Source organism: Anomaloglossus baeobatrachus, chromosome 9 (genome assembly GCF_048569485.1).
Source record: "Anomaloglossus baeobatrachus isolate aAnoBae1 chromosome 9, aAnoBae1.hap1, whole genome shotgun sequence".
Taxonomy (NCBI): Eukaryota; Metazoa; Chordata; class Amphibia; order Anura; family Aromobatidae; genus Anomaloglossus; species Anomaloglossus baeobatrachus.
In genome coordinates, this window is record NC_134361.1 from 51,429,580 (window position 1) to 51,501,668 (window position 72,089).

The following is a 72,089-nucleotide window of genomic DNA, read 5'->3' on the forward strand; positions in this document are numbered from 1 at the left end:
TAAGAGTATTCCAGGAGTGATAGCATTTTTCTGGTTCTCTAATAAAGTTATGTGCAAGCTGTCAGATGACAGAAGCTTCAGGCAGGTCTACAAATATATCCCTGAGACAAGAGCACAGCATATAAGACGGGGCGTGGCCTAGGCTGAGGAGATGGCTGCAGCAGGTTTGCTAGGCTCCTGCTTTCCACCTCAGAGAGAACGGAGATTTGCACTCTACTGACCCCCAAATCTCCACAAAAGCACTAGGTCTACCCTACAACACAGAGAGAAATTGTAGAAATCGGGTTTCTGACAGCCGCGCCAATGATCACAACCAGGACATCAGATTATGTGACTTTATTGCAGCATCGGTCTACGCGTTTCATGAGCTCTGCTCACTTCCTCAGGACCATATAAAAGACACCATCAAATCTACCATGTAAGATACAAGTGTACATTAAATAGACATAGTGACATCATAGTACCGCCCCATATAGAAAAAATGAGCGGGAAAAAAAGCCTTGTGTTGAAAACATGACGCAATACAAGAGAAACATGGTGAAGACACAAAACATGATATCCGTATGAAAAACAAGTGAACCATATGTATCTTACATGGTAGATTTGATGGTGTCTTTTATATGGTCCTGAGGAAGTGAGCAGAGCTCATGAAACGCGTTATCAGCCGCTTGGGTTGCCGCGGCCGGGATCCACTGTTACATGCGAATATAGTAGTTGTGACTGTCACAACTACATTTGGTGAGTAATATTGCTCCCCCTACCCGTGCCCTGTACCTTTAAGGGTAAGACCCTATTGCGCTTAATTTCCACAGCTCCTGTTTGTACCCTACAACACACAGAGACCCCTTTGGACCCACTTCCATCGAGTTTCACTTCTCAAATCTTCAGAGGAGATTCCAGTATGGCTGCGGGCTTTTCCTGCCTTACAGGCCTCAGCATCGATCTGACTTGTCTCCTCAGAGAAAAGAGACATCTATATCCCTCCACTGCATCTCTCCATCTCCAAACCTGGAGCTTTAGATCCCTACTGAACCCTGACTAAACAATCCACTGCAGACAGACATAAGTTGTCAGCTAAAGGTAGCAGAGCTTGTGGTCATCTGTGCTATTCCCTGCCAGCAAGCAGCTCCCTCCCAGACAATTCAGAGATCATTACTGCCTAGCTCCGGTGTGTGGTCTACATCCAGAATCTTATACACTTGTCAATGACCAGAGCCCTTATAGTATACAGTAAGCAGCTTTATTCCTGACAGCAAGCAGCCTTGTTTAAATACTTCTATCATACAAGTGACTGCCACTGCTTGCTCCTGACGTATGGTCACAGAGGGAGGTTAGCAATTAGGACCTTAAGCAAGCATTGTTGACCTTAGGGAGATCAACATATCCACTGCGGAGACACCATCACGTGTTTCTCAACGCAGTGATTCTAGAGCATTGCCCCCTGGGAAGTATGCAAATAAGAAAGCCGCAGAGACACCATCACGTGTTTCTCAACGCTGGCAGGAAACTAGCCAGGTCTTTCACCGGGAAGGAACAACCACGGGAAGGGCAGTCTCCAGTCAAGGAGACCACCTATACCAAACATGGTATCCATCCACAGACAGCCGTTTCGGGGTATTTGCCCCTCATCAGTGTGGAGTAGGAATCTGGCTAGTGGGGGCAATGCCTAGTAAAGACTACTTAAGCAAGCATTGTTGACCTTAGGGAGATCAACATATGGATACCATGTTTGGTATAGGTGGTCTCCTTGACTGGAGACTGCCCTTCCCGTGGTTGTTCCTTCCCGGTGAAAGACCTGGCTAGTTTCCTGCCAGCGTTGAGAAACACGTGATGGTGTCTCCGCGGCTTTCTTATTTGCATACTTCCCAGGGGGCAATGCTCTAGAATCACTGCGTTGAGAAACACGTGATGGTGTCTCCGCAGTGGATATGTTGATCTCCCTAAGGTCAACAATGCTTGCTTAAGTAGTCTTTTACTAGGCATTGCCCCCACTAGCCAGATTCCTACTCCACACTGATGAGGGGCAAATACCCCGAAACGGCTGTCTGTGGATGGATACCATGTTTGGTATAGGTGGTCTCCTTGACTGGAGACTGCCCTTCCCGTGGTTGTTCCTTCCCGGTGAAAGACCTGGCTAGTTTCCTGCCAGCGTTGAGAAACACGTGATGGTGTCTCCGCGGCTTTCTTATTTGCATACTTCCCAGGGGGCAATGCTCTAGAATCACTGCGTTGAGAAACACGTGATGGTGTCTCCGCAGTGGATATGTTGATCTCCCTAAGGTCAACAATGCTTGCTTAAGTAGTCTTTTACTAGGCATTGCCCCCACTAGCCAGATTCCTACTCCACACTGATGAGGGGCAAATACCCCGAAACGGCTGTCTGTGGATGGATACCATGTTTGGTATAGGTGGTCTCCTTGACTGGAGACTGCCCTTCCCGTGGTTGTTCCTTCCCGGTGAAAGACCTGGCTAGTTTCCTGCCAGCGTTGAGAAACACGTGATGGTGTCTCCGCGGCTTTCTTATTTGCATACTTCCCAGGGGGCAATGCTCTAGAATCACTGCGTTGAGAAACACGTGATGGTGTCTCCGCAGTGGATATGTTGATCTCCCTAAGGTCAACAATGCTTGCTTAAGTAGTCTTTTACTAGGCATTGCCCCCACTAGCCAGATTCCTACTCCACACTGATGAGGGGCAAATACCCCGAAACGGCTGTCTGTGGATGGATACCATGTTTGGTATAGGTGGTCTCCTTGACTGGAGACTGCCCTTCCCGTGGTTGTTCCTTCCCGGTGAAAGACCTGGCTAGTTTCCTGCCAGCGTTGAGAAACACGTGATGGTGTCTCCGCGGCTTTCTTATTTGCATACTTCCCAGGGGGCAATGCTCTAGAATCACTGCGTTGAGAAACACGTGATGGTGTCTCCGCAGTGGATATGTTGATCTCCCTAAGGTCAACAATGCTTGCTTAAGTAGTCTTTTACTAGGCATTGCCCCCACTAGCCAGATTCCTACTCCACACTGATGAGGGGCAAATACCCCGAAACGGCTGTCTGTGGATGGATACCATGTTTGGTATAGGTGGTCTCCTTGACTGGAGACTGCCCTTCCCGTGGTTGTTCCTTCCCGGTGAAAGACCTGGCTAGTTTCCTGCCAGCGTTGAGAAACACGTGATGGTGTCTCCGCGGCTTTCTTATTAGCAATTAGGACCTTGGCTGGAGTTCCTCAACTTATGAGCAAACATTCATTCACTGACAACAAGCATACCAGCTCATAGCCTCATGCAGAAGAACTACGCTGCCAACTACAAAATACAGCTGCAGAGTGACCGACAAATAAGACATTATCTGGAACTTTGGAGTCATATAGCATATCATTGGGCTATAGGAGTATAAATTCTCCATTAATTCCTTCCCCCTCACTTTAGTAATAGTATCAATCCCTATATATTTAAAGGGAACCTGTCAGGTGCAATATGCACCCAGGACCATGAGCAGTTCTTGCAAATCCCTGCCTAACCGTCCCTGTATACACTAGCATAGATAAAGGGATCTTTAGAAAAAGTATTTCTAAAGATTTTACTGTATGCTAATGAGCACAGGGACTAGTCCCCTGGGCATTAGTTCCCCGACCAGTCGCCCACATTAGCATGTTAGTTTGCCCCTGTGGGTGTGCTATCATGCTAATGAATGTGCAGCGTCAGAGGATAATCTCACTCACCTCTCCGCTGCCATCGCGTCCAACGCTGGATTTCGGCTCAGAGCGCATGACCCCGGAGGTTCGGTCATGCGCACTACTTCAGTTTGAAGCTAGGACGCGTACACCCGGCTTCATAGTGCACATGACCGAATTTCCTGGGTCATGCGCACTGAGCTGAAATCCAAAAATCGGATGCAATGGAGTGGGAGTGGTGAGTGAATGAGTGAAATTATCCTGTGACGCTGCGCATTCATTAGCATGTTAACACAGGGACGTACTAACATGCTAATGGAGGCGACTAGCCAGGGAAGCAACGCCCAGGGGACTAGTCCCCTCTCTCCGCATACGGTAAAAGATCTTTAGAAACACTTTTTCTAAAGATCCCTTTATCTATGCTAGTGTATACAGGGACGGTTAGGCAGGGATTAGCAATATGCACCCAGAACTGCTCGTGGTTCTGGCTGCATATTGCACCTGACAGGTTCCCTTTAACTCCTCAAATGTCAAAAAGACAGCTAGAGTGTTAATTCTGATTAAAAACACAATATCGTTTGAATGTCTGAGACGGAGATAAGCGATGACAAGGAGAGATACATTATTGTAGTCTGCAAATTAAATGGGAATATTTTTACCCTAGTAAACTTACATGCCCCAAACAGAGGTCAGATCACCGTTCTAAATAAATTATTAAAGTTGGTACGAAAATATCAGAGGGGTGAATTGGTACTGTTCGGAGACTTCAGCATGGTGCCCAATGGTATTATGTACTCAACCCTACATTCAAGGCAATCTGGCCACAATTTAGACCCATGATTATCAAAATAAGGGCTATATGATGTGCTCAGATGCCTAAACTCCTCGTCAATTGAGTTTTCACACTTTTCAGGCAGACATAAATCTTTTGCACACATATATTTGGTTGTAACAGATATATTTTTGCTTGAAACATTTTTAAATCTATCACAATTGAAAAAAGAACATAGTCAGACCATTCTGCCATAGTATTCACAATAGAAGGAGGTCCATCCCCACGCCTGTTAGACCCTGGAGATGTAACTCCTACATTCTCCACCATCCCAAGTATAAAAGGCTATAGAAGACGCTCTCCACAACTATTTTAAGGAAGATGATACGAAAGAAATATCCATACATACCCTCTAGTCAGCCTACAAAGCTGTTGTACGGGGTCTCCTCATCCAACTACACCGCAGGCAGAAAAAAATCAATAGGGAAAAGACAGACCTAATTTTTTTTTTTATATAAATTCTTTATTTAAATTTTATAAGTCATAACAAGGTATAGGACAAAAAAAAGGGGGGAATGGCATCTTAACAAATCTTTTTCAGGACATGACATAATATACATACACAGAGTGTAATACACATTGCGACATATATGATCCTATATCAACAGAGTACAAAAGAGAGAAGCTTTGATGCCTGAGAAGATATGGGAGTAAGAAGAAGAGAAGGAGGGAGGAGGAGTATTAAGTTTAGGATAAGGCAGAATGCGGGGAGAAGATGGATTAATTATTAACAAAATCCGAGAACTAGAATCCTCCCTACAAAAAAACATTCACTCAACTTACATTCAGAGATTGTAGAATCTAGAATAGAACTCAAAACCCTGTTGTCGGAAGAGTACGACAAAATTACACATGCAGCCAAAGTAAATTTTTACCACTCATATAACAAAGCATCAACAATTTTCACAAACAGAATAAAACAAAAACTTAATACCAGAATCCTACAACTCAAAAATATCAAGAACCAAGTGTGTAAACACCCTAAGGACATATCCGAAGCTTTTGACACTTATTGGACTTTACAATTAGGAAAGGAACCCAAATACTCCCAACTCTCCACCAAAACAATGAATAAATTCCTTAGTTCTATCCACCTCCCCCGCCTAGACCCAATGAGTCAGCTAAATTAAATACTCCCTACACGGACACAAAAATAGCATCAATTATACGATCCCTAAAAACTGGTAAAAAAAACCCTAGTAAATCTCCTGAACCCGGTGGCTTTCAAAATGATTATTATTAATCATATGCACAAATCCTTATCCCACACCTGACAAAACTAGCCAATCAAGTGGCATCAAAGGACTTTATCTCAAAGGATATGTTAGAGGCTCTTGTTATAGTATTGCCAAAGGGGAAAGGGGATCCTCCAAACATTTCCAATTACAGGCCTATTTCATTGCTAAATTTGGACACAAAAATTGTAGCTATGAGACTTTAAACATGCCTAATTAACAAAGACCAGGTGGGGTTTATAGCAGGTAGACATACAGTCAATGCAACTCGGAAAGCCCTAAATCTTTTACCATGCATAGAAAAAAACAGTACACCATCAATCCTACTAGCGCTGGATGACGAGAAGACCTTTGATAGGATACATTAGGGGATCCTTTTTTCCACCCTAAAAAAAAAATCAGAATTCAGCGCCCAATTTTATCTCTATTAGAGCTCTATACTCATTCACATCGGCAAATATTTATGTAAACAAGCTCACCTCTAAAAGATTCACCTTGTCCAATGGAATATTGTCCAGTAAAGTAAATTGAGCTGCCGTCTTGTCTTTCCAGCCTTGAGTTGTTCTTGATGATATGGAAAAGAAAATTCAGCTCACTGATCCTGCTGTTCACCGTTCTCTGTTTGGACCCAGCGCATGGAAGGCTTGGCTGCCAATATTCAGAAATTAAGAAAGAAGAACGTCCAGCGCAGTCCTCAAAATCCAAGGTTTATTATAGTAATTCCATAAAAATTAAATAGCGGTCAGCAGATTAGATGGGTATATTTTAGGACCCATTTAATCCTAGTTACATAGTTACTTAAGTTGAAAAAAGACCTAGGTCCATCTAGTTCAACCTTCCTCCACCAGTTCTACATAGGGTCACTAAGTCATTTATAACCAACAATGTTGTGTGTACTGAGGAAATCATCCAGCCCTTTTTTTAAAAGCTGTTCTAGTATCTGCCATTACTACCTCTTGTGGTCGGCATTCCACAGTCTGACTGCTCTAACTGTAAAGAACCCTTTCCTATTTTGCTGTCGAAATCGCTTTTCTTCCACTCGCAGTGAGTGCCCCCTGGTCCTCAGTATTGTCTTTAGAAGAAATAAGTCATGTGCCAGCCCTTTATATTGACCACACATGTATTTATACATATAAATGAGATCTCCTCTGAGACGTCTTTTTTCTAAGCTAAACATATCTAACTTTCTCAACCTGTCATCATATGGGAGGCCTCCATTCCTTGTAATAGTCTAGTTGCCCGCCTTTGAACTGACTCTAACTTCTGAATGTCCTTTTTAAAATGTGGAGCCCAAAACTGGATCCCATATTCCAGATGTGGCCTTACAAGTGATTTATAGAGGGGTAACAATACGTTGGGATCACGGGATCTAATCTCTTTTTTTATACACCCTAAAATCTTGTTTGCTTTAGCAGCTGCTGCTTGACATTGAGTGCTGCTGCTCAGCTTATTTGTAATGAGAATACCCAAGTCCTTCTCCTGTTCTGTAGTCCCGAGTTTACTTCCATTTAATGTTTACGCAGTTATAGGATTACTCCATCCTAGGTGCATTACTTTACATTTATCAACATTAAACCTCATTTGCCAAGTATCTGCCCATTCTTACATCTTATCCAGATCTCTTTGTAATATTGTACTATCAAGGTCAGTTTTTAATATCCTACATAGTTTGGTGTCATCAGCAAAGATTGACACTTTACAATCAATCCCATCCACAAGGTCATTAATAAAGAGATTAAAAAGAATCGGTCCTAGCACAGATCCCTGCAGCACTTCACTGCTGACTATAGCCCATTTAGAGAATGTACCATTTATGACTACTCTTTGTTTCTTATCTTTTAGCCAATTCCTTACCCAGTTGCATATAGTTTCCCCTAGTCCTTGCTTCTGGAGCTTTAGTATAAGGCTATTATGTGGTACAGTATCAAATGCCTTTGCAAAGTCCAAATAAATCACATCAGCTGCATTACCAATATCCAGGTTTGCACTTACCCCCTCATAGAACCCCAACAGGTTGGTTAGACACGACTTACCTTTCATGAATCCATGCTGTTTTTCAGTTATTATATTATTTTCTGCAATATATTTTTGCATGTCATCCCTTAAAATGCCCTCAAAAATTTTGCATACTACTGATGTCAGGCTTACTGGACGGTAGTTGTCTGGATATACCCTCTTACCTTTCTTAAATATCGGTACCACATAAGCAATCCTCCAATCCTGAGGCACCAACCCTGTTACAAGCGAGTCTAAAAAGATGAGATACAGCGGTCTGTCGATTACAGAGCTCAATTCTCTCAATATTCGTGGATGAATGCCATCTGGCCCTGGGGATTTGTCAATGTTTAATTTACTCAGACGCATGCGTACTTCTTGTTTTAAATTAATTATATCGGGTGGTGAACTTTGATTTTTCATTTGTTGAATGATCCCTGGTACAGTCAGTTCCTTGGTGAACACAGATGAGAAATGCCTATTTAATATCTCAGTCTTTTGTTTGTCCTCCATAACTAACATGTTATTATATTTTAAGAGGCCGATACTATCCTTTGTTTTCCTTTTGGCATTAATGTATTTATAAAAGATTTTGGGATTTATATTAATGTCATTGTCGATTTTTGTTTCAGTAACTAATTTTGCTTGCTTGATTTCTTTTTTTACATTTCCTATTGATATCTTTATACTTCTGAAATGCTATTTCTGTATTCTCAGCCTTTAAGATTTTAAACGCCCTTTGTTTTTGTTTCATTATACTTTGTACAGTCTTATTTATCTATAGTGGTTTCTTTTTATTCCTGGACATTTTATTATCAGAGGGTATACATTTTTTACAGGACTCTAGCAGTATATCCTTAAAATTACCCCATTTATGTTCGGTATCCCCAGTTACCATGACTTTGTCCCAATCTACACATTTAAGCTCTTCCCTTAATTTGTTGAAAACAGAAGCTGTGGAAGATAAGCGCAATAGGGTCTTACCCTTATAGGTACAGGGCAAGGGGAGGGGGAGCAATAATACTCACCAACTGTAGTTGTGAAAGTCACAACTACTATAATCGCATGTAGAAACGGACCACGGCAGCGGCAACCCAAATTGGCTAGAGAAGTGTAGAAATAGGGTTTCTATGTTTTGATGTTGATGATTTGATGTTGTCTTTTCTATGGTCCTGAGGAAGGGGGCAGAGCTCCTGAAACGCGTAGACCTATGCTGCAATAAAGTCACATTAATCTGATCTCCAGACTTGTGATCATTGGTGCGGCTCATAGAAACCCTATTTCTACACTTCTCTCTCTTAATTTGTTGAAATCAGCTTTCCAAAAATTCCAGGTTTTAGCATTTCCCCTTTGAAATGTTCTATTGAATATTCTTTGAAGCTTACCATATTATGATCCTAAATGTAGTATAACACTGTATGTTTGTCACCCAGTCATGGCTTTCATCCAGCCAGGTTTCAGTAATGCTCACCACATCATAATCCATGGTTGACATAAGAGTCTCCAATTCATTCATTTTGTTTCCAAGACTTCTTGCATTTGCCAGTAGACATTTAATACTATTAACACCTATATTACTCCTAGCCTCCGTACGTTCCTTGCATGTCCCATCCCCCCCTAATCCTTCATTGACCCCTACCGTCTCACTATCTCTATCTGCTCTATCCCCTTATTTGCTCCACTACCCTCCCTCCCCCCAGATCCTAGTTTAAAAGCTCCTCCATCCGTCTGACCATTTTCTCCCCCAGCACAGCTGCACTCTTCCCCATTGAGGTGCAGCCCATCCCTACTGTAAAGCCTGTAGCCGACTGAGAAGTCGGCCCAGTTCTCCATGAACCCGAACCCTTCCTTCCTGCACCAATTTCTAAGCCACATATTTATCTCCCTAAGCTCCCGCTGTCTTTCTATTAACGCTCGTGGCACCGGTAGTATTTCTGAAAACACCACCTTGGAGGTCCTGGACTTCAGCTTCTCTCTTAGTTCCCTGTAATCATTTCTAAGAACCTTCCACCTGACTTTAACTTTGTCATTAGTATCAATGTGCACCATGACCGCTGGGTTTTCCCCAGCCCCACCCAGCAATCTGTCTATCCGATCCGCAATATGCAGAACCTGAGCAACCAGCAGACAATACACTGTTCGGCATTCACGGTCTCGGCGACAGATGACCCTGTCTGTCCGCCTAATTATAGAGTCCATAACCACCAACATCTGTCTGGGCTTTGCTGCACTCCTATTTCCCTCCTTCCTACAGCAGTTGTTTTCCTGGTTGCTAGGAGCAACATCCTGCTGTAGTGTCCCTAGTCCTGGCCCTTCATTCCTAATATCAGCCAAACAGGCATATTTACTAGGTTGTGCCAGGTCAGGACTAGGCTCCCTGACATTTTCCCCCCTACCTCTTCTTCTAACTGTTACCCAGCTACCTACCTCTGGGACCTGATCTTCCCCACATCCACCCTCCTCCATATCACTGGCCCCAGCCACAGAAAGCTCAGTGAGCTCTAAACTCCTCTCCAGGTTTGCAATGTCCCAGTGTGTTGCAAGCTGCTTATTTAGATCAGTTACCTTGGCTTCCAAATACGCAACATGCTTGCATCGAGTGCAGACATATTCATCCTTGACCGGCTGCTCAAGGCATGCATACATCTGACAAGATACACACCTGGTAGCATTGTCCATGGAGCACCTATTAAATGGGGATAAACAGTAAAGTAGAAAAACAAAGAAAAAAAACAAACAGTGGGAAACGTATGAGGATACATTCAAACTATGTTCTTGTGTCAAACTATGAGATTGTGTTTAAACTATGCCACACTTATCTGCAATCCCCGCACTTTGCTGCAGAAATTCGCTGAATCTGCTGACCGCTATTTATCTTTTATGGAATTACTATAATAAACCTTGGATTTCAAGCTACAATTTGAGGATTGCGCTGGACGTTTTTCTTGATGATATAACCTCTTTAGCTGGTGGACAATTGATGTAATCGGCCTCCAAGGAGGTGGCAATGAGAGTTATCCTCCGTTATGTTTCTAAATTGTCCAAATATACAAAGATGGAAGAAATATTGGTTACCAGACTGAAATAAATGTTGGTTAATACAATGGATTGTATGGAAAAAAAAAATGGTAGGTAACCAATATATTAAGTATTGGCTCCAGCACAGAAAATATAATGTGTAGCATCCTTAACCCTACAGCCTCCAAACGTCAGTCTGCTCTGATGGTGGTAAAGTATAAAAGCATTATACTAACAGGACCGCGCTGACGTCTCTCCATAGGGATTGTTCCATGAGGCGTTAGCTCATAAAATCTACGTGTGATCATACAGGGAGGATTGGTAGTTGTACTTATAGTTGATGGTATAAGTGTGACACTTTTTCATTTCTGGTAGCTCAGGATGGATATCATTCATTCATTCTTATTATATAATCCTGCCATATCGGGCCATGGTTTTCATTCCCTTCACTATTGATTATCCAATAGGCAGCATGGCACATCTCGTCAGTAACTGTGGATCATAGTCGCTTCAAAGTAAAAGAAACGTTTAGGCTATGTGCCCACGCTGCGGAAAATGCGGATTTTGCCGCGGATTTCTCGCGGAAAAGCCGCAGATTTTCCAGAAATCTGCAGCACAGCTACTCCCCAGCCATTTCTATGGCATTTGGGAAATGCTGTGCCCACGCAGCGGAAATCATGCGGATTTTCGTGCGGAAAAATCTGCAGCATGTCAATTATTGTTGCGGATTTTCGTGCGGATTTTGCCTATTCAATTGAATTAAAAAAAAATCGCAAAATCCGCAACAAATTCCGCGTCAAATTCGCATCAAATCCGCGACAAATCCGCACAAAATCCGCACCTATGAAAAGGTGTGGATTCCGGGGGAAAGCTGCGGATTTTGATGCAGAAAAATCCGCAGATACAGAGTCCCGTGGGCACATAGCCTATACAGGTTGTCTTATAGACCTGCTGGATGGAAGAAATGTGAAACCTTCCTGCAGAATCCAAGATTTTATCGGAAAGCTCAATAACTGGAACACGGTGGTTATTTCTCTCCATGTTACGGTATTGACCAGATGTTGTTTTCAATCTTTTATTTCACACAATATACATTTTCTCTGGGAGCTAAAATAGAGGGAAAAAATTCTAATAAGTCTGGAAACTGTTTGATGCCAATCTTCAAAGTATCCAACTCTCATGTATGATTTACAACATTGGTCTCATTATATGTGGAGTAGGGTCTTCTCAGGTGTTCATGAAGTGAGAAGAAAAAGAAAAATAAACTTATTCTAAAATGTCCAGATATCAACTAAATGCTTTTTATATGTAATTGTAGTAATTCGGTGAACTTCAAACCAAAAATTGCTAATCTCTGTCTGCGCATGGTGGATCGTGTATGGTCTCCTCCCATTCCACAGATAAGAAGAAGGTGATAGCATTTACAAAACTGAGTGAGTTTTCCCTGAGATATTCAATAACTAAATATCTGAATAATGGCAAGGGGTTAGGGTGCCCTCCAGAAAGCTAAATTTGCTTTTCTTTCTAATAATTGTGGGAAGGGGAGAGATGATACCTTAATTTCGAAGACTGTCCTGTTGTATAGATGGTACAGTTGATCCACCAGGTTCTCCATTTGTGTCCTGGAATTGGTAACATAGATGGAAGAAGGACAAATAATGTATTTCAGGAAACAGCCGGGAATGTTACATTGAGGTGTTCTAGTAAAGATAAGGAATCTTCTACAAATCCACAGGAAACCTTTCTTACTGAGTTCATGGTTTTATATAGAGATAGATGCATCCAGCATAAAGCTGGTGTCACACATAACGACGACGACAACGACGTCGCTGCTACGTCACCATTTTCTGTGACGTTGCAGCGACGTCCCGTCGCTGTCGCTGTGTGTGACATCCAGCAACGACCTGGCCCCTGCTGTGAGGTCGCCGGTCGTTGCTGAATGTCCAGCTTCATTTTTTGGTCGTCACTCTCCCGCTGTGACACACACATCGCTGTGTGTGACAGCGAGAGAGCGACGAAATGAAGCGATCAGGAGCCGGCACTGGCAGCTGCGGTAAGCTGTAACCAGCGTAAACATCGGGTAACCAAGGGAAGACCTTTCCCTGGTTACCCGATGTTTACGCTGGTTACCAGCCTCCGCTCTTGCTGCCAGTGCCGGCTCCTGCACTGTGACATGTGGCTGCAGTACGCATCGGGTAATTAACCCGATGCATACTGTAGCAAGGAGAGCAAGGAGCCAGCGCTAAGCAGTGCGCGCGGCTCCCTGCTCTCTGAACTGTGACATGTAGCTGCAGCACACATCGGGTTAATTAACCCGATGTGTGCTGCAGGAGAGCAAGGAGCCAGCGCTAAGCGCGGCTCCCTGCTCTCTGAACATGTAGCACAGCGACCTTATGATCGCTGCTTCTGCTGTGTTTGACAGCTAAGCAGCGATCATAACAGCGACTTACAAGGTCGCTGTTACGTCACCGAAAATGGTGACGTAACAGCGACGTCGTTGTCGCTGTCGTTTAGTGTGACACCAGCTTAACTCACCTCTCCTCTGTAGCGGAGCTCTCCTCACTACCACATGGTAAATTATCTGTACGGAAATAAGAAAGAGTGAAACATTTTTTAAGGCTCAAATCTGAATATGCTTAAGGCCCGCCTGTTGCTGAGTTATACAATACTTATTGATTTATGTGTTCTCTAAACTCAGTACAAGATCAAAAGTGAATATGTCCTAAGTAGCCGGAAGGTGCATCCTCAAAAATCTTACCCATACTGATAATGACTGTCAGGAAATTTTTGAAAAATGAGATTATAGGATTTCCTACTAGATATGAATAGGTAAGTCCCTTATTATATTCCTCACCTGTAATGCAGGCAATACTTTCATATTAATTATTTTTGGCAGATCCACAGTAAAGATAGGGGTCCGTCCTCTGGGGCCTTCATCTAGTACAAAAATAGAGGTCCAGTGACCCTGTTTGAAATGTGAGATTAATTGTGTAGGTCTTTTTCCATTGATGGCTATGGGAGTTATAGAAATAGACATTGAAATGTATTGTAGCTCTGTAATGAATCCTATAGAGACAACTGCGGCAATAATTCAACATGGTGGTCATTTATTCTCCCAAGAAGGAAGTGTACCACACCAGTAAATCTTATCTAAAATAAGATTTCTCCGTTAATGTATCTTTAATGTAAGAGCACAGATCCATCAATAAATTGTCTTTAATCTTTAGATTTAGAAACTGAAGCGTATCTGTACAGAAAACTCATTGTTCTTTCTACAATAACATGACCCTGGATTGTATCTAGAAATGATAACTTACTATTATACTTGGAAGTTCCTCCAATATTGGAATCATCATCGTCAGTAATAATATTGACGGCATTGGAGCTGTAAAATAAATGTAACAGAACAGGAGCTGATAATTAGTGATTAATCCTCATCAGGGTATAGTAATGGTGGTGCTGAGGCTCTTACCAGGTGTTATTGTCCAGATCATCTAAAGGTGGTGAAAACAGATCTGTGGGAAAACACAACATAAATCTCTTATTAAAAAATTGTAATAGCAATGACTGAGGCTCAACATCAAAGAAATAAATCCTAATAATGTGCTCAGTGCGCCACGATATGTATATAGGGGAAAGATCACATTCAGCTACAGAAACTGCCCTGTGCACGGCCGACGAGGAGAAATACCAAATACCATTTCTGCCTGAATTTAGAACGATTGTATGAATAGTCCTGGTATGAGTTGTGGATGGGTCACCTATCCTAAAGTCTTGCTTTTGAGGAAGGATAAATTGAGGGATGATCCACCTCATTTAGACATTGTTCTGGGAGGCACTTGTAATCGAGAGTGCAACTCTACTGATACCATTAGACCATAGGATTGATTGAAGTTGTGAGCAGCTGAATGAATGTCACCAATGATGGAGCAGCTCGAGTAGAGGGGATACCTTAGTTGATTTTGGAGGTGTAGAAGAGATTGTTTACTAGAGATTTTGCTTGTCGGTGAAGAGCTCCGGCAGGTTGCATTAATGGGTCTAAGAGCCAAGCCATGACTTCCATCATTTTTTGGTTTTGCTTTGGTGCCTCAGAGTCATATGAAGTTGGGTGAGAAAGTGATGAATCAGGTCATTTAGCTCTTTATTTAGTGCTGAAATGAAACCAGCCATGTTGTTTATATTGCAAAAAGGTAATCAATAGCTTGTTCATTCATATCCAGTAAAGTGAAGAGAGCTGCCATCTTGTCTTTTCTGCCCTGGGTTGTTCTTGATGATACAACCAATTTGGCTGGTGGACAATTGATGTAATCGGCCTCCACAGCGACAGTAATAAGATTTATCCTCAGTTATGTTTCTAAATTGCCCAAATCTACAATGATGGAAGAAATAGTGGTTAACAGGCTGGAATAAAGGTTGGGTAATACTATGGATTGTATGCAAAAGAAAAATGGCAACCAATATATTAAAAATTAGCTCCGGCACAGAAAATATGATGTGTAGTATCCTTAACCCTACAGCCCCCAGACGTCAGTCTGCTCTGATGGTGGTAAAGTATAAAAGCATTATACTAACAGGACCGCACTGACGTCTCTCCATAGTAATTGTTCCATGAGGTGTTAAATCATAAAATCTACTTAATTGTTATCATACGGAGATCATTGGTAGTTGTACTTATGGTTGATGGTATATATGTGTATACTTTCTCTTCTGGCAGCTCAGGATGGCTATCATTCATCCTTTTATATAAGCCTGCCATATCGGGGCATGGTTGTCATTCTCTTCATTATTGATTATCAAGCTGGCAGCATGGCACATCTCGTGCGCAAGTGTGGATCGTAGTCACTCCAAAATAAAAGAGAAGAGTTTATAAACCATTATCCTGTTACATGAACCAGCTTCGGCCAAGCTTTAATGTTCAGGATAAGGGCTTCATGTCTGACTCTAGATTAAATTGGCTTATAGAGGAGTTAGTTCATGGTTGACTCAATGAATACAAGTTGCCCAAGTCCTCTGATTCCAAAAGTAAGCCTTACAGATGAACAATTAATTAAGACCTTATTGTATGAGCATTTCTGCTACATGTCCTATTAAAGCAGCAAGGGAGTACTTAATTTTTTCACACACTGCTTTTGCATTCTGGCCTTGTTTTTGCTAAAATTAATAATGATGCAGTAGTTTTTTTTTTCATGTTCTCACTTTCTGAGAGTGCATTTCCCTAATTTTAAGACCTTCTAAGAACCTGTCCTTATATGTTAAGCCTCAGAAGTCTAAGAGGGTGTACTTAATTTTTCTAATGACTGTATGTTGAATGAGTATACAGATGTATTACATCCCAAGTAGCAGGTTTTTTACCCCTTATATAGGTTGTCTTATAGACCTGCTGGATGAAAGTGATATGAAACCTTCCTGCAGAATCCAAGATTTTATCGGAAAGCTCAATAACTGGAAAACGGTGGTTATTTCTCTCCATGTTACGGTATTGACCAGATGTTGTTTTCAGTCTTTTATTCCACACTATCTATTTTCTCGGGGAGCTAAAATAGAGGAAAAAAATTCCAATGAGTCTGGAAACTGTTTGATGCCACTCTTCAAAGTATCCAACTCTCATGTGATTTACAGCATTGGTCTCATTATATGGGGAGTGGGGTCTTCTCAGGCGTCCAAGAAGTGAGAAGAAAAATAGAAATAAACTTATTCTAAAATGTCCAGATATCAACTAAATGCTTTTTGTATGTAATCGTAGTAATTCGGTGAACTTCAAACCAAAATTTGCTCATCTCTATGTTTGTGCATGGTGGATCATGTAAGGTCTCCTCTCATTCCACGGATAAGAAGAGGGTGATAGCAATTACCAAACTAGGTGAGTTTTCCCTGAGATATTCAATAACTAAATTTCTGAATAATGATAAAAGGGTTAGGGTGCCCTCCAGAAAGCTAAATTTGCTTTTCTTGTAATAATTGTGGGGAAAGGGAAAGATAATGTATGTGATGGATAACACAGATACAGATCATTGTGATACTTTATTTTCGAAAACTGTCCTGTTGTATAGATGGTACAGTCGCTCCACCAGGTCCTCCATTTGTGTCCTGGAAGTTGGTAACATAGATGGAAGAAGGAGAAATAATGTCTTCCAGGAAACAGCCGGGGATGTTGCATTGAGGTGTTCTGATAAAGATAAGGAATCTTCTATAAATCCACAGAAAAAAAATCTTACCAAGGTCATGGTTTCATATAGAGATAGATTAGTCCAACATAACTCACCTCTCCCCTGTAGTGGAGATCTCCTCACTACCACATGGTAAATTATCTGTACACAAATATGGAAGAGTGAATATGTTTAAGGCAAGCCCTTTTGCAGGTCCATACCCCACCTGTGGCTAAGTTAAACAATACAGTGGAACCCTGGTTAACAAGCATAATTGGTTCCGGGACTGTGCTCTTAAACCATGTTACTCTTATATCAAAGTGAATTTTTCCATAGGAAATAATTGAAACGCAGACAATTGGTTCCATAACCCAAAAATATTTACTGTATTTTACAAACATATTACAGTAATACAATATAATGTACTGTATTCATATAAAATCATTGCAGTACACAAATTCAAAACACTGTACAGTGCAGTAAAAACATATAAAACAAATTAAACAGAATTGTTGGTGTGCATGAGACAAGAGATGGCATCAGAAGAGCTACTGTGTAGCATCACTTTCACTAAGTAAATCACTGCTATCTGTTGGCTCACCATATGATTTTTCTCGTCGTGGAACTTTAACAAGAAACTTGTCCAATGACTGTTGCTTTTGCCTCTTTTTGAGGATTCTAAGGAAATGTGACATTGCATCGTCATTGCTCGCACTGCTGCATCCTTATTCGGTTGGTGTTGTTCTAAAAAATTTTGCACTGTTTCCCACATTTTGAACATCTCCTGTATCTTAGTTGAAAAGAGAGATTCCTCTGACTTTTCCGCCTCATTTTCCCCAGATGAGATCACCTCCATAACCTACTTCTGTTGCTCACTTAGCAGATCCATCAGTTCAGTGGTGGTTAGCTCCTGACCATGTTCTTCCACCACCTCCTCAACGTCATCTTCATTTACCTCCAGCCCCATGGTGATCCCCAAGGACACAATGTCCTCAACAATTGTCTCAATTTCAGCACACGTTTCCACATCGTGTCGAAGGACAGTCAGACCACAGTTTACCCCAAGCAGAAGTAAGGTTTTTCTTGGTAACCCCATTCTATGCTTTATCGATGATCTTGAGACAGTTCACAATGTTAAAATGATTTTTCCAAAACTCTTGCAGTGTAAGGTTTGTTGCTTCTGTCACTTAGAAGCATCGCTGAAACAATGCTTTGGTGTAAAGCTTCTTACAGTTAGAAGTTACCTGCTGACCCATAGGCTGCAGTAGTGGAGTGGTGTTGGGAGAAAGGAACTTGACCCTAATGAACTTGAATTCCTCCAGTAAGTCGTCCTCAAGGCCTGGAGGATGGGCAGGAGCATTGTCCATAACCAGCAAAACTTTGAGTGGTAGTTTCCTTTTTAAAATGAATTTCTTCACTTCAGGACCAAAAACCGCATTCATCCACTCAACAAATAAAATGCGAGTGACCCAAGGCCTTAGTGTTGGACCTCCACATAATGTTTAACTGGCTCTTCTGCACTTTACATTTCTTGAAGGCTCGTGGATTCTCAGAGTGGTAGTTGTTTTACTTTTAAATCTCCACTTGCATTAACACACAACAAGAGTGTGAGACGGTTCTTCATGGGCTTGTGACCAGGAATTCCATTCTCTTCTTCTGTAATGTAGGTTCTTCTCGGCATCTTTTTCCAACAAAGTCCTGTTTCATCGCAGTTAAGCACTTGTTCCGGCAGGTAACACTATGAATGAATTCTATTTTTAGTATAAAAATAGAGGTTCCAGAACCCTACTTGAAATGTGAGATTGCTTGCGCAGAGCTTTCTCCATTGATTGCTATGGGAGTTATAGAATGTGACATTCAAATATATTGCAGCTATGTAAGATATTCTATAGCGACAAAAGCAGCAATAATTCAACATGGTGGTTTTTTGTTCTCCCAAGAAGGAAGGGTCCCACATCAGTTAATCATATCGAAAATAGGATTTCCTTTATTATATCTTTAATTTAAGAGGACAGATCCATCAATAAATTGTTTTTAATGTTTAGATTTGGAATCTGAACCGTGTCTGTACAGAAATCTCATTGTTCTTTCTACAATAACATAATCCTGGATTGTATCTAGAGATGATAACTTACTATTATATGTGGAAGTTCCTCCAATATTATAATCCTCATCGTCAGTAATAATAATGACGATACAGGAGCTGGAAAATAAATGTAACAGAACAGGAGCCGATAATTAGTGATTAATCCTAATCAGGGTCTAGTAATGGAGGAGATGAGGGTCTTACCAGGTGCTACTGTCTGGATCATCTGAAGGTGGTGAAATCAGATCTGTGGGAAAAACACAACATAAATCTCTTATTAGAATATTGTCATAGCAATGACCGAGGCTCAACATCAAAGAAGTAAATCCTAATAATGTGCTCAGTGCTCCCCGATATGTAAATGGGGGGAAAGATTACATTCAGCTACAGAAACTACTCTGTGCACGGCCGACAAGGAGAAATATCTTTAGAACAATTGTATGAATATTCCTGACCAAATGCAGAAAAGAAATGTGGCATGTGAACTCATTACCATAGACGTACAATAGAGATAAATCCAAGTCCTGACCACAATGTGCTCATGATCTGCACCCAATGACTATAATGACCCATCAATATATCGAAGTTTTTACTGGGTCAGAGCTCAGTACCTGGTATACTCAGAGCCGGGCCTGAATTGAAGCCACTGGTGTCACCTGGTCTGCAGACCTTGGGATTGGCCTCTTTCATGGATGTGACTGAAAAAATGGCAAACATGTCAGATCAAATCTATAAACATGAAGATCCCTAATATATAATCTTAGTCCATATTTCACTGACTTATATTAAAACACCTATATGAATGTGATTACCATTGTCCTGTGCTTATTACATGTACAGAGTATGATGGGGGTACGGGAAACGTGTGGTTAGGATGAGGATAGGGGCGGTGGTGACATTTACTTGTCTTCATACAATTTTATTATGTATCCTGTACATGGAGATATTGTCACAAATACACAACTGAGGACAGTCTTTACTCTGAAAACATGATACAACCTTCCTCCCACTTTCCCTATGTCCAGAGCTAAAGTTTTGGTCCCACCATCTTTTTTGGGGAATTTTATCCAAACTATATTTCAATTATTTAAAAATATAAAGTGACGCTCAGCTGATGGAAATCGTCATCATCACAGCTGTCGTCGCTGTTATAGAGAACAACAATACACTTACAGCATCTTTTTTTTTTTATCATATTTGCAAAAATTGCAAACAACACTCCTCTCTCTCCAAACACCTACAACACCATCGACGGAACTTTGTATGTCGGGGTTCTCTATATCATCCAGTCATTTGTGGCTTCATTGGAATCCTATTTTTTTTTGTTTTACAACTTTATTTAGCTATATAAAACATACTGTACAAATTAAAGAAAGAAAATCAGACAAAAACAACAATCACTCTATTTCCCCTGTTCCTGCCAATTTACAATTCGGAAAAAAAATAATAAAGCAATAAACAACATTACAAATCAACATAAACCATTGTTGGATTAGCTGTGGTTTATCGTTCTTTCACAAATTTTAATTTTCTCCACTACATTTTTTCCGAATTTTTAAAATTTTCAAAGAAACAAAACCACATCCTCTCGCATTTTATAACGGCCTTACATAAATTCTTCAATTCATTTTTATTTGATTGCTTTCCTTATCTTTTTCTAACTAAATACAGTGTTGCCATATAAAGCAGCTAAGTTCAAAGCTCTGCTCCTTCCTACAGTATAATCTCTTCCGCTACAGAGAGGAGTTTAAAATTGATGTCAGTCCACTCTGATAGCGGTAAAGTATAAAACCATTATACCAACAGGACCGCGCTGACGTCTCTCCATAGTGATTTTTTTCATGAGGGGTTATAAAAATAGCAACAAAAAAAGGAATAAATATCCTCCAAAAATTAAGTATTACTTAGAGCAAAGATGGGCTGCAGTTGTACGTCGCCCAGGGCAAAAACTAGTATTCTATCAGGATACAGCTAAACCTCCACTAAGTAGAGGCATCACAGATGCAGGAGGAGCAAATCACACACACACTTCCAAAAAATGGAGGGGGCGATTGCTGGATGATAAAACTGCCGACTGATGGCTTGCATAGAGCGCTGTTCACACATGCAGATACACGGTCACCGGTCACAAACCCACAGCCTATTAGGTGATGCCCATACTATTAGATCAGGTGGGCTGCCAAGCCGTACTCCATCTGTGCACCATACAGGGACAGGAACTCTAATATGCAAGGCCTAACAGAAAGGGGGCTGGCTATATCCTGTACAAAAAAATATGAGGTTTTAGTTGCTATTATGGCCATAAAACAAAAGCCTACAACCCTCGTCACAGGAACCTCATGCTTGCAGGTCCCTACACTAAATATAAAAATAGCAACAAAAAGAGGAATAAATATCCTCCAAAAATTAAGTATTTATGAGGTGTTGAATCATAAAATTGAATTAGTTATTATTTTACAGGGAGCACTGGTAGTTGTACTTATGGTTGATGGTATAAGTGTGTATACTTTCTCTTCTGGCAGCGCAGGATGGATATCATTCATCCTTCTTTTATAAGCCTGCCATATCGGGGCATGGTTGTCATTCTCTTCACTATTGATTATCAAACTGGCAGCATGGCACATCTCGTGCGTAAGTGTGGATCGTAGTCACTCCAAAATAAAGAAAAGAGTTTATAAACCATTATCCTGTTGCATGAACCAGTTTTGGTTAAGGTTTAATGTTGAGGATAAGGGCTTCAAGTCTGACTCTAGACTAAATTTGCTTATAGAGGAGTTAGTTCATGGTTGAGTCAATGAATACAAGTTACCCAAGTCCTCTGATTGCAAAACTAAACCTTGTAGATAAACAATTAATTAAGACCTTATTGTAGGAGCATTACTGCTACATATCCTATTAAAGCAGCAAGGGTGTACTTAATTTTTTCACACACTGATTTTGCATTCTGGCCTTGTGTTTGCTAAGTTAATACTGACGCAGTATTTTTTTTTTTCATGTTGCTTTCCTAGAGTACATTTCCCTAATTTTAAGACCTTCTAAGAACCTGTCCTGATATGTAAAACCTTACAAGTCTAAGACGGTGTACTTAATTTTTCTAATGACTGTATCTAGAATGAGTATACAGATGTATTACACCCCAAGTAGCAGGATTTTTACCCCTTATATAGGTTGTCTTATAGACCTGCTGGATGAAAGTGATATGAAACCTTCCTGCAGAATCCAAGATTTTATCTAAAAGCTCAATAACTGGAAAACTGTAGTCATTTCTCTCCATGTTATGGCATTGACGAGATGTCATTTTCAGTGTGTTTTATTCCACACAATATCCATTTTCTCGGGGAGCTAAAATAGAGGAAAAAATTCAAATAAGTCTGGAAACTCCTTGATACCAAGCTAAAAAAGCACCCAACTCTCATGTGTGATTTACAGCATTAGGGGTGCTTCACACACAGCGAGATCGCTGCTGAGTCACGCTTTTTGTGACGCAGCAGTGACCTCATTAGCGATCTCGCTGTGTGTGACACTGAGCAGCGATCTGGCCCCTGCTGCGAGATCGCTGCTCATTACACACAGCCCTGGTTCGTTTTCTTCAAAGGCGCTCTCCCACTGTGACACACAGATCGCTGTGTGTGACAGCGAGAGAGCGACAAATGAAGCGAGCAGGGAGCAGGAGCCGGCGTCTGGCAGCTGCGGTAAGCTGTAACCAAGATAAACATCGGGTAACCAAGTTGGTTACCCGATATTTACCTTAGTTACCAACCTCCGCCGCTCTCACGCTGCCTGTGCTGCCGGCTCCGGCTCTCTGCACATGTAGCTGCTGTACACATCAGGTTAATTAACCCAATGTGTACTGTAGCTAGGAGAGCAAGGAGCCAGTGCTCAGTGTGCGCGGCTCCCTGCTCTCTGCACATGTAGCTGCATTACACATCGGGTTAATTAACCCGATGTGTACTGTAGCTAGGAGAGCAAGGAGCCAGCGCTAAGCAGTGTGCGCGGGTCCCTGCTCCCTGCACACACAGCTAAGCGATGTGCGCTGGTAACTAATGTAAACATCGGGTAACCATACCCGATGTTTACCTTAGTTACCAGTGTCCGCAGCTTCCAGACGCCGGCTCCGTGCAAGCGCAGTGTCGCTTGCACGTCGCTGCTGGCTGGGGGCTGGTCACTGGTCGCTGGTGAGATCTGCCTGTTTGACAGCTCACCAGCGACCATGTAGCGATGCAGCAGCGATCCTGACCAGGTCAGATCGCTGGTCGGATCGCTGCTGCATCGCTAAAGTGTGAAGGTACTCTTAGTCTCATTATATGTAGAGTGGGGTCTTCTTAGGAGTCCAAGATGTGAGAATAAAAGTAGAAATAAACTTATTCTAAAATGTCCAGATATCAACTAAATGTAGTGTTTACATGAAATTGTAGGAATTCGGTGAACTTCATACCAAAATTTGCTAATCTCTCTGTCTGTGTATGATGGATCATATACGTTCTCCTCTCATTCCATGGATAAGAAGAGGGTGATAGCATTTACCAAACTAAGTGAGTTGTGCCTGAGATATTCGATAACTTAATTTCTTAGGGAGCCGTCCAGAAATCTAATTTAGTTTTCTTGTAATAATTGTGGAAGGGGAGAGATAATGTATTTGATGTATAACACATATACTGATCATAGTGATAACTTATTTTCGGAGACTGTCCTGTTGTATAGATGGTACAGTCGCTCCACCAGGTCCTCCATTTGTGTCCTGGAAGTTGGTAACGTAGATGGAAGAAGGAGAAATAATGTCTTCCAGGAAACAGCCGGGGATGTTACATTGAGGTGTTCTGGTAAAGATAAGGAATCTTCTATAAATCCATAGGAAACATTTCTTACCAAGGTCATGGTTTTATATAGAAATAGATGCTTCCAGCATAACTCACCTCTCCTCTGTAGCGGAGCTCTCCTCACTAACACATGGTAAATTATCTGTACAGAAATATTGAAGAGTGAAACATTTTTTAAGTCTCAAACCTGAATATGTTTAAGGCAAGTCCTCTCTTAAGTCCTTTTGCAGGTCCATACCCCACCTGTTTCTGAGTTAAACAATACTTATTAATTTATATGTTTTCTAAACTCAATACAAGATCAAAAGTGAACATGTCCTAAGTAGCCGGAAGGTGGATCCTCAACAATCTTACCCATACTGATAATGATTGTCAGGAAATTTTTGAAAACTGAGATTATAGGATTTCCTACTAGATATGAATAGGTAAGTCCCTATTATGTTCCTCACCTGTAATACAGGTAATACTGTCATATTATTTTTTTTGGCAGATCCACAGTAAAGACAGGGGTCTGTCCTCTGGGGCCTTCATCTAGTACAAAAATAAAGGTCCAATGACCCTGTTTGAAATGTGAGATTGATTGTGCAGGGCTTTTTCCATTGATGGCTATGGGAGATATAGAAATAGACATTCAAATGTATTGCAGCTCCGTAATGAATTCTATAGAGATAATGGCGGCAATAATTCAACATGGTGGTCATTTATTCTCCCAAGAAGGAAGTGTCCCACACCAGTAAATCTTATCTATAAAATGATCTCCTTTAATGTATATTTAATTTAAGAGCACAGATCCATCAATAAATTGTCTTTAATCTTTAGATTTGGAAACTGAACCGTGTCTGTACAGAAAACTCATTGTTCTTTCTACAATAACATGATCCTGGATTGTATCTAGAGATGATAACTTACTATTATATGTGGAAGTTCATCCAGTATTAGAATCATCATCATCAGTAATAATAATGACTGCATCGGAGCTGTGAAATAAATGTTACAGTAGGAGCCGAGCATCAGTGATTAATTCACATCAGGATCTAGTAATGGAGGAGACGAGGGTCCTACCAGGTGCTACTGCTGTATCATCTGAAGGTGGTGAAATCAGATCTGTGGGAGAAACACAACATAAATCTCTTATTAGAATATTGTAATAGCAATAACCGAGGCTCAACATCAAAGAAGTAAATCCTAATAAAGTGCTCTGTGCTCCCCGATATGTACATGGGGGGGAAAGATCACATTCAGCTACAGAAACTGCACTGTGCACGGACGACGAGGAGAAATCAACAAATTCTACTTCTGCCTGAATTTAGAATGATAGTATGAATATTCCTGGTATGAGTTGTGGCTGGGTCACCTATCCTTAAAGTCTTCCGTTTGAGGAAGGATAAATAGAAGAACGATCCACCTCTTTTAGACATTGTTCTGGGAGGCACTTGTAATCGAGAGTGCAACTCTACTGATGCCATTAGACCATAGGATTGAAGATGTGAGCAGCTGAATGAATGTCACCAATGATGGAGCAGCTCGAGTAGAGATACCTCAGATGATTTTGGAGGTGTACAAGAGATTGTTTACGGCAGATTTTGTTTGTTGGGGAAGAGTGCAGGCAGGTTGTGTTAATGGGTCTAAGAGCCAAGCCATGACCTGCATAATTTTTTTAGTTTTGCTTTGGTGCCTCAGAGTCATATGAAGTTGGGTGAGAAAGTGATGAATCAGGTCATTTAGCTCTTTATTATTTAGTGCTGAAATTAAACCAGACATGTTGTTTATATTACAAAAATGTAATAAATAGCTTGTTCATTCATATCCAGTAAAGTGAAGAGAGCTGCCATCTTGTCTTTTTCTGCCCTGAGTTGTTCTTGATGATACAACCAATTTGGCTGGTGGACAATAGATGTAATCGGCCCCCACAGTGACGGTAATAAGATATATCCTCAGTTATGTTTCTAAATTGCCCAAATCTACAATGATGGAAGAAATAGTGGTTAAAAGACTGGAATAAATGTTGGGTAATACTATGGATTGTATGCAAAAGAAAAATGGCAAGCAATATATTAAAAATTAGCTCTGGCACAGAAAATATGATGTGTAGTATCCTTAACCCTACAGCCCCCAGATGTCATTCTGCTCTGATGGGGGTAAAGTATAAAAGCATTATAGCAAAAGGACCGCACTGACGTCTCTCCATAGTGATTGTTTCATGAGGTGTTGAATCATAAAATCTACTTAATTGTTATCATACAGGGAGCATTGGTAGTTGAACTTATGGTTGATGGTATTTATGTGTATACTTTCTCTTCTGGCAGCGCAGGATGGATATCATTCATCCTTCTTGTATAAGCCTGCCATATCGGGGCATGGTTGTCATTCTCTTCACTATTGATTATCAAACTGGCAGCATGGCACATCTCGTGCGCAAGTGTGGATCGTAGTCACTCCAAAATAAAGAAAAGAGTTTATAAACCCTTATCCTGTTACATGAACCAGTTTTGGCCAAGGTTTAATGTTCAGGATAAGGGCTTCATGTCTGACTCTAGATTAAATTGGCTTATAGAGGAGTTAGTTCATGGTCGACTCAATGAATACAAGTTGCCCAAGTCCTCTCATTCCAAAACTAACCATGAACAATTATTTAAGACCTTATTGTAGGAGCATTGCTGCTACATGTCCTATTAAAGCAGCAAGGATGTACTTAATTCTTTCACACACTGGTTTTGCATTCTGGCCTTGTTTTTGCTAAATTAATAATGATGCAGTATTTTTTTTTTTCATGTTGCTTTCTGAGAGTGCATTTTCCTAATTTTAAGACCTTCTAAGAACCTGTCCTTTCAATGAGCTATAGAAAGCAGGTTGATATGCCGCGCCAAACCACAGGAGTCCAGATGTTGTTAGTAAATCCCTTTTTCTTTATTTTCACAGGTCTACGCGTTTCAGCGACATATCCGTCCCCTTCCTCAGGACAATGTACAGAGAATACTATAGCAAGAGACAGGTTGTGAGCTCTTATATATACATCTGAAAAAAAACATGTAGTCACTCCTTACGTCATGATCTTGTGACTCATAGGTGCACGAGGTAATGGATAAAGTTGTGAACATTGACAAGGGGGAAAAAAAAGAGAGAAAAAGAGAAAAAAAGAGAAAAAAAGGAGAAGAAGAAAAAAGAGGAACAAAAGAAAAAAGAGGAGGAAGAAAGGAAAAAAAGGGGAAAAAAGAGAGGAAGAGAAAAAGTAAAAGAAGGGGAGAAAGGGGAGAAGAGAGGGGTTGGGAAAAAACGCTGTAAAAAAATTTGTTTTAGTAAAAATGAAAAGATTTTTTGGACATCAAGTTATTTGAAAATGCAAAAAATTGTTGTGAAAAACAATAAAAGTAATGATTGTTGAAGAAATGGACCTAAAATGTGAACAGTATATAATGAGAAATAAAAATTAAAAATTTAAAAAATAAAAATGAAAATAAAAAATGAAAAATGAAAAAATGTGGAGAATGAAAAAAATTTGAAATAAAGTAAAAAAACTTATCGCCATTTTGATCTATAAGGTTGTTAATTCTACCTACATATGGAGAAGGGAAAAAAATAAATAAAATAAAATGAAACTAAATGTGGATAGATCCGCAATGTAAATGCGGGGAAATATATAACTAAATGCGACTGAGAATGATCATGCCGTGGTTTTTTTCAGATGTATATATAAGAGCTCACAACCTGTCTCTTGCTATAGTATTCTCTGTACATTGTCCTGAGGAAGGGGACGGATATGTCCCTGAAACGCGTAGACCTGTGAAAATAAAGAAAAAGGGATTTACTAACAACATCTGGACTCCTGTGGTTTGGCGCGGTATATTAACCTGCTTTCTATTGCTTTTTGAATGGTCTCTTCACCGCGGGACCGCTGCCTCCCACACCATCTCCTCGTGATTTACATGCTCAAAAGGGGTTGTGACTGGCACAACCGCACCAGGTGAGTGTTCCTGCCAGAATTCACTCCCACGTGTTTTACCGGGTAAGACCCTATTTGCGCCTTATCTTTTCACAGCTATCTCATCTACAAGAACCTGTCCTTATATGTTAAACCTCAGAAGGCTAAGAGGGTGTACTTGATTTTTCTAATGACTGTATGTAGAATGAGTATACAGATGTATTACATCCCAAGTAGCAGATTTTTTACGCCTTATATAGGTTGTCTTATAGACCTGCTGGATGGAAGCGATGTGAAACCTTCCTGCAGAATCCAAGATTTTATCTGAAAGCTCAATAACTAATAAATGGTGGTTATTTCTCTCCATGTTATGGCACTGACACAATGTCGTTTTCAGTCTTTTATTCCACACAATATCCATTTTGTCGGGGAGCTAAACTAGAGGAAAACAATTCCAATAAGTCTGGAAACTCTTTGATGCCAATCTTCAAAGTATCCAACTCTCATGTGATTTACAGCATTGGTCTCATTATATGGGGTGTGGGGTCTTCTCAGGCGTCCAAGAAGTGAGAAGAAAAATAGAAAGAAACTTATTCTAAAATGTCCAGATATCAACTAAATGCTTTTTATATGTAATCGTAGTAATTCGGTGAACTACAAACCAAAATTTGCTCATCTCTATGTCTGTGCATGGTGGATCATGTAAGGTCTCCTCTCATTCCACGGATAAGAAGAGGATGATAGCAATTACCAAATTAAGTGAGTTTTCCCTGAGATATTCAATAACTAAATTTCTGAATAATGATAAAAGGGTTAGGGAGCCCTCCAGAAAGCTAAATTTGCTTTTCTTGTAATAATTGTGGGGAAAGGGAAAGATAATGAATGTGATAGATAACACAGATACAGATCATTGTGATACTTTATTTTCGAAAACTGTCCTGTTGTATAGATGGTACAGTCGCTCCACCAGGTCCTCCATTTGTGTCCTGGAAGTTGGTAACATAGATGGAAGAAGGAGAAATAATGTCTTCCAGGAAACAGCCGGGGATGTTACATTGAGGTGTTCTGATAAAGATAAGGAATCTTCTATAAATCCACAGAAAACATTTCTTACCAAGGTCATGGTTTCATATAGAGTTAGATTAGTCCAACATAACTCACCTCTCCCCTGTAGTGGAGATCTCTTCACTACCACAACCACTTCAGCTGCAGCCGCAGCAATGGCTTCTTTTCCCGCTGTCTTGACCTAACGGTCCCTAGACCCCCACCCCTCTTCTCCTTCACCCTATCCCCCTAGCCACGTCATGCCGGCCTCCACCTACCCCCTGGGGAGGGGGTGGAGGTTCCAGCCGGGCACTTGATGTTGGCATAGTGGAGTCCTGGTGACCCCTTATACTGCTACCATACCCCCACCCCAATAACTTAACCCCTTATTGAAATGACCACAGACACATAGTTGGATGAAATGGCCACAGCAGCCTTTTATTTAAACATAACTTATAATAACATTTATAAAACAGGGGGTTGTGGACCTCGAAGCTCAAACAATCTGGTGATCACCCAATACTCCGATCCTACCTTCCCCCTAAACCCCATTACTCCCAGCCGCAACCACCAACTCGGGAGCACCAAACAAATATGAGGGGGAAGGGTTAAACCACCAAGCACGGGAACCGACCCCACCAAGCCGATGTTCCCCCATGATCACCAGACCACTCCCCAAACCAGCAATTAACGGGGGTTCCACCTCCATTGGGACCCCCCAATCCAATTTTCACCAACTTCGAGGACCCCACCCCCACCACCATAACGAGAGCGCTTTGACCCCCTCAAACGCTCGAGACCCCCCCCACCGGACAATGCCATGGCCCGCTCAATACCCTCCTGAATCCCCAAAGACCACAAATCTGTTCCCACTGCATTCAGGTGAACCCCATCTGCCAACCAGTAATCCTGATCCACCGCCTCCAAATCAAAATGACGGACCGCCACACCCCCATTCCTCACTACAAAACCCGAAATGGCCCGATTGATTTTTATACGGGTCTTATTCAGCCTTTCAACTGACCGGGCCCTATGCCATGTCCGTCTCGGGACAATCTCTGACCAGACCGTCCGAAGTCCTGGTACAGACACCCACAGCCGAAGTAAATCATGTTTAATATCCCTGATCAACTCCCGGCCCGCCACCAACCCCACATCATTCCCCCCAACATGCAAGACCAGAATATCCGGCGCCCGATCCAATCGCATTGCCCTGTTCACCTCGGGCAACACCCGCATCCACCGCATGACCCGGAAACCCAACCACCTGATTACCGCCGCACTTCGTGCAAAGCCCAGCTGACGACCCTCCAACCGAATGTCTGCCCGGATCGCTGCCCAGTGCACCAAGGAGTGGCCCAATATCCAGACCAAACAGGAAAAGTCCCCTGCAAAGGAAGACAACAAAAACATTACAGTACCATACCATAACCCAACAGATTCAAAACTCCCCACATTGTAAACCATGCTAAGGGCGCACATAACTCAAATATCTCCTGGATTCCCACCGACCTATCCTCCGTACTACCTCCGGCCTCAACCCGCACACAGCCGCCTCTGTCGCCGCTCCAATCCTAAAAGAATGAGGCGCATAACAACCAGGATCCAGGCCAAGACCTTCCACACACTTCCGGAAAATTGCCCAAAACTGATAATTCGACAAGAATGAACCATCCTCGTGACAAAGCAACGGCCCATCTACCCGTGGTCCCAACACAATAAACTCCTGCAAACACCGCACCGGACACATTGCCGATTCAGCCACCATCCCCAGCACCACACGCCGTCCTCTGCCGGCTTGATCCGTCTTGGACCTCCGGAGCCAAAATTCCACGCTGGTGTTGAATAAAAGAACATCTCGCGCCTGAATCCCCCCAGAACCTTGCTGACTAACCGCCACCAGTTCCCCAATCCGGAGCGCTCCGAAAAACGCAAACGAAAACGCCAGACGAAACAAAATAACCTCAAAAACAGACGAACACACCACACTCAGGTGGGCCCCCACTCGCTCCAAAAGAGCAAAAGACACTGGCCTCCTGCTATCCACACAACTCTGCCCCCGGCGAAACCCCCTCAATGCCTGCCGCACCAAAAAGGTTTTTGTCAAATCCGGCCTATTCCGCAACTTAAACCCAAAGGCCAGGCCCGCCACCACCTGACCCACCTTCGCCTGGGACCAACCCCATGCCGACCACCGCCCGATCCACAAGAGCAAAACGCCTACCTGATCCTCCACCGACCGAATCAAACCAAAAGACTGAACCCAAGCCTCCCATTGATGCCAAGCCTGCTGATAAGCCGTCCAAGTCGCCTCTGCCAATGATCCTTTGATCAATTGTCCAACGGCCCTCATACCACAATCCATAGCTCGAGAGGGCACTGCAATCCCACGGCCATCGCCCCCGGCGCCAATTCCCTGAAGCGATCCCACTGGAAACGAGAGAGAGCATCAGCAATAGAATTCAACACCCCCGGCACATGCGACGCAGATACACAAGCATTGATGGACAAACAGGCCAGCACTAATCTCCGCAAAACTTTAATCACCGGAGGGGAATTGGCCGAGATATTGTTAATCGCTAACACGACCCCCATGTTATCACAGTAAAACCTAACCCGCCTGTTCCGAAAATGCTCCTGCCACAGAGTCACTGCCACCAAAATCGGAAAAATTTCCAACAGCGCCAAATTCTTCATCAGCCCCGCCGACCGCCACACCTCCGGCCATCGCTCCGCACACCACTCCCCTCCAAAATAAGCCCCGAAGCCCTGACCCCCAGATGCATCGGTAAATAGGTCCAACTCCGAATTACCCACTAGAGGCTCCATAAACAGGGACCGCCCGTTGTAGTCCGCCAAAAATCGTCCCCAAACCTCCAAATCCGCCTTAACGTCGGCTGACAGACGCACGAAATGGTGCCATCGCAAGCCGCCGTGAAAAAATCCGCCCCATCGGCATCACCCGACACGCAAAATTGAGTTTGCCCAGCAACGATTGCACCTCCCTCAGGGAAAGTTTTTTGACCCTCATCGCCCTCGCTACCTCCTCCCTGAGAGCGACCACCTTGTCCGTCGGTAACCGAAACTCCCACTCATCCGAGTCAATAACAATCCCAAGAAAAGAAATACATGTCCCCGGACCCTCTGTCTTCCCCGGCGCCAAAGGGACTCCAAAACGCTGAGCTACCCACTCGATCGTCGCAAGCAAACTCTGGCAAACCCCCGAATTCCCTGGACCAACACAGAAAAAATCGTCTAAATAGTGAATAACAGACTGCAAACCCGAAACATCCCTAACCACCCACTCCAAAAAGGAACTAAACGCCTCAAACAATGAACAGGACAACGAGCATCCCATGGGCAGGCATCTATCAACAAAATAATTCCCTTCCCAAAAACAGCCGAGCAAGCGTACACTGTCCGGATGAACCGGCAACAACCGAAATGCGGATTCAATATCCGTCTTAGCCATCAGGGCCCCCCGTCCACACCGCCGCACCCAGTCCGCCGCTTCGTCAAACGACGTATACACCACCGAGCATAACTCAGGATCTATACCATCATTCACCGATCCCCCCCCCGCGGGTAAGATAAGTGGTGAAAAAGCCGAAACTTATTCGCCTCCTTCTTCGGCACCACCCCCAACGGTGAAACCACCAGATCCGGAAAAGGCGGGGACCAAAACGGCCCCGCCATACGCCCCAACGACACCTCCTTTACCAACTTCTCCCGAACCACCTCCGGATGCTGGCTTGCCGACTGTAAATTCTTAAAATGCCCCTGCCCCGGACCCGCTCCCGAAGGAATGCAAAAACCGAATTGAAAACCTCTCGCTAGCAACTCTGCCTCCTCCCTCCTTGGAAACCTATTTAGGTAAGGGAGCATCTCTCGAAGCTTCACTGGAGTCTCCCCCTTTTGAATTACCAGGCCCCCCTCTAACCCTGCTACGTCGGAAACACCTCGACGCCCCGTGATTGGTGCCACTACAGTGTGAGCAGTGGTGTTTAAACTTACACTGCTCCCCAAACTTGCACTGGCCCTCATTGAAGAGCCAGTAAAGCCCTGATTTTTGCGATCCCGACTGACCTCCAGCTCCCCCGCCGGCCTGCTGGCCATACCGCCCCCCAGCCTGGCCGGAAGCCCCGGCCGCCCCTGGAAAGGATTGCCCATACCGAGTCAGTGCCATGACCCGCAACCAGAGCCCAATATCCTTCTGGCCCCATCTTATGGATGGCCGAATGGCTTTCCGCTGACGAAACTGTTCGTCATACCACAAACAGGCCTGCCCCCCATACACCCTATAAGCTTCCCCTATAGAATCCAAATAGCAGAAAAGGTGCGAACAGTTGTCCGGCGCCTTTTCCTCTATTACACTGGCTAAAATTGCAAACGCTTGCAGCCAGTTTGTAAACGTCTGAGGGATCAACCGCCACTGGCGCTTCTCCTCATCCTCTTTTTTGTTGTCGTCTTTCTTAGGCTTGTCCAAATTAAATTTCTCTAACGGCAACAAAGAGAAGATTTCAACATAATCATCCCTCCAAATTTTCTCCCTATCTTCCTTCTTTAAATGCGAGCCCAGCGGCCCCTCAAAACACACGTAAACCTCCCCCCTCGCCTTATCATCCAAATGAATCCGGTCCTTGTCTTTTTCCGTCTGCACGGAAACCGACACTGGCTCGGACCCCCGTCGTACCCCTGCCGTACTCGCCGCCGCCACCCCCACACTCGGGACCCCCGATCCCACCCACGCTGAAGCACAACCTCCGACACTCCCTCCCCTCCAGTCGCGCCAACAACTCCCTGACTTCCGACAAAACCTCCCCAACCCCCACTGACCCCGGCGGAGCCGCCTGCCCCTGAGCCATCCCAGCCCCAGACGGACCCACCACACTACTTGAAACATCATTAGCCAAAGGAGACAAACAAAACACAGAACTGTACTCACCAAGCTGTGCAGGAGCTGTGATCCCGCAAGCCGTAAGTCCAGAATCCTTCCGTCCAGCCGTCACTGGCGCCGTGTCCCCCTCCTGCCTGAAGTCCTCCACTGGTCCGATCGGCGATGGTAGCCTCGGATCAGTCGGTCCCGAACCCCATCCAGGTGGTCCACGCACCGCCGCTCCTGGATCCCGACCACCAGGCTGCCGCTGAGACCCAGAGCCGTCCTGCCCTGGCCTGCCGACCTCCTGCCAGTGATCCCGCCGTCCGTCCTGTGCTTCCTGTGCCGTCCAGCCAGGCCGCCCGACAGGAACATCGCCAGCGCGGCCCGCCGCATCCTCCAGGTCCTCCTGACGACAGGTAGCAGTAGGCCCCTCCCCCCTAACGGGCCGAGGCCTACTAACTACCGCCGACCTCAGCCGCGGCCTTGAATTTCTCCCGGTGCGGAGGGGGCTCCCAAGGCTGGACACCTCCCCCACCGCCGAGGGTCCCTAACAGGGCTTCCCCGCTGCCGCTGAGGCCCCGCAGGCGCTGCAGCTGACCGCCCCGGCTCCAACCTGCCCCGTGGCCCGCCCGGATCCGCCGGGAGAGAGACGCTCCGGAGGCCTGGACCTGCGGCATGGCCGCCCCCTAGTCACAGGAGAGACCTCCGCGGCCGGCCCCGGAGCCCCCCCCCCGACCGCAGACCGCAACGAGCGGGCCGCGCCTGCGGCCTAGCTGGGGTAGACGAACCCGACACCATGCCACTGGCCAGCACCGCCCGCAGCTGCTCCTCCAACCAGCCGGAGGGATGGCGCCGGGCCGCCCCCCGCAGCTCCTCCATGAGACCGTCCATGGTAGGTGGAAGGACAGTTTTTTTTTTTTATTTTTTTTTTTATATATAAAGGATTGTCCGTTTTGTGTGACAACCACTTCAGCTGCAGCCGCAGCAATAGCTTCTTTTCCCGCTGTCTTGCCCTAACGGTCCCTAGACCCCCACCCCTCTTCTCCTTCACCCTATCCCCCCTAGCCATGTCATGCCAGCCTCCACCTACCCCCTGGGGAGGGGGTGGAGGTTCCAGCCAGGCACTATACAGTGGAACCTTGGTTAACAAGCATAATTGGTTCCGGGAGTGTGCTCCTAAACCATGTTACTCTTATATCAAAGCGAATTTTCCCATAGGAAATAATTGAAACACAGACAATTTGTTCCATAACCCAAAAATATTTACTGTATTTTACAAACATATTACAGTAATACAATATAATGTACTGTATTCATAAAAATTCATTGCAGTGCACAAATTCAAAACACTGTACAGTGCAGTAAAAACATATAAAACAAATTAAACATAGAATTGTTGGTGTGCATGAGACAAGAGATGGCATGAGAAGAGCTATTGTGTAGCATCACTTTCACTAACTAAATCACTGCTATCTGTTGGCTCACCAGATGATTTTTCTCGTCGTGGAACTTTAACAAGTAACTTGTCGAATGACTGTTGCTTTTGCCTCTTTTTGAGGATTCTAAGGAAATGTGACATTGCATCGTCATTGAACAGATTAATTGCTCGCACTGCTGCATCCTTATTCGGATGGTGTTGTTCTAAAAAATTTTGCACTGTTTCCCACATTTTGAACATCTCCCGTATCTTAGTTGAAGAGAGAGATTCCTCTGACTTTTCCTCCTCATCTTCCCCAGATGAGATCACCTCCATAACCTACTTCTGTTGTGCACTATGCAGATCCATCAGTTCGGTGGTGGTTAGCTCCTGGCTTCTTCCACCAGCTCCTCAACGTCATCTTCATTTACCTCCAGCCCCATGGTGATCCCCAAGGACACAATGTCCTCAACAATTGTCTCAATTTCAGCACACGTTTCCACATCATGTCCAAGGACAGTCAGACCACAGTTTACCCCAAGCAGAAGTAAGGTTTTTCTTGGTGACCCCATTCTATGCTTTATCGATGATCTTGAGACAGTTCACAATGTTAAAATGATTTTTCCAAAACTCTCGCAGTGTAAGGTTTGTTGCTTCTGTCACTTAGAAGCATCGCTGAAACAATGCTTTGGTGTAAAGCTTCTTAAAGTTAGAAGTTACCTGCTGATCCATAGGCTGCAATAGTGGAGTGGTGTTGGGAGAAAGGAACTTGACCCTAATGAACTTGAATTCCTCCAGTAAGTCGTCCTCAAGGCCTGGAGGATGGGCAGGAGCATTGTCCATAACCAGCAAAACTTTGAGTGGTAGATTCCTTTCTAAAAGGAATTTCATCACTTCAGGACCAAAGACCGCATTCATCCACTCAACAAATAAAATGCGAGTGGCCCAAGCCTTAGTGTTGGACCTCCACATAATGTTTAACTGGCTCTTCTGCACTTTACATTTCTTGAAGGCTCGTGGATTCTCAGAGTGGTACACGAGTAGTGGCTTTACTTTTAAATCTTCACTTGCATTAACACACAACAAGAGTGTGAGACGGTTCTTCATGGGCTTGTGACCAGGAATTCCATTCTCTTCTTCTGTAATGTAGGTTCTTCTTGGCATCTTGTTCCAACAAAGTCCTGTTTCATCGCAGTTAAGCACTTGTTCCGGCAGGTAACACTATGAATGAATTCTATTTTTAGTATAAAAATAGAGGTCCCAGAACCCTACTTGAAATGTGAGATTGCTTGCGCAGAGCTTTCTCCATTGATTGCTATGGGAGTTATAGAACGTGACATTCAAATATATTGCAGCTATGTAAGATATTCTATAGCGACGACAGCGGCAATTATTCAACATGGTGTTTTTTTGTTCTCCCAAGAAGGAAGTGTCCCACATCAGTTAATCATATCGAAAATAGGATCTCCTTTATTATATCTTTAATTTAAGAGGACAGATCCATCAATAAATTGTTTTTAATGTTTAGATTTGGAATCTGAAACGTGTCTGTACAGAAATCTCATTGTTCTTTCTACAATAACATGATCCTGGATTGTATCTAGAGATGATAACTTACTATTATACGTGGAAGTTCCTCCAATATTATAATCATCATCGTCAGTAATAATAATGACGATATAGGAGCTGTAAAATAAATGAAACAGAACAGGAGCCGATAATTAGTGATTAATCCTAATCAGGGTCTAGAAATGGAGGAGATGAGGGTCTTACCAGGTGCTACTGTCCGGATCATCTGAAGGTGGTGAAATCAGATCTGTGGGAGAAACACAACATAAATCTCTTATTAGAATATTGTCATAGCAATGACCGAGGCTCAACATCAAAGAAGTAAATCCTAATAATGTGCTCAGTGCTCCCCGATATGTAAATGGGGGGAAAGATCACATTCAGCTACAGAAACTACTCTGTGCACGGCCGACAAGGAGAAATCTCTTTAGAACAATTGTATGAATATTCCTGACCAAATGCAGAAAAGAAATGTGGAATGTGAACTCATTACCATAGACGTACAATAGAGATAAATCCAAGTCCTGACCACAATGTGCTCGCGATCTGCACCCAATGACTATAATGACCCATAAATATATCGGAGTCTTTACTGGGTCAGAGCTCAGTACCTGGTATACTCAGAGCCGGGCCTGAATTGAAGCCACTGGTGTCATCCTGGTCTGCAGACCTTGGGACTCTTTCATGGATGTTACTGAAAAAATGGCAAACATGTCAGATCAAATCTATAAACATGAAGATCCCTAATATATAATCTTAGTCCATATTTCACTGACGTACAGTATATTAAAACACCTATATGAATGTGATTACCATTGCCCTGTGCTTATTACATGTACAGAGTATAACGGATGTACGGGAAACATATGGTTAGGATGAGGATAGGGGCACGGGTGACATTTACTTGTCTTCATACAATATTATTGTGTATCCTGTATATAGAGATATTGTCTTAAATACCACAACTGAGGACAGTCTTTACTCTGAAAACATGATATAACCTTTCATCCCATTTCCCCTTTTTCCAAAGTTTTGGTCCCACCACCTTTTTTGTTTTTTTTATCCATAGCATATTTCACTTATTTAAAAAATATGAAGGGACGCTCATCTGATGGAAATCATTATCATCACTGCTGTCCTCGTTAGAAAGAACAACAATATGCTTAAAACATTTTTTTTTATGTTTAATCTCTTTTTTATTGAAAAATTAAGGTTGGTTACAATAAGCAGGGCTGCAGACCAAGGCAAACCCACAAATAGAGACAAAACAAAAAAAAAAAACAAGAATGCAATGAAACATGAAAGGCTTTGTATGGTTGTAGCATATACAGTTTGTTACAATAAAGATCATTTAAGAACCTTTATATCAATCTGGCTTCAACCGTTATAAAAGTATAAAATCCATAAACTGTAACATAAACAGCAAAGATTTACCATTCATACCATAGGGGCACATAATGGTCAGTTGAAGAAAAAGAAATAAAGAGAGAAAGAAAGAGGGAAGTAGACAAAGTGAATGATGACGGGGAAAGCATCATGGGGAAGGGCAAGGAAGGGCCGGGAATAACTAGCAGGGAAAATCTAGGTAGAGCCTCAACTCGCCCCAAAGAGGGACCTGAAGTCCGGAGAATAAAAAAAAAATGACCCAGGGACTCCAGATCTTAATAAATGTTTCAGTAGCATCTTGAATTTCAGCAGTGAGACTCTTCATTCTGTAAAGGGAGGTCATCTCCCCAAGCCACTCATCGGGTGGACCTCCAGTATCTGGGGATCATGGGTCGGGCAGCCGCTAGGCAAAACCGCAATAGTCCCATTTTCTGAGATTTAACAGACCCCGGTAGGATAGATAAGAGAGCGATTTGTGGAGAACCAGAGAGGGCCTCCTCGCTAATGCTAAACATCTTTTTTTTTTTACATCATATTTGCAAAAATCGCAAACAACACTCCTCTCTCTACAAATGCCTTCAACACCATCAACGGAACGTTGTATGTCGGGGTGCTCTATATCGTCCAGCCATCTGTGGCTTCATTGGAATCCTATTTTTTTTTTAACAACTTTATTTAGATATATAATACATACTGTACAAATAATAAAAAGGAAATCAGACAAAAACAACAATCCCTCTATTTCCCCTATTCCTGCCAATTTACAATTCGGAAAAAAAAAATAATAAAGCAATAAACAACACCACAAATCAACATAAACCATTGTTGGATTAGCTGTGGTTTATCGTTCTTCCCCAAATTTTAATTTTATCCACTACATTTTTAATTTTCAAAATTTTCAGAGAAACAAAACCTCATCCTCTCGCATTTTATAGCGGTCTTACATAAATTCTTCAATTCTTTAATATTTGATTATTTTCCTTATCTTTTTCTAACTAAATACAGTGTTGCCATATAAAACAGCAAACTTCAGAGCTCATTTCCCTTCTTTAATCTCTTCCGTTCCAGAAAGGAGTTTAAAATTGATGGCAGACCGCTCTGATAGTGATAAAGTATAAAAGCATTATACCAACAGGACCGCACTGACGTCTCTCCACAATGATTGTTTCATGAGGTGTTGAGTCATAAAATGTACTTATTTGTTATTATACAGGTAGCACTGGTAGTTGTATTTATGGTTGATGGTATAACTGTCATATATTTTCACTTCTGGTAGTTCAGGATGAATATAATTCTTCTTGTATGAGCCTGCCAAATCGGGCCATGGTTGTCTATTGACTATCCAAAAGGCAGCATGGTACATCTCGTGCAGAAGTGTGGATTGTAGTCGCCACAAAGTAAATGAAAGGTTTATACAGAAAAACTTGAATTCTTTCATTTACGCATAGCTCTATTAAGGCCCTAACAGCATTTTTATTGGGTTGAGGTCTGGGCTGTGACTGGACCATTGCAATGCCTGGATTCTTTTGTTTGTTAGCTATTCAAACATAGACTAGCGTGCTTGGGGCCATTATCATGTTACATGAACCAGTTTCGGCTAAGCTTTAATGTTCAGGGTAACGGTTTCACGTCTGACTCTAAAATAAATTGGCTTATAGAGGAGTAAAGGGTGCTTTACACGCTGTGACCTTGCTAACGATATATCGTCGGGGACACGGTGTTTGTGACGCACATCCGGCGTCGTTAGCGACATTGGAGCATGTAACACCTATGAGCGACCTTAAGCGATCGCAAATTAAAAATCGTTGGTCTGTGACACGTCGTTCATTTACCAAAAATCGTTGTCTGGTCAGTAGCGAGGTTGTTCGTCGTTCCTGCAGTGTCACACATCGCTATGGAACGACGAACATCTCCTTACCTGCGTCCACCGGCAATGAGGAAGGAAGGAGGTGGGCGGCATATTCCGGCCGCTCATCTCCAACCCTCCTCTGCTATTGGGCGGCTGCTTAGTGACGCCGCAGTGACGTCGCTTTGACGCCGAACGCACCTCCCCCTTGAAGGAGGGATTGTTCGGCGGTCACAGCGACGTCGCTGACAAGGTATGTGCGTATGACGCTGCCGTAGCGATAAGGTTCGCTACGGCAGCGATCACCAAATATTGCACGAACGACGGGGGCAGGTGCTATCGCTAGCGATGTCGCAACGTGTAAAGCACCCTTTAGTTTATAGTCGACTCAATGAATACAAGATACCCAAGTCCTCTGATTCCAAAACTAACCCTTGCAGATGATCAATTAATTAAAACCTTATTGATAGCACACACTGGTACTAAAGCAGCAAGGGAGTACTTACATTTTCACACACTGCTTTTGCATTGTGGCCTTGTTTTTGTTAAATAAATAATAGCGCAGTTTTTTTTCTTTCATCTTGCTTTCTGATTGTAATAGCAATGACTGAGGCTCAACATGAAAGCAATAAATCCTAATAATGTATTCACTGCTCCCCGATATGTACATTGGGGAAAGATTACATTGATTTACAGAAACTGCCCTGTACACAGCCAACAAGCAGAAATCCCCGAATACCAATTCTGTCTGAATTTTGAACGATCGTATGAATATTTCTGACCAAATACTGAAAAGAAATGTGGAATATCAGCTCAATACCGAAGACATATAATAGTGATAAATCCGAGTCTTGACCACAATGTGCTCGTGATCTGCTCCCGAAGACTATAATGACCCATTAATATATCTGAGCCTTTACTGGGTCAAAGCACAGTACCTGGTATACTCAGAGTCAGGCCGAATTGAAGCCACTGATGTTATCCTGGTTTGCAGATCTTGGAATTGACCTACTGTTGGATGAGACTGAAAAAATGGCAAATATGTCAGATAAAGTCTATAAACATGAAAATCTCCAATATGTAATCTTAGGCGGGCTTTGCACGCTGCGACATCGGTAACAATGTGTTACCGACGCTGCAGCGATAGTCCCCGCTCCCCCAGGTACGATATCTTGTGATTGCTGCCGTAGCGAACATTATCACTACGCCAGCTTCACATGCACTCACCTATAACTGGCCGGCAAACCGCCTCCTTACTAAGGGGGCGGGTAGTGCGGCGTCATAGCGACGTCACACGGCAGGCAGCCAAGAGAAGCGGAGGGGCGGAGATGAGCGGGACGTAAACATCCCGCCTACCTCCTTCCTTCCGCATAGCCGGCCGGGACGCAGGTAGGAGATGTTCCTCGCTCCAGCGGCTTCACATACAGCAATGTGTGCTGCCGCAGGAACGAGGAACAACATCGTACTGTCGCAGCAGCGAAATTATGGAAATGTCGGACCCTACACCGATCATACGATAACGACGCTTTTGCAAAGCCCGCCTTAGTCCATATTCCACAGGCTCACATTTACACACCTATATGAATGCAGTTACCATTGTCCTGTGCTTATTACATGTACAGAGTATGACAGATGTACGGGAAATGTATTGTTAGGATGGGGATAGGGGCGGTCGGGACATTTACTTGTCTTCATACAATATTATTATGTTTCCTATATTTAACCCCTTAACAACCCATGACGTACTGGGTACGTCATGGATCGTGTGCCGTTAATCCCCGCCCCCTGCCGTGGGCAGGAGGCGGTGATCCGCGCACATATCAGCTGTTTTCAACAGCTGATATGTGTGCCTGCTAGCCGCGGGTGGAATCGCTTCCACCCGCGGCCATTAACCCCTTATATTTCGCTGCCAAAATCTGGCAGCGATATGTATATGGGCGCCTCCATGACAGTTACTTACCCCGCCCCCACCAGAAGTCACGTGACATGATCACGTGATTTTCGGTGGTTGCCATCATAGCACAGGGTCTTGTGATGACGCCTGCTGCCACGAAGTTTCACTTTCGTTTTCACCCGGCTCGGAGCAGGGTGAAACAGGAAGTGACTGTATCTGCTGTTAACAGCTGTATAGCTGTGATCAGCAGATAGATAAGAGCCATCGGATTGCTGATTGCTATAGCCACCTAGGGGGACTAGTAAAATAAAAAAAGTAAAAAAAAAAGTTTTAAAAAATAAAAAAAAAATAAAAAAACCTAAAAGTTCAGAAAGATTTGAAAACAGTGCTCAGTCCCGCGACAGTGCCACTGCGCATGCGCGAGACTCCTGGAGCACTGCAGAACATGAGGGCGGCGGCCTCATCTATGTAAATGAACACTGGGGGACAGCGAACAGCGGCAGGAGGGGGGATAACAGACGAAATACAGCCTGCCCACGGGGACAGCAAACCTCATTACGATAGCAAAAGGTAATATTTTATAAAGTTGTTATTTAGGTCTGAAAGGGGGCCAGCAGCAAGATGAACCTTTTTAGAATGCAGCCCCGGAACTGCAGAAGGGGATTCTTTTAGTTTAATAGCAAAAATTCTGGTGACAGGTTCCCTTTAAGCTAAATTGTCTCCAACATTATAAATGGCATCAGCTCATCTTCAAGGATACAATGTTTAACCAAATAAAGCCTTTTCTTCTCCAAAACTCTGTCTTATATGTTAACAAATTCATAGATATTTATATTATCTCATAAGGGGTTTTATTCAGTTGCCTTGTTAATATTTAATATCCTCTACAGATCCGTAAGTAGAATTCCAAGAATAAAACATTGGCCATCTACTAGATTCCTGTGCAGGTTCTGTTTACACAGGACAATGCGCTGCCAAAAATGATGACCTTTTGGGCTCATCAAAAAATAATTTCACCTGGTAAATGAGCATTTTTCTCATTTCTTTGGTTGATCAGCAGGCAGATGTCACTGCACGATTATGCTGCAATGAGCACTGTTAGAAACGCTTGTCTACAATAATCGCAGAGCATAAATGCATTTAAGAAAATGCAAATTCCCCTTTGTTTACGAGAGAAGTTCTGCTAAGAACATAGACTTTCTATACACCTAGAAAAATCTATTGTTCGGAAATGTGGTCAGCCTCTTTGAATACGCTAATAACCTATTGGCAAACATGTAACTGGAAAAAAATCAGTGGAAAAAAAAATCAGATTGGTGGCAAATAAATTTGGTCCAATCTCAATACTGGAAAGCTTTTAAGTGCTTGGAAAATGATTGTGATGGAGAGGAAAGAGGGAAGACTCCACTGACCATTAAGGCCCCGTTACACGCAACGATATCACTAACGATATATCGCTGGGGTCACGGAATTTGTGACGCACATCCGGCATCGTTAGCGATGTTGTTGCGTGTGACACCTACGAGCGTCCACTAACGATCAGAAATACTCACCAAATCATTGCTCGTTGACACGTCGTTCATTTCCCAAGTATCGTTGCTGGTTCTGGATGCAGGTTGTTTGTCGTTCCTGAGGCAGCACACATCGCTGTGTGTGACACCTCGGGAACAATGAACAACAGCATTCCTGCGTCCTCCGGCAACTAGGTGGGCGTGTCGTTAATGTGGCTGCTCTCCACCCCTCCGCTTCTATTGGTGGGCCACTGTGTGACGTCACTGTGACGCCGCACAAACCTCCCCCTTAAAAAAGGGGTTGTTCGCCGGCCACAGCGACGTCATTAGGAAGGTAAGTTTGTGTGACGCGTACCTGCGATATCGTTCCCCGCGGGCCGGGCAGCGATTTGCCCGTGACACACGAACGACAGGGAAGGGTGCAATCGCTAGCGTGTAAAGCGGCCTTTAGAGCTTAAACACTATAGGGCAGAGAGAATTACCCAATGACTCTGGAGATAGAATACGACTCTTCCGTTGCAAATCACTGACCTGTGATGTTCAGGTCCTGACCACCACTGTATGAGGAGTGATAATCCGCTAGATGCCATAGCTGCAGGGCATTATGGAAAGCCTGTGTGGCCACACAATGACACTAACCTGCTTTCGATTCTTCAGCTGTGTGGGAAATGGTGATTTATTTTTTTTTGCGAATCGCGAATAGAATCTTAAACTGTTTGGATTCACATAAAACTGACTTTCGGGAACTACGATGCAAACTTGATCTTCTGCTGATCTATCTCCTCATCTCTAATTCGAAAGTCTTTTAATGCATCTACTTTACACTACACTCGTATTTTTAAGGTAAAAGACTTCGCCAGGGATATGTTATGCCACTTATTATGTTTTGGCCATGTTTTTTGGTTACCGTGAATTGTATTTTAAAAATGGATGGGTTTTTTTATACTGTATAAGAGCATATCTGAACCAGTCATCAAATGTTAGAACTATACAACATTGATTGTAAAATGTTCAGTAAAAGTGATCGATTTACAGAATAAAAATTCAAAACTATAAAGAAGTAATGAATTTACGTATTTTTTAAATTATTTTTATATTTATTATATATTTATATTAAGAAAATCTAAACAATCTGGTTTTCTGTTTGGTATGATTTTGTCACGGCCGGGCGGTCGGGCCGACCCAGGAGGTGGATCCACTGGACCGAACTCTTAAGATGGTGGTAGGGAGTCCGGCAGCTGAAGCACTGATGGGCAGCAGAACAGTCCGTGCAAGTGAAGGCAGCGGAGGAGTCCCTGGGACCACGGTGTCACAGATGGTAGTCCTGGTGACGTAGCTCAGGTTCGGAAGCCGAGATGATATCAGGCGGGGTCCGGAACCTCAGGAGCGAGATGACGGGTCACCGCAGGGATCCGAGATGGTACGGACTGTCAGATGGCAGACGGACAGTGTGCGGGGTTCAGGATACGGCAGACGGGATGGCGAGGCAGGTACGGCTCTACAAAGAGAGATAGGTGAGTACAGGCACATAAACACCAGGAGACCTGACTCCTAGCTCAGGGAACACGAAGATCAGGCCCCGCCCCCTTGGACACTAACCCCCTTTATACCCAGTACCTGTTCAACCTCATTTCCTGTTAATGGACGCTGGCCCTTTAAGAAAGGGTCAGTGACCGCGCGCGCGCCCTAACGCGCATGCGCGCCGCCCGGGTGCCAGAAGCCAGGGAAGGAGGCTGAGGGGAGGACGCAGGGGAGCCGGCCAGGTCCTGGGAAGCCGTCGGGCGCCGGGATCGGGGACCAGGGGGCCTGGGACGGACGGAATCCGGGGGCTGAGGAGCGGGCAGCGTGGCAGGTGAGCCGGGGAGCGGGGGTGAGGACCCGGGGAGCGTGACAGTACCCCCCCCCCCACGCCCCCCACCCCGCAACCGGGACATGAAGGCACGGATAAGAGGAGTGCCCACGTTCTCCCTGGGCTCCCAAGACCTATCCTCAGGACCATACCCCTCCCAGTCCACCAGGAAGAACTGCCGACCTCGTACGGTCTTCATGGCCACGATATCCCTTACCGCATAGATGTCGTCATCGGCAATAGGTGGAGGGGCCGGACTGGCAGCATTGGAGAAGGGACCAAGGACCACCGGCTTGAGCAGGGAGACGTGGAATGAGTTGGGTATCCTCATCGTGGCCGGGAGCTGTAGCTTGTAGGAAACCTCATTGATCTTGCTGAGGACTTTAAACGGCCCAATGTAGCGAGGACCCAGCTTGTATGACGGTATCTTCAGGCGGACGTACTGGGAAGCAAGCCAGACGAGGTCTCCAGGAGAGAAACACGGAGGGTCTAGACGCCTTTTGTCAGCGTGTTTCTTCATCCGCTGGGAAGCGCGTCCAAGGGACGCCTTGACAGAGTCCCAAATGGTAGCGAAGTCACGGGCTACAGTATCAGCCGCAGGGACATCCGAAGAAGGGGATATAGGCAATGGAACGGAGGGCTGAAGTCCGTAAACGACATGGAAGGGAGATTTGGAGGACGACTCACTGATGTGGTGGTTATGTGAGAACTCAGCCCAAGGCAGAAGCGTGGACCAGTCGTCGTGATGGGTGTTGACATAGTGACGTAAGAAGGATGTCAAGATTTGATTGACCCTCTCCACTTGGCCATTAGACTGAGGATGGTATGCGGAAGAAAAGTCCAGAGTTACTCCCAGGTGTTTGCAGAGCGCCCTCCAGAAGCGGGAGGTGAACTGAGTTCCTCTGTCGGACACGATGTGGGATGGAAAGCCATGCAAGCGGAAGATGTGATGGATATAGGCTTCCGCGAGTTCCTGAGCAGAGGGCAGTCCAGCCATGGGGATGAAGTGGGCCATTTTGGAGAACCGGTCCACCACGACCCATATGACTGTGTGTCCAGAGGATAATGGCAAGTCCGTAATAAAGTCCATCGCAATGTGTTGCCAGGGAACTGAGGGTATCGGTAGAGGCAGCAGACGGCCATAGGGCAGGTGTTTGGGCGTCTTGTTCCTGGCACAAGAGGAGCAGGCAGAGACAAAGGCGGCGACGTCAGTGCGAAGGGATGGCCACCAGTAATGGCGTACAATCGCACCCCATGTTCTCTTCTGGCCTGCATGGCCGGCTGTTTTTGAGGCATGACCCCAGTGTAACACTTTTTGCCTGTCGGTCTCCGAGACATAGGTCTTCCCGGGTGGTATCTGGGCCAGAGTGACGGGAGCCACCGGAACAATCTTGCTAGGAGGGATGATAGGTTGGGTAGTCTCTTCCTCCTGCTCCATGGACATGAGGGACCTAGACAAGGCATCGGCGCGTATATTCTTGTCCGCGGGTCGGAAGTGGAGCTGGAAGTCAAACCTGGCAAAGAATAAGGACCACCTGGCTTGCCGCGGGTTCAGTCGCTGAGCGGACCGCAGGTATTCCAGGTTCTTGTGGTCCGTGTAGATGGTCACGGGGTACACTGCTCCTTCCAGGAGGTAGCGCCACTCCTCCAGAGCTAGTTTGACCGCCAATAATTCTCGGTCACCGATGGTGTAATTCCGTTCTGGTGCTGAGAAGCTCTTAGAAAAGAAACCGCAAGTCACCATCTTCCCGGAGGAGGATTTTTGCATGAGCACTGCTCCGGCTCCTGAGGAGGAGGCATCCACCTCCAAGGTGAACTGGCGGTTTAACTCCGGTCGGTGGAGTACAGGAGAGGAGGCGAAAGCTCGCTTCAAAGAGCAAAACGCGGCGTCGGCCGCAGGTGACCAGTCCTTTGGTTTAGCCTCCTTTTTGGTCAAAGCGGAGAGAGGGGCAGTCAGGGCGGAGAAGTGCGGGATAAACTGGCGGTAGTAGTTGGCGAATCCCAGGAACCGTTGGATTGCCTTCAGTCCAGAAGGAGGAGGCCAGTTGAGTATGGAGGAGACCTTCTTTGGATCCATCTGCAACCCAGTACCCGAGATGATGTATCCCAGGAAAGGGAGAGAAGACTGCTCAAAGACGCACTTCTCATATTTGGCGTAGAGACGATTCTCTCTCAGTCTTTGTAGAACCAGCTTTACGTTCTCTCTGTGGGTCTGGAGGTCCGGAGAGAAGACAAGGATGTCATCCAGATAAACTACTACACAGAGGTAGAGGAGGTCCCGGAATATGTCGTTCACCAGTTCTTGGAATACGGCAGGAGCGTTACACAGACCGAAGGGCATCATGCAGTATTCGTAGTGCCCGTCGCGAGTATTAAATGCGGTCTTCCATTCGTCCCCAGAGCGGATACGAACTAGGTTGTAGGCACCCCGAAGATCCAGTTTGGTGAACACACGGGCTCCTCTGAGCCGGTCGAACAATTCGGGGATGAGCGGTAGGGGGTACTTGTTTTTTATGGTGATCTGATTCAAGCCCCGGTAGTCAATGCATGGGCGTAGGTCACCCTCTTTCTTCTTAACGAAGAAGAAGCCTGCTCCCGCAGGAGAGGAGGATCTCCGGATGAATCCCTTTGCCAGGCTTTCCGTGATGTATGTGGACATGGCCCTGGTTTCCGCTGGAGACAACGGATATATCCGTCCTCGAGGTGGTGTTGTTCCTGGGAGCAGGTCGATGGCGCAATCGTAGGGACGGTGTGGCGGAAGTACCTCAGACTCCTTCTTGTCAAAAACGTCCGCGAAGGACCAATAGGCCGAGGGCAGTTCCGGTAGGTTCTCTGGAGCCGGGGGACGTCGGATTGGTTGTAGGGACTTTAGACATCTCTCATGACAGGCAGAGCCCCAACGAGTGATTTCGCCAGTACCCCAGCTGACTGATGGTTCGTGTGTCCGCAACCAAGGAAGTCCCAGCAGGATTTGATGGGACATGTGTGGAAGGACGTAGAGAGCGATGTTCTCGGTGTGCAGAGCACCTATACGCAATTCCACCGGCTTGGTGATCCAGGAGATGGTATCAGAGAGGGGTCTCCCATCCACCGAGGCAATCATTAGGGGCTTATCGAGTGGAGTAACAGGCAGCTGGTACTTGTCCACCGTGGCCTGCTGGATAAAATTGCCTGCTGCTCCGGAGTCGAGGTATGCCTCAGCCGTGAAGCGCGTCTCTCCTGTTGACACTTGTACCGTCCACATAACTGGGTCTGAGAGAGTCCCAGCACCTAGGGTGGCCTCTCCTACCAACCCTAGGCTTTGGAGTTTCCCGGCCTTTCCGGACAGGAGCGTAAGAGATGTGTGCCCTCTCCGCAGTAAAAGCAGAGGCCTTTGGCGAGCCGCTTTGCTCTACGTTGGTCAGACTGTCGTACTCGGTCAACCTGCATGGGCTCGTGGACAGGAATCCCAGCTGTTGAAGAGTGAGGCACAGAGGACTTCTGTGGAGGAGGGGAGTGCCGTACTGCACGTCTCTCACGATACAGCTCTTTGGAGCGTTCCTGGAAACGAATGTCCACTCGAGTGGCTAGGGCAATCAGGGCATCTAGGGTGGAGGGCACGTCACGACCCGCCAACTCATCCTTGATGCGACTCGAGAGTCCTTCCCAGAAGGCGGCTGTCAGGGCCTCATTATTCCACCCGAGTTCAGAAGCCAAAGTACGGAAACGGATGGCATATTGACCCACCGTCAGTGTTCCTTGACGTAGGCGGAGGAGGGATGAAGCAGACGCAGAGGCGCGTCCCGGCTCGTCGAAGGTGCTGCGAAAGGCCTGCAGGAACTCTTGAAGGTTCTTGGTCATGGGGTCCTCCTTCTCCCACAAGGGGTTCATCCACGCCAGCGCCTCGCCCTCCAGATGAGACATTATAAAGGCGACCTTGGCTTGGTCAGAGGCGAACAGATGTGGCAGCTGCGTGAAATGAAGGGAACACTGGTTTATGAAGCCCCTGCAGGTCTTGGGATCTCCAGCATAACGAGGTGGTGACGCCAAACGGAGACGGGAAGCATCTGAAGAGGCTGCCACTGGTGCGGGAGCCATGGCTTGCATAGCTGGGGACCTGGGTGCCGCAGGCGTCATTGATGCTTGTAACGTGTACAGGCGGGTGTCCACGGAGGTCATAAATTGCAACATGCGGGTCTGGACTTCATGCTGACGTCGGAGTTCCTCTTGCAAGGCCGCTAGTGCTGCAGCGGGATCCATGGCCTGATCTTACTGTCACGGCCGGGCGGTCGGGCCGACCCAGGAGGTGGATCCACTGGACCGAACTCTTAAGATGGTGGTAGGGAGTCCGGCAGCTGAAGCACTGATGGGCAGCAGAACAGTCCGTGCAAGTGAAGGCAGCGGAGGAGTCCCTGGGACCACGGTGTCACAGATGGTAGTCCTGGTGACGTAGCTCAGGTTCGGAAGCCGAGATGATATCAGGCGGGGTCCGGAACCTCAGGAGCGAGATGACGGGTCACCGCAGGGATCCGAGATGGTACGGACTGTCAGATGGCAGACGGACAGTGTGCGGGGTTCAGGATACGGCAGACGGGATGGCGAGGCAGGTACGGCTCTACAAAGAGAGATAGGTGAGTACAGGCACATAAACACCAGGAGACCTGACTCCTAGCTCAGGGAACACGAAGATCAGGCCCCGCCCCCTTGGACACTAACCCCCTTTATACCCAGTACCTGTTCAACCTCATTTCCTGTTAATGGACGCTGGCCCTTTAAGAAAGGGTCAGTGACCGCGCGCGCGCCCTAACGCGCATGCGCGCCGCCCGGGTGCCAGAAGCCAGGGAAGGAGGCTGAGGGGAGGACGCAGGGGAGCCGGCCAGGTCCTGGGAAGCCGTCGGGCGCCGGGATCGGGGACCAGGGGGCCTGGGACGGACGGAATCCGGGGGCTGAGGAGCGGGCAGCGTGGCAGGTGAGCCGGGGAGCGGGGGTGAGGACCCGGGGAGCGTGACAGATTTGAGGCTGGGTCTTCTGTCCTATAGTCCTGCGTGTGATGAGACAGTAAAGAGATGGATATTCCACCTATTCAAGACGTTGTCTGGCCTGCACTGATAATCGAGACCGCAGTTGCCCACCTTGTCTCTACAACACTGAGATGTTCTTGATGATGTAACATCTTTATCTGGTGGACAGTTGATTTAATCGTCCGACACAGCGGTGGCAATAAGATTTATTCTCACCTATTTTTCGAAAATGTCCGAATCTACAAAGATAGGGGGAATATTGGTTAACTAGAAGGTGGCCCGATTCTACGCATCGGGTATTCTAGAATTTACGTATTGTGTAGTTCATGTATGATTTTTGTTATATATATATATAGATGTTGTTGTGTGTACTTACCAAGTGTTTGTGTAGGGCGCTGTACATGTTCTGGGTGTTGTCTGGGTGTGACGGGGGTGAGAGCGGTGTTGTATGTGTGTTGCGTTGTTTGTGGAGCGCTGTGTGTCTGTAGCGTTGTGTGTGTGTTGCGCGGTTTGTGTGTGTGTGGTGTGTTTCGGGGGGAGGTATGTTTTGTGCAATGTGTGTGTTGTGCGGTATGTGCGTATATTTGTGTGTGCAGCGTTGTCTGTGTGTGTGGGTGTCTGTGTAGGGCAGTTGTTTGTGGTTCCCAGTGTGTGTGTGTGGTGTGTTGTGCAGTGCGCGTGTGTGTGTGTGTGTGTTGGGGGAGGTGTGCACTTCCCATCATGTTCCATCCCCCATGCAGTGCACTCCCCATCGTGCTCCATCCCCCATGCAGCGCACTCCCCATCGTGCTCCATCCCCTACGCTGCGCACTCCCCATCGTGCTCCATCTCCCATGCTGCGCACTCCCAAACGTGCTCCATCCGCCATGCTGCGCACTCCCAAACGTGCTCCATCCGCCATACTCCGCACTCCCCATCGTGCTCCATCCCCCATGCAGCGCACTCCCCATCGTGCTCCATCCCCTATGCTGCGCACCCCCCATCGTGCTCCATCTCCCATGCTGCGCACTCCCAAACGTGCTCCACCTGCCATGCTGCGCACTCCCAAACGTGCTCCATCCGCCATACTCCGCACTCCCCATCGTGCTCCATCCCCCATGCAGCGCACTCCCCATCGTGCTCCATCTCCCATGCTGCGCACTCCCAAACGTGCTCCATCCGCCATGCTGCGCACTCCCAAATGTGGTCCATCCGCCATGCTGCGCACTCCCAAACGTGCTCCATCCGCCATACTCCGCACTCCCCATCGTGCTGCATCCCCCATGCTGCGCACTCCCAAACGTGCTCCATCCGCCATGCTGCGCACTCCCAAACGTGCTCCATCCACCATGCTGCGCACTCACAAACGTGCTCCATCCGCCATGCTGCGCACTCCCAAACGTGGTCCATCCGCCATGCTGCGCACTCCCAAACGTGCTCCATCCCCCATGCTGCACACCCCCCATCGTGCTCCATCCCCCATGCTGCACCAGCATCAGCCTCTCTACCCGCAGCATCAGCCTCTCTCATCCCAGCATCAGCCTCTCTGTCCCCAGCATCAGCCTCTCTGTCCCCAGCATCAGCCTCTCTCATCCCAGCATCAGCCTCTCTCATCCCAGCATCAGCCTCTCTCCTCCCAGCATCAGCCTCTCTGTCCCCAGCATCAGCCTCTCTCATCCCAGCATCAGCCTCTCTCCTCCCAGCATCAGCCTCTCTGTCCCCAGCATCAGCCTCTCTGTCCCCAGCATCAGCCTCTCTCCTCCCAGCATCAGCCTCTCTGTCCCCAGCATCAGCCTCTCTCATCGCAGCATCAGCCTCTCTCATCCCAGCATCAGCCTCTCTCATCCCAGCATCAGCCTCTCTGTCCCCAGCATCAGCCTCTCTCATCCCAGGATCAGCCTCTCTCATCCCAGCATCAGCCTTTTCTGTCCCCAGCTGATGCCTTTTCGGTCCCCAGCATCAGCCTCTCTCCTCCCAGCCTACCCCAGCCTCAGCCTCCCCCAGCATCAGCCTCTCTTCTCTCAGCCTCCCCATCCCAGCCTTCCCCAGGATCAGCCTCTCTCCTCCCAGCCTCCTCCAGCACGCCGTGCTCCTCTGCCGACACTCACAGATCCGATCGCATACACTCACACACACCCACACACACCCGATCGCATACACTGACACACACCCGATCGCATACACTCACGCACACACACATTGACGATATTGCACATACGCGCTCATACTCACAACATCCGGAGATACCACATGCTTCTGGCCATGTGATCCTCCGGCAGGTCCTGGAAGCTCACAGCACAATATCGCCGCCGAGAAGCAAGCGATATCCCAGGATGTTGTGAGTATGTGGATGCGATGTGATGTGTGCGTGAGAGTGAGTGTGATCTGATGTGTGTGTGTGTGCTGTTATGTGTGTGCGTGTGTGTATTTTCCGCCGTTGCAGGACCTTGATGCGCTGGTAACTATGCTACCATGGTTACCAGCGCATCTCGTCCCCCGCTCGCACGGGAGCCCACACCAGCATACGCCGGCCAGCCCCAGCAATGCGAGGGTATGTGTCGGCTGGTTTGGCGGCGTACGCTGATGTGGGCTCCCAGGGGTACAGTACTCACCTGGTAGTCGTGGCTCCGTGACCGTGTCGGTTCGGGGAATGCGCGGGGGGGGGCGGGGCCAGAGCTAGCGTGCATTGCTTGAGGGGGGCGGGGCGTGGCCGAGTTGCCAATGCCTGTGCCTGCAGGGTGCCGGGGCAAGAGGCCAATCTGTAGGGGGGGGGCGGAGCCTGGGCGAGCGGCCGGCCAATCCGTGTGGGGGCGCAGCCTGGGCGAGCGGCCAATCCGTGCGGGGGGGGCGGGGCCATGGCGAGCCCAGCGGCCAATCAGCTTTGTGTCACCGTAAGGACACAATTTTGGAGCAAGACAGACAGACAGACAGACAGACAGACAGACAGACAGACAGACAGAATAAGGCAATTATATATATAGATAGACGGGAATGAATGTTGATTAATACCATGGATTATATTAAAAAGAACAAATTGTAACCTATATATTAGGAATATTAGTTCCCAGTTATCAGTCCTCTCTGATAGTATTAAAGTACTGTATAATGGCATTACACCAACAGGATTGCACTGACATCTCTCCACAATGATTGTTCCATGAGACGTTGAATCATAAAATCTACTTAATTGTTATCATACAGGGAGCACTGGTAGTTGTACTTATGGTTTATGGTATAAGTGTAACACTTTATCACTTCTGGCAGCTCAGGATGCATATCATTCATCGTTCTTTTATAAGCCTGCCATATCGGGCTATGGTTATGTGACGCCCTGGACTATCCAGGTCGTCCCAGGTAGTCACACACAACACCACACCCCCCTCCCGGTTAAGTAACACCAGCCAACCTAAAACCCTTGTCACCACCCTCCAGGTTTGATGTCCACACCAGGGGGCGGAGCCAGGCAGTTGGCTCCACCCACCGAAGAGTTCACAGGCCTGGAGGCGGGAAAACAGAGAGAAGTCTAGCTCAGGCTCCCGAGGAGTCAAGTTCAAGCACGAGTGCAGAGCAAACAAGTTCACAGGCAGACCTGCGCTCAGGCCTGCCATAGACTACTCCGGTGGCTGGGTCGGAGCCCAGTCACCATTGGCAAGGAGGCAGACGGTGGTGGCCGCCTGCAGGAGACCGGGAATACGACCGGTGGAACTGTAAGGGACCGGGAAAGGGTAGTGGCCCGCCGGAACCGAACCTGGGAGGCAACTGGATACTGGAGCACCAGGCAGGGTACTCAGACCCCATACAAAGTCGAATCAACTGATTGCGGGCTGGACTCAAGGACCTACCCCACACAAGTCCCTTTAGAAGACAACAGCCCAACCTTACAGGGTAACGCCACCGCCAAGGCATAGAGACCCAAAGGGCCAACGTCTGCAGGCAAACGGGCTCCTCCGGCACAAGCCAGTCGGGGAGCGGACTACCAGTGCCTAGGCACAGGAGTCGAAACATTTACACAGAGGTGCAGGAGAAAGGTGCAGACCACCAACCTAGTCTGGAAGAAGCTGCAGCCAGCTGCGGGCCCCGTTCATCACTCCGTTTGGTTTAACAGAGACTCCAGTGTCTTGTGTCAGAGTGAGTACACCAGTGCCATCAGGCACCGTACCGCACTGCACCGCAACACGTTACCCTGCACCCTGGCCCTCGCCTCTCGGGCCTCGGGACCAACACCCCCTACCCACGGAGGGGTCAACACCTAGCTGTGTCATTACACCGCTTCCGGGATCCCCGTACCTTCATCGCAGCGGTGGTGTCCATAATCACCACAACCCCTTGGGTGGCGTCATGAACTGTCATTCCAAATCAAACACCCAAATCCCCGCGTGTTGCACCAACTCCCTTGCAGAGCGACGTGACCCCCGGGTCCATGAGAGGCTCGAGCCACCACCCGCAGTACGAGCACGGATCCGAGCGGCTCGGCGGTCGCAGCCGAGCCAGCGGGGCAGTACACATCGACTCTTCTGGCTTCTGCGAACAGGATAGAACCATCCACTTACCTGTGGAAGTGCGCCTTCAGATCATCGCCAGCGGCGTCCCGCTGAAAAATTGGAAAATCCGCCATCTTGGGCGCGAAAAGTTCCCGCCCGAGCCGTCTTCCCTAAACAGAAAGGGCGCGAAGACGAGGCCCCGCCCTCGAGATAGGAACGGAGCAAAAAGCAAAGAGAGTGCTCGGAAAATACCAAGGGGGGGACGGAAAGAAAATGTCAGAGCCTACCGGAGACGGCGAAGGGGTGTCCGCCGCAGGAGTGGCGGCGCCTGAAGACGGAACGGCGATAGCCCCCACTCCGGTTGCACGAGCGGAGGAGGCCGCGGGTCCGGCGGTCGCCCAGGTAATGCCGATCTCCCTGCCTTCCGTGCCTGGTGCTGCCTGGTTACCCCAGTACGGTGGAAAGCCTGACACGTTGCAAGCGTTCCGAAAAAGATATGCTTGGTTCTCGATCTGTATGCCATGACTGGCAGACAGCGTGCAGTGGTAGTGCTGGGGCAGCTGACCGGTGCGGCCGAGCAAGAGACGGAGACCTGGGCCGACGCAGACCGGGCTTCGGTGACCACCATCTTTGAAAAGCTCCAGACCGCCTTTGAAACCTGCACCGAAGCCGAGCTACGGATGCAGTTCTACCACTGTCGGCAGCGACCCGCAGACAGTATCAGAGACTATGCCCTGCGCCTGCAGACGGCCCTCCGAACCCTGAAGCGGGTGGATACCATCAACGAGGCTGACAGCAATAAGATGCTGGTGGAACAGTTCCTGCGGGGACTAGGGTCCGCTGAAGACCGCAAGCAGCTGCGGTTGTGGGCCCTGGAGCACCCTGAGCTGGACTTTGCGGTACTGAAAGAACGGGCCATAAAGGCCCTGCAACCCCTTGATGTTGGCGCTCCTGCAGTGGCCCCTTGGCCGGCCGAATCAGCTCCTGTCTCGGTGTCGCCCCCGCTCCTGGCCCTGCCGGCCCTTGCAGCACCCGCCGGGGTGAGAGACGAGCTGGCCGAAAAAGTACAGCACATGAACGAGGACCTCGCCCGGGTGATCGCCGCACTCAAGCTCCCGCCGAGAGTCAAGCCTCCGGCAATGATCCAGCTCGCCGACAGTCCAGAGGACGTCCCTTGGATGCAGCGGAGGAAGAACACCGACCCGCGGTATGGGCCATCTGTTTGCTACAGGTGCAACAAGCCTGGCCATTACTCTAGGCGATGTCCGTTAAACGAGCAACCCCTGAGGCCAAGGGTCAATCCTCAGGAGTAGACCCCCATGGCCCGGCTGATTGGAGAGACCGGTTTGTAGGAGGCCTCCATCATCTCCCTGGCAGTGGATGGCGTCCCGACCATGGCCCTGTTGGACACTGGATCGCAGGTAACCACTATGCCTTATTCATTGTACCAGCGATATTGGGCCGATAGTGAACTTGCCCCTCCTGATGATAGCATGACCGCTAATGGGCTCCCTATGATCGAAGTGGGACTCAGGGAGGTGACCCTGACGGTGGGACGGACATAGCTCAAGCGCCAGGGGATGATTGTGGTGCTGAATGAGTCCAGTGACCGTAACCCAAAAGTGGTCCTAGGGACCAATGTGATTGAGCACTGTATGGGAGACGTGTTGAGCTTGCTGCAGCAACTGTCTGCCACTGCAGGAGGAGGAAGGCAGAGGGCACTACAGCGTGAAATCTGGGCCCTCCTGCACCAGCAGCAGGTGAACTTGACGGGTGGAGAGATTGGTGGAGTGCGGGTGATGGACGCAGCCCCTTTAGTGGTCCCACCAAGGAGCGAGATGATGATTTGGTGTAGAGCCGCAGTAGGCCCCAAGGGACGAGATTACCCGGCATTGGTGGAACCCTCGCCTTCAGAGCACTGGCCCACAGTAATGGCAGGCAGGGGGGTGATTGACGTCAAGAAAAGGAGAGTGCCTGTGAGAGTGTTGAACTGCAGGGAGGAAGAGGTTAGGCTCCCCCGCTATGCCACCATAGCCAAGCTGTTCACCATAGACCCTCACACCATCCAGGAGACACAACCTGGGCAGTGACACACCATCCATGCCACTAGATGAGTGGTGCCGGGAGCTACATGTGTGTGCACTGAGTCCACCCCAGTACACCACAAAGGCGGGGTATACAGGGTAGTACAGGAGTATGAGCAGGTTTTCAGCAAACACCCGCTAGACTTTGGGAGGATTAAGGGGGTTCAACATCATATCCCTACAGGTACACACCCACCCATTAAAGCAAGGTATAGGCCGATACCACCAGCACATTATCAATGCGCCAAAGACATGTTGAGGAACATGAAGGAGGCAGGGGTCATCCGGGATAGTTGTAGTCCCTGGGCAGCTCCACTAGTGCTGGTAAAGAAGAAAGATGGCACCATGAGAATGTGTGTGGATTACCGGAAGATCAATCAAATAACGCATAAAGATGCATACCCTCTCCCCCGCATTGAAGAGTCGCTGGCTGCCCTGAAAACTGCTAATTATTTCTCTACCCTTGACCTCACCAGCGGATACTGGCAGGTGGCGGTTGCACCTGAGGACCGCAAGAAGACCGCGTTTGCTACCCCCATGAGACTCTGCGAGTTCAACAGTATGCCGTTCGGGCTGTGCAATGCCCCGGGGACCTTCCAATGGCTCATGGAGTGCTGCTTGGGGCATCTCAACTTCGAGACTGTGCTATTGTATCTGGATGATGTGATTGTGTATTCCAAGACGTACGAGGTCCACCTGGAGCACCTGGCAGAAGTGTTCGCAGCCCTCTCCAAGTACGGGATGAAACTGAAGCCCTCTAAGTGCCATCTGCTGAAGCCTAAAGTGCAATACCTCCGACATGTGGTGAGCGCAGAAGGTGTAGCCCCGGATCCGGAAAAGATCGTTGCCATCCAGAGCTGGCCACGACCAGCCAGAGTGAGGGAGGTGAGGCAGTTTCTGGGCCTGGTAGGCTACTATCGCCATTTCATCAAGGGGTACACGAAGATGGCCGCTCCCATGCAAGATCTCCTCGTGGGACAGACCAAGAATGGAAGGGCCCCTGGTCCCCCGTTTGTTTGGGACGAGAGACATGAGGAATCTTTCAATCAGTTGAAGTCAGCCCTGACGGGGGAAGAAATCCTGGCTTACCCGGATTACGGCCTCCCGTTCGTCCTCTACACCGACGCCAGCAATGTGGGCCTGGATGCGGTCCTGTCCCAGGTACAAGATGGGAAGGAAAAAGTGATCGCTTATGCCAGCAGAAATCTCCGACCGACTGAAAGGAATCCCGAAAATTACAGCTCCTTCAAGCTGGAGTTCTTAGCCCTCGTGTGGGCAATAACCGAGAGGTTCAAGCATTACCTCGCAGCAGCGAAGTTTACTGCCTACACGGATAACAATCCGTTGACACACCTAGATACGGCCAAGCTGGGCGCCCTGGAGCAGCGGTGGATGGCTCGACTATCCAATTACGATTTCACTATCAAATACAGGGCCGACCGCAAGAACACCAATGCGGATGCGCTGTCCCGAATGCCGCACCTGACCAAAGAAGGAGTGGAAGATGACGACCTTGAGGAAATTGAGCTACCCGCATTCCATCAGCCACGAGGTGGGAAGCCCTGCGTTAATCAACAACAGGTGAACCTTGACCCGTTGCCTGGCCAGGGGTGGCAGGAAGCCCAGGATCAAGAACCCGCAGTCCAGTTGGTCAAAGCCATGATCGCGCAGGGCTCCTCCAGGATGGACCCCACAGCCCCCCCCAGAGGCCCAACGGCTGTGGAAGGAGAGGAACCGGCTGTATTTACATCTGGGGAAGCTGTATAGGGAGATGATCAATCCGAAGACCCACGAGAAGGTCCGCCAGGTTGTGGTCCCCCAAGCCAGTGTGCCCCGAGTCCTGCAGGCCTACCATGATGGTGCAGGGCACGTTGGTTGGAAAAAGCTGGAAATGTTGCTGAGAGAATGGTTCTATTGGAGTGGGATGCGGGAGTCTGTGGAGGCCTGGTGTCGAGAATGTGGTCCCTGCACCCTGAGAAGAAGGGACAAAGCCAGTCAGAAGGCCCCCCTACAGCCAATTGTCACTCACCAGCCACTAGAGTTGGTTGCCCTGGATCACGTCAAGCTCACGCCCAGCCGAAGTGGGTATACGTATGCCCTGACCATTGTAGACCACTACTCCAGGTTCATAGTGGTTGTCCCCGTTAAAGATCTGACGGGCCGTACTGCAGCTAGAGGCTTCCAGGCCTACTTCTGCCGACCGAACGGCTACCCGGAAAGGGTACTCACAGACCAAGGCCCGGCCTTTGAAGCAGAGGTGTTCCAAGAGTTCTGTCAATTGTACAGGTGTAAGAAGATCCGGACTACGCCATGTCATGCCCAGACTAACGGGATGTGTGAGAAAATGAATCACCTGGTCCTGAACCTCCTCAAGACACTACCGTTGGAGGAGAGGAACTTGTGGCCGGAGAAGTTGCCTGACCTGGTGGACATGTACAATAACATCCCCTGCAGTTCCACCAAGTGCACGCCTGCGTATTTGATGAGAGCCCGCCCGGGGCGGCTTCCCGTGGATCTAGAACTAGATATAAAGGCACCCAAAGCCCTTCCCTCCACTAACAAGTGGGAAACCAAGCGGCAGATGCAGTACCGACAGATCCAGGAGTATGTGGAAAGAAACCTGCGCCAGAGTTGAGAAAAACAAGAGCATCACTTTAACAAGCGGGCTTCGGCTGCCGCCTTTGAACCCGGGGATGTGGTACTGAAGCGCAAGAGAAGGACACATAAGCTCGACGATCAATGGGAAAGGACCCGTATGTCGTGCAGCCCACTGGATGGGAGAACGAGAAGACCTATCTGATCAGTCGCGACCAGGGGAAGACCACGGCCACTGTTTCCAGGGACCACCTGAAAAGATGCCCAGATCCCCTGAGGCTGGTGGATGAGGCTCCGGTCCCCGTACCGAGCGGGGAAGAGAAGAAAGAGGTGATCCATACCGTAATGGGCGACTTCCCAGCGGACTGGCCTATGCAGAATGGCGCGTTAATTGTTCCCGTGATAATGTTCTCACAACCCGTGGAAGAGAGAGAGACGGAAACGCCCGCCAGCGAGCCACCTGAACCAGCGCCCAGGGATGCACCTATACTACGCCCCCGTAGGTCTCTACCTGCCATACCTGACACATGGGAAGAGGGACCGATTGTCCCCTCTGTCCCACTGCCTCCTATTGACAACACTGGGCCCAGGAGGTCCACACGCCCTAACCTAGGTAGGCCCCCGCTTAGGTACAGGGAGACTGCCATTTAGGGGTGCAATGTGAATGAATGAGGACTAATCATCTGAGGCTTTACCTGATTCACAAGAAAGTTAAAGTGTGGTAGCGGTTCCCAGCTACCATGTAAAAGTCCCCGTTGGGACCCTGACTGCCCGTCCCTTTTGGGACTTTTGTTGCCCCCATTTCAAAAAGACAAGGCCGGGAACTTGCAGGCCACCCCAAAAACGTTTGGGTTTGTAAGTAATCCCCTCCCTTAACCGGCCATCCGGTTTCACCGCCTCCGGAGAGGCAGACTGGAGGATGGGCCTGCGGTAAGCTGTTGGCCGAGGCCCACCACCACTATAACCGGTGGCCGTGGCCATCCTCTGAGTCAGGGGTCCAATGGACGTGGGGCCTCTGAAAAGACTGTAAAACCTGCACCCGTCTCATTGAAACACCTGGACTCATTCCTGGACTTGGGAAAAGGGGTGCTGCCCACTTCTTAGGGGCAGCATCAAGGTCTAGGTTGTTTGGGTGGGTGACTGAGGACCCGGTTCCCGTATTATTAAAATTGTTACCATGACGTTCAAGTATGTGCCTCCCATATGGGAAGATCCAAAAAGATAAAAATGTTGAAACTTTGTACCAATGTTATTATGCTTGTATTGTTTGTCCAGTTTTCTATTTTCCAGAAACAAAAATAAACCGGTGATGGACGGGCAGCCCGCGGACGGTCTGCATTAAACCAAGGGGGAATGTGACGCCCTGGACCCCGTACAAATCCCTGAACCGACAGGGCCAAGTCGAATCAACTGATTGCGGGCTGGACTCGAGGACCTACCCCACACAAGTCCCTTTAGAAGATAACAGCCCAACCATACAGGGTAACGCCACCGCCAAGGCATAGAGACCCAAAGGGCCAGCGTCTGCGGGCAAACGGGCTTCTCCGGCACAAACCAGTCGGGGAGCGGACTACCAATGCCTAGGCACAGGAGTCGAAACATTTACACAGAGGTGAGGGAGAAAGGTGGAGACCACCAACCTAGTCTGGAAGAAGCTGCAGCCAGCTGCGGGCCCCGTTCATCACTCCGTTTGGTTTAACAGAGACACCAGTGTCTTGTGTCAGAGTGAGTACACCAGTGCCATCAGGCACCACACCGTACTGCACCGCAACACGTCATCCTGCACCCCGACCCTCGCCTCTCGGGCCCCGAGACCAACACCCCCTACCCACGGAGGGGTCAACACCTAGCTGTGTCATTACACCGCTCCCGGGATCCCCGTACCTTCACCGCAGCGGTGGTGTCCATAATCGCCACAACCCGTGGGTGGCGTCACGAACTGTCATTCCAAATCAAACAACCAAATCCCCGCGTGTTGCGCCAACTCCCTTGCAGAGCGACGTGACCCCCGGGTCCGTGAGAGGCTTGAGCCACCACCCGCAGTTTGAGCACGGATCCGAGTGGCTCGGCGGTCGCAGCCGAGCCTGCGGGGCGGTACAGTTATCATTCTCTTCACCATCAGTGATCCAACAGGCAGCATGGCACATCTCATGCGCAAGTGTGGATGGTAGTCACTCTAAAGCAAAAAAGTTTATACAGTCACAAGAAAATCTAAGTACACCTTGCTAGAACTATGGACTTACATATAATAGGACATAATATAAAATATTTTGTGCTTCAAAGCTCTTCAAATTAGGAAAATACATCCCGAGATGAACAACACTTGACAAGTCACACAGCGCCAGTATTTATCAAAAACCTCTTAAAAATGTACAGGCAGTGAGTGAAAAATTAAGTACACCCCATGAATCAGTATCTTTTGCAATTATCTTTCGCAGCAATTATTTGAAGTAACTGTAAGGGTGTACTTAATTTTTCATACATTGGGTTTGCATTTTTTTTAAATAATGACATGGATTTTTTTATCATGTTAGTTTCTATTTTTGTATTTTTCTACTTTTAAGACTTTGTAAGTCATTTCTTTTTTGTCGTGATATGTTAAACCTTACAATTAAAAAAAAATGTGTATTTAGTTTTGTACAAGGAATATATCATATCTATTACATCCCATCTTGCAGCTTTTTGCCCTGCATACAGCTTGGCTTATGAAGCTGCAGGATGAAAGAGATGTGAAACCTACCGGCAGAATCCAAGACTTTATCCAAAAGCTCAATAAGTGAGAAACGGTGGTTATCCCTAATCATGTGACGGCATTGACTGGTGGTCATTTTCAGCCTCTTATTCCACTCATTGTCCATTTTTTCAGGGAGAAATAGAGGAAACAAATTCAATTAAGTTTGAAAACTCTTTGATCCTGAATCTAAGTACCCAACTCTCATGTGTGATTTACAGCATTGGTATCATTATATGGGGAATGGGGTCTTATGAGAAGTCCAAGTTGTGAAAATAAAAATAACAAACTTTTTCTAAAATGTCTTTGATGTCAACTAAATGCTTTTTATACATAAATGTAAAAATCCTGTTAACTTCAAGCCCAAATTTGCTAATCTTTCTATGTACAGTACAGACCAAAAGTTTGGACACACCTCATCTCTAGAACAACTGTTAAGAGGAGACTTTGTGCAGCAGGCCTTCATGATAAAATAGCTGCTAGGAAACCACTGTTAAGGACAGGCAACAAGCAGAAAAGACTTGTTTGGGCTAAACAACAAAAGGAATGGACATTAGACCAGTGGAAATCTGTGCATTGGTCTGATGAGTCCAAATTTGAGATCTTTGGATCCAACCACCGTGTCTTTGTAGAAAAGGTGAACGGATGGACTCTACATGCCTGGTTCCCACCGTGAAGCATGGGGGAGGAGGTGTGATGGTGTGGGGGTGCTTTGCTGGTGATACTGTTGGGGATTTATTCTAAATTGAAGGCATACTAAACCAGCATGGCTACCACAGCATCTTGCAGCGGCGTGCTATTCCATCCGGTTTGCGTTTAGTGGGACATTCATTTATTTTTCAACAGGACAATGACCCCAAACACACCTCCAGGCTGTGTAAGGGCTATTTGATGAAGAAGGAGAGTGATGGGGTGCTACGCCAGATAACCTGGTCTCCACAGTCACCAGACCTGAACCCAATCGAGATGTTGGGGTGATCTGGATCTCAGAGTGAAGGCAAAAGGGCCAACAAGTGCTAAGCATCTCTGGGAACTCCTTCAAGACTGTTGGAAAACCATTTCCGGTGACTACCTCTTGAAGCTCATCAAGAGTATGCCAAGAGTGTGCAAAGTAGTAATGAAAGCAAAAGGTGGCTACTTTGAAGAACCTAGAATATAAGACATATTTTCAGTTGTTTCACACTTTAAGTATTTCATTCCACATGTTTTAATTCATAGTTTTGATGCCTTCAATGTGAATCTTCAATTTTCAGAGTCCTGAAAATAGAGAAAACTCTTTGAATGAGAAGGTGTGTCCAAACTTTTGGTCTGTAATGTATGATGGATAACGTAAAGTCTTCTCTCATCCCACAGATAAGAAGAGGGTGATAGCATTTACCAAACTCTGAGTTTTGTTGAGATATTCAAAACTAAATTTCAGAACAATGACAAGTGCTTATGGTGCCCTCCAGGAAGTTAGAGCCATTTTTCTTGGAAATGATTGTTTGAAGGGGACATAATGAGTAATTCATATATAACCCAAGTACTGATGATAAGATACCTGATACTCGAAGACTGTCCTGTTGTATAGATGGTACAATCGCTCCACCAGCTCTTTCTTTGCTACATAGAACTGGGTAACGTAGATGGAAGTAGGAGAAATAATATCTTCCAGGAAACAGCCGGGGATGTTACTTTGAGGTGTTCTAGGAAGGATAAGAAATGTTCTATAAATGCACAGGAAACATTTCTTACGGAATTAATGGTTTTATATAGAGATAGATGCATCCAACATAACACATCTCTACTCAGTAGCGGAGCTTTCCTCACTACCACATGGTAAATTATCTCTACAGAAATATGGAAAAGTGAAAATGATTTTTATAAAGTTCTAATCATACATGTCAGTATGTAGGTCCATACTCGAAAGGAGACTATAAATAGGGAGTCCGGAGAGATAATAAGACTACAAATATGGGATCAGACCACAGCAGAATACGAAGCTGATGAGACACCAGATATCCCAGAATCATCCACTGGGATTAGATTCTGAAACCAGAGACCACAGGATCCTCCTGTAATGGAGGGACCGGGGGCACCTCTTATGTAGTCGTGGCACTCGCCCCTGGGGTGGCAGGCACACCCCAGACCCAGCCATCACAGACAAATCCGGAACACATGGAGCACAGAGGAGATGTAGCATAGAGATATTAGGACAGTCCCATAATACAGCACCTGTCAAGTCCGGGCTTTTCCTCTGCTGGTGAAGTACAGCATTGTCCCAAGCAACGGGAAAGAGTCCAAGACAGCAATATAACTCAACAAGTTCTTCTTTATTACATAACAGGTCTGTAGCACACCTATCAATTGAAATCATTCTCTCCTTCAGGTTACACTTTCAGTCAAATGTAGTTACTCTCAGGGCTCTGTTACTTAGCCCTCACCTTACACTACCACGCAGCTGTTGATTCAGACTTCCAAGAAATAGTACATTCGAGCACTGGTTCACCTTTCTGTCCTCTAAAGGGGCTCATAAAACCTATCCTCTAGTCGCTGCACTGTTCCCGGACTTGCCAATACCTAACTCCAAGGAAACTTCTCAGGCCTTCTCCAGGAACTTGTGCCAGCCTCTGGCTCAGGTAAGGATCATTAATATGGAAGGTTTTCTCTGTGATTCCTACTCTCTTTAGCTTAACTACATTACAGATCTTCCTCAGCTTTCCACTGCTGTCTCTTTCTTCTTTGCTGCTTCAACTCCCTGTCAGGTCTGTGTCCCAAACTAGACTAGACTGTTTTCACTTCCTGTCACAACTGTAACTGCCACCACTCCTTCCCCTAGCCAATCACCAACTGTCAACTGTTATCAGTCAGTTTTCCTAGTGTGAGTGTCCTACTCCTGGGTGACAACTAGTGGTGAAACTAACAAACAGCATTACAATATACAGTGCCTACAAGTAGTATTCAACCCCCTGCAGATTTAGCAGGTTTGATAAGATGCAAATAAGTTAGAGCCTGCAAACTTCATACAAGAGCAGGATTTATTAACAGATGCATAAATCTTACAAACCAACAAGTTATGTTGCTCAGTTAAATTTTAATAAATTTTCAACATAAAAGTGTGGGTCAATTATTATTCAACCCCTAGGTTTAATATTTTGTGGAATAACCCTTGCTTGCAATTACAGCTAATAATCGTCTTTTATAAGACCTGATCAGGCCAGCACAGGTCTCTGGAGTTATCTTGGCCCACTCCTCCATGCAGATCTTCTCCAAGTTATCTAGGTTCTTTGGGTGTCTCATGTGGACTTTAATCTTGAGCTCCTTCCATAAGTTTTCAATTGGGTTAAGGTCAGGAGACTGACTAGGCCACTGCAACACCTTGATTTTTTCCCTCTTGAACCAGGCCTTGGTTTTCTTGGCTGTGTGCTTTGGGTCGTTGTCTTGTTGGAAGATGAAATGATGACCCATCTTAAGATCCTTGATGGAGGAGCGGAGGTTCTTGGCCAAAATCTCCAGGTAGGCCATGCTATCCATCTTCCCATGGATGCGGACCAGATTGCCAGGCCCCTTGGCTGAGAAACAGCCCCACAGCATGATGCTGCCACCACCATGCTTGACTGTAGGGATGGTATTCTTGGGGTCGTATGCAGTGCCATCCAGTCTCCAAACGTCACGTGTGTGGTTGGCACCAAAGATCTCGATCTTGGTCTCATCAGACCAGAGAACTTTGAACCAGTCTGTCTCAGAGTCCTCCAAGTGATCATGAGCAAACTTTAGACGAGCCTTGACATGACGCTTTGAAAGTAAAGGTACCTTACGGGCTCGTCTGGAACGGAGACCATTGCGGTGGAGTACGTTACTTATGGTATTGACTGAAACCAATGTCCCCACTGCCATGAGATCTTCCCGGAGCTCTTTCCTTGTTGTCCTTGGGTTACCCTTGACTCTTCGGACAAGCCTGGCCTCGGCACGGGTGGAAACTTTCAAAGGCTGTCCAGGCCGTGGAAGGCTAACAGTAGTTCCATAAGCCTTCCACTTCCGGATGATGCTCCCAACAGTGGAGACAGGTAGGCCCAACTCCTTGGAAAGGGTTTTGTACCCCTTGCCAGCCTTGTGACCCTCCACGATCTTGTCTCTGATGGCCTTGGAATGCTCCTTTGTCTTTCCCATGTTGACCAAGTATGAGTGCTGTTCACAAGTTTGGGGAGGGTCTTAATTAGTCAGAAAAGGCTGGAAAAAAGAGATAATTAATCCAAATATGTGAAGCTCATTGTTCTTTGTGCCTGAAATACTTCTTAATACTTTAGGAGAACCAAACAGAATTCTGGTGGTTTGAGGGGTTGAATAATAAATGACCCTCTGAATAAACTTTTCACAATTTAAAAAAAAAAAAGAAATAACATTCTTTTTTGCTGCAGTGCATTTCACACTTCCAGGCTGATCTACAGTCCAAATGTCACAATGCCAAGTTAATTCCGAATATGTAAACCTGCTAAATCTGCAGGGGGTTGAATACTACTTGTAGGCACTGTACATAAAACTCTAATACATCCTTATAACACACTATACAGATTAATAACCACATTTTAGAAACATGTGATATCTTCTGGGGGGGTCTCTTCTCCCAGGGAGCTCGACCACTCCCTTACACTCCACTGGGATTAGATTCTGAAACCAGAGACTACAGGATCCTCCACTGGGATTAGATTCTGAAACCAGAGACTACAGGATCCACCACTGGGATTAGATTCTGAAATGATAATGGACTTTAACCCCAACAGGACCGAAGAGTTTCCACAGACGTCTACCCCACCTGTCACTCAGGTGATCTATCCTTGCTAATGATGGAAGAGAGAAAGGGGGAGACGCGCTGAGTAGTACCCGATGACAGTGAAACTTAATATTGCCCCAAAGCTACTTACCTCTGAGGGTCGTGCACCCGTGCACAACCCCGGTTAATGTGATATGAGGCGGACGGGGTCCCGCTGACGTCTAGAGCTGTGTGTAGTCACAGGGAGTCACGTGGATGATTCCTTCCAGATGGATAGCGTGAGCAACCCAGTGATTAGGATCACAACCTCCGTGATGTGAGCTGCCCGATGACACAGGAGCCAGGGAGGAGAAAACTGACAGGGGTTAGGGGGATTAGAGGAGTTCACTGCTCCCAGAGCTGCTCCTGCCGTCAATCCCTCAAGGGGAAAAAAGGAGTGGAGGTAAAGATAAACCGGTCAAATAGGAGCGCTAGGCAGCAGGATCCAGGGAAACAAAAGTTCTTGAAATAAAAAACTTTTTTATTAAATTAAAATACCCTCTAATGGCCACAACGCGTTTCGACAGCAATGTTGCAGGATCACATGATGAAGACAGCAACATTGCTGTAGAAACGCATTGTGGCCATTAGAGGGTATTTTAATTCAATAAAAAAGTTTTTTATTTTAAAAACGTTTGTTTCCCTGGATCCTGCTGCCTAGCACTCCTATTTGACCGGTTTATCTTTACCTCCAATCCTTACTAATGATGTATGTGCTCAGTACAAGATCAGAAGTGAATTTGTCTTTAATAGCTGGAGGGTGGACCTTCAACAATCTCATCCATTCTGACAATGGTTGTCAGGAAATAAATGGAAACTGAGATTATATGATTTTCTACTATATATGAAAGGTTGTCAGTTCATATGTTGTGGTCCCCTAGTACAGGTAATACTGTCATATCAATGATGGCATATCAACAGGGGTCTGTCCTCTGCGGCCTTTGTTTACAATAAATATAGAGGTCCTGTCACCACATTTGCTAATTTATAGAAGCCTCCATTGGTTTTAATACAGATGTGAGATTGCTTGTGTAGGGTGCTCTGCATTGATGTCTATTGGATTTAGAAAAAAGACACAAAAATATAGTGCACATCTGTACTAAAGTCTATAGAGACGACGGCAGCCATAAGTCAACAACAGGGCAGTCACTTTTTCATCCAAATATGGAAATGTCCCAGACATAGAACCCATACCAATCACGCATGTGTAAAATAGGATGTCCACTGCGAGGCATCTTTAATGTAACCCCTTAACGACCATATACAGTGCTCCTCAAAAGAGAACACATGAAGAGGGATCAAGAGCCGAGTTCACCTAATTCCCGGCAGATGAAGGCTGTGTCATTCAGCCAGCATCTGCCTCTAACAAAATAGTACTATCAAAAACATCATGTTGCTCTTCAAAAAAACAAGCCCCTTAAACAGCTCCAACAACCTCGAAATAAAAAACGTTACATGTCTTCGAAAATGGCGACAAAAGCAAATTTATTTTTTATAATTTACATTCTTTACATAATCATACTGACCCAGCAAATCATATTTCCATGTCATTTTTACAGTGTAATGAATGCCATATAAACAAACCCCCCAAAAAAGAGATCTAAAATTGTGGGGGTTTTGTTTTTGTAATTTCTCCCCACATGTATTTTTTCCCCATTTTTCAGTACATTATATGGTAATACAGTATGAATGGTGTTGTTGAAAAGAACATTTCATTCCACAAAAAAACAACCCCTTATACAGCAATGTGGGTGGAAAGATAAAAAATGTATGATTGAAGGAAGAAAGAGGAAAACTTGAAACCGGAAAACTAAAAATTGAAAAGTTCTTAAGGGGTGAAAAGGCACAGACCCGTCTAGAATTTGCCTTTGTTAGAGATGGAAATGGACCCGTGACCGTACAGAAAACTCATTGTTCTTTTTACAATAATATGACACCGGACTGTATCTAGAGATAATAAATTTCTATTATATGTTGAAGTTCCTCCAGTATTAGAATAGTCATTCTCAGTAATAATAATGATGGCATCGGAGCTGTGAAATAAATGTAACAGGATAGGAGCCACCATTAGTCATTAATCCTAATCGGGTTCTAGTATTTGAGGAGATGAGGGTCTTACCAGGTGCTGCCGTCCAGATCATCTGAAGGTGGTGAAATCAGATCTGTGGGAGAAACACAACATAAATCTCTTATAAGAATATTGAAATAGCAATGACTGAGGCTCAACATCAAAGAAATAAATCCTAATAAAGTGCTCAGTGCTCTCCGATATGTACATGAGGGAACGATTACATTCATCTACAGAAACTGCACTGTGCATGGCCGACGAGGAGAAATCCCCAAATACCATTTCTGCCTGAATTTAAAAGTTTTCCCAATTTTTCGGACTGATTGACCCTCATTTCTTAAAGTAATGATGGCCACTCGTGTTTCTTTAATTAGCTGCTTTTTTCTTGCCATAAGGCCCCTTTCACACGTCAGTGATTCTGGTACGTTTGTGGGTTTTTTTATACATACCAGAATCACTGACATATGCAGACCCATTATAATCAATGGGTCTGCTCACACATCAGTGATTTTTCACTGAACTTGTCTCCGTGCAGCGTACACCCGTGTGTCCGTGTTTCTGCACGGAGACAAGTCACTTTTTTTCTAGCATCACTGATGACCCACAGACCACACTATGGTGTGATCCGTGTGTGATCAGTGAAACACCAGAAAATCACGGACATATTAAATATTTTCAACTTACCTTGCCTGCGATTCGCTGTGCAGCCTCTGTTCTCGGCAGCTCCTGCCTGGCTCATGAATATTTATGAGAGCAGGAACAGCCGACCAGGAAGTAGCTGCTGAGAGCGGTGGGCGGACGCTGCAGAGCTGGAGACTTCAGCACCATGGACAGCAGGAACGAAGGCAGGTGAGTAATGTCCATATGCAATCAAGGATCACGGATCACGGATTGCACATGGACAACCCACGTGTGCCGTGAATCACGGAACAAGGAGGGACATTTGCGTGTTTTACACGTCAGTGAAGAACGTCAGTGTTTTTCACTGACGTGTGAAACGGGCCTAATACAAATTCTAATACCCTATTCAGTAGGACTATCAGCTGTGTATCCACCAGACTTCTGCACAACACAACTGATGGTCCCAACCCCATTTATAAGGCAAGAAATACCACTTATTAAACCTGGTGGCTACTTTGAAGAACCTAGAATATAAGACATATTTTCAGCTGTTTCACACTTTTTTGTTAAGTATTTCATTCCACATGTGTTGATTCATAGTTTTGATGCCTTCAATGTAAATCTTCAATTTTCAGAGTCATGAACATAAAGAAAACTCTTTGAATGAGAAGGTGTGTCTAAATGTTTGGTCTGTACTGTATATATATATATATATATATATATATATATATATACACTGTATATGTAGACTTTGAGTCAATATACAGTATTTATCATAACATTCTTTTTGCATTCTACCATTAGCCAGTAGCTGGCAGTATGTGACTGTGGAGAGAGGAAATGACCAACACAATGAAATTATCAGCCAAAAAGCAGTCTGTAAATATTTGCGTTCACACATAGTTGAGAACTGTATTGGTATTTATGCTGATATTGGACGTTCATAGGGTAAAATCTGTAAGATTGAGCCAATGTTCTTTATAAAAGTTTTGATGCCTGTTTGGTTGATATTATCTTAATGTCTTACATTTACTTTCCTATTTATTCTTTACTACACTTCAATTTGGACCTTTTGAAAAAAAAAAAAAGAAAACAAAGGAGAAAACCCCATAGAATCCTTATCAGCATGGTTCAGGCTTTTCCTTCTCATGAATATTGATTTGGAGTAGTATGGGAAGTTCAGTTAAGTTGTAGGTGAGATCCCGGCTACTCCATCTCCTATAAGTCATATTTACATATAAAGAACAACAAATGTGACCAAGTCATTTACTATCTGGTATCCAGCATACCAATAATTCATATTTATGTTATGACAGGGCGATTTTTTATTTTTGTATCTTCACTTTTTCCTTGATTTCTTGGTAATATGCTGTTATGATTCATGCATGGCTCTGTCCTTCCTGAGCCGGTGCATGTATCCTGCCTCCGGGAGGGGCCTGCTTGTTCTGGCCTCGTTCTGGGTGTCACGCTGCTATATGTTGGTGCTGCTGCCTCCAGGATGCAGCCAGTAATATTTCTGGCTCTGCTGTGGCTCCATTCCTATGAGACGTGCTCTGGTTCTTGTCTTGCTCCCTTGTACTGTTTGTCCTGACCGCTGCTCCCCTTGCCCGACCTGACTTCCATCCATCTTGCCTAACCTGACCTCAATTACCCCAAACTGACCTGACCTCCATTTCCACGGCCTGTCCTTATCTCCGTTCCCCCTGCTGATCTGTACCTCCATCCCTCCTACTCGTCCTTTTGTCCGTACCTCCTTTTCCTCCTGTCTCCTGTCCTGTCCTGTGTTCCCCATGTCCTCCCCTCATCTTGCCTGACCTGACCTCCGTTTCCCCGGCCTGTCCTTATCTCCATTCCTCCTTCTTGTCTGCATCTCCGTCCCTCCTAACCGTCCTTTTGTCCATACCACCCTGTCCTCCGGTCTCCTGTCCTGTGTTCCCCACGTCCTCCCCTGTGCTTACTTGCTCTTCCGGTATCCAACCTCTGCTCTGTTCTTTGACTTTGGCTTGTTTTCTCCTCGGTACCGACATGCCATCCCGGCTTAGACCCTGACTGATCGACTATCCCTGCTCTTGTTAGCGACCTCTAGTGAGCGTCTCTCTAACTACACTCAGGAGTTATTTTCCTACCTGAGTCCCTGCTCCCCCTAGTGGTAGCTTGACATATACTTTATATTGGATTCCATATGTTAAAAAGAAACTCAATGCCCCCAAACCGCACTTCATGAGTGTACTATTATATCCTACATCAAGAAGTGTAAAACATGATGATATTATTGAAATTCCAATCTCGATTATTATTATTATTTATTATTATAGCGCCATTTATTCCATGGCGCTTTACAAGTGAAAGAGGGTATACGTACAACAATCATTAACAGTACAAAACAGACTGGTATAGGAGGAGAGAGGTCCCTGCCCACGAGGACTCACAGTCTACAGGGAATGGGTGATGGTACAATAGGTGAGGACAGAGCTGGTTGTGCAGTGGTCTACTGGACTGAGGGCTATTTTAGGTTGTAGGCTTGTTGGAAGAGGTGGGTCTTGAGGTTCCTCTTGAAGCTTAGAAGATTAATTACTTTATTTACATACTAACTGTTGCCTCCATATTTTCTAGGCAATCTTTTCTTTTG